This window comes from Pan paniscus, chromosome 6 (genome assembly GCF_029289425.2).
Source record: "Pan paniscus chromosome 6, NHGRI_mPanPan1-v2.0_pri, whole genome shotgun sequence".
Lineage (NCBI taxonomy): Eukaryota > Metazoa > Chordata > Mammalia > Primates > Hominidae > Pan > Pan paniscus.
This window is the reverse complement of record NC_073255.2, coordinates 58,331,896-58,403,984: the sequence shown is the minus strand read 5'-3', so window position 1 is coordinate 58,403,984 and position 72,089 is coordinate 58,331,896. Positions and strand designations below refer to the sequence as shown.

The 72,089-nt window shown below is 35.9% G+C and overlaps 1 long non-coding RNA gene across 1 annotated transcript; it reads right to left on the bottom strand.

Annotated features, from left to right (window-relative positions):
* Positions 1–37,494: 37,494 nt before the first annotated feature.
* Positions 37,495–48,241, bottom strand: LOC134730741 (uncharacterized). Its single transcript, XR_010112694.1, has 3 exons — positions 47,717–48,241; positions 41,473–41,568; positions 37,495–37,989 (listed from the first exon to the last, which is right to left on the bottom strand). It is a non-coding gene; the product is annotated as an uncharacterized LOC134730741 (long non-coding RNA).
* Between the last annotated feature and the right edge of the window lie 23,848 nt (positions 48,242–72,089).

Genomic DNA, 72,089 nt, shown 5'->3' with positions numbered 1-72,089 from the left:
TGCCAGGGACTGGGGCAAGTAGCGTAGGGAAGATTATTGTATGGTAGGTTAAAAGTTTCAGTATTTTAAAGTGAAAGGAATCCTGGAGATGCATGGAGGTGATGGCTGCCAACAGTGGGAATGTACTTAATACCATGGAACTGTGCACTTAAAAATGGCTAAAATGGTAAATTTTATGTTATGTGTATTTTTAAACAACCAAAAAGAAAAGCATGTAAGAGTGAAAAAGAGAGGAATAAAAATATTTAAATCTAAATCTAAATATATTATAGAGATATGGCTGAAAATATATAATATAAATATATTATATTATATATATATGGCTGAAAAAAGAGAAGAAAAAAGTAAAAAATTGCAGCAAATACACCACATTTATAAACATCAGAAAAACCAATCAATTTTTAATCACTTTATGTGTGAATGGCCCAAATAAACAAAATAAGACACAGACTGTCAGAGCTGACAAAAAATCACGACCTAACTCTATGTTGTCTACAAAAGACCCACTTTCAATATAAACACCCAGGTATATTAAAAGTAAAGGGATGGTGAAAGATATGCCTTGTTAATCTTAAAATAAAGCTGGAGTTACAGAAGTTATATAATTTGGGGGGGATTGAGTTGTTCATAATAGTCCTGTAGTATCCTCTTGATGACCCTAGTATCACTCATGATGACCCTGATGTATCATGAGTTAATTCTTTCTATTTCTGACTGGTGCTCTGTTTTATGGATGGATAGCAAATTCTGCAACAATGCAATAGATCTTTTCATATAGTTTACAATTACATTCAAAATTGTTCGATGAAATCCACATAGCTTATAAAATAAATGGTGCCAAATTCCCAAAACTCAAAAACGTCAATCTTAGACATATTAAAACAATGGTAATCTAATAAAAATTTTAATTTTTATGCATGTTAACTATAATTTTATACACGTTAAGAAGTACATAAATGCTACAACAACTATGCTCATTATTGTGATAAAAACCTGATATTCACTCATGGAAGTGATCATCAGAATGTTTGCAGCTTATGAGTTATTGTGAAGTGGTTGAACAAGGGTAATCTGAAGTCATATGGAGAATTGTAACACCAGACCAGGAAGGGTACAGCTCATAACATACGTGGTGAACTGAGGCAGCAGTTCTTATTTGTTATGCTGTTCTGAATTTTTCTTCATTTTTTCTATTTATTTTGGTTTTAATTTGTTCTTTTTCTAAATTAATTTCTTAAGGTAGAATCTGAGTTAGTTGCATTAATATATCTTCCTTTCTAATTACACAAGTAATGCTACAAAGTTCTCCAAACGCTGTTTTGGCCATATTCCACAGATTATGGTAATTTTTGTTTTCATTTTAGTTCAGTTAGAAATACTTTCTAATTACCTTTGATGTCTTCTTTTATGCAGAGTTATTTAAGAGTGTCCTATTTAGTTTCAAATATTTGGAGATTTGCCAAAATTTTTTAATTATAAATTTCTCGTGTAATTCAAGGGTGATCAAAGAATGTATTTCTATTACTTAAATGTATTTAAATTTAATGATATGTATTATTCATACATAATACTTGTACATAGTTATGGGATACGTGTGATATTTTGGTATGCATGCATACAATGTGTAATAATTAAATAAGGATATTTATCCACTATCTCAAACATTTATCATTTCTTTGTGTTGTGAACATTTCAAATCTTCTTTTCTAGCTATTTTGAAATATATAATAAATTATTGTTAACTATAGGTGCCCTACTGTGCTATTAAACACTAGAATTTTTTCCTGTTAGCTAACTGTATTTTTGTGCACATTAACCATTTGCTCTTCATTCCCTCCTCCCCACTAACCTTCCCAGCCTCTGGTAACCACCAATCTACTCTCTATCTCCATGAAATCCACCTTTTTTTAGCTCCCACATATCGGTGAGAACATGTGATACCTGTTTATCTGTGCCAGGTTTATTTCACTTAACATAAGTTCTAGTTCCATCCATGTTGCTGCAGATGACAGGATTTTATTTCATTTTATGTCAGATTAGTATTTTATTGTATATATACATAGATGATATTTATATTGTATATAAATATATAACTATATATTATAAATATTAAATATAATATAAATAAATATACTATTTTCTTTATCCATTCATCTGTTGATGGACACTAAGGTTGATTCTATATGTTGGCTATTATGAATAGTGCTGCAATAAACATGGGAGTGCAGATATCTCTTCAATATAGTGATTTATTTTCTCTTGGGTATATCCTCAACAGTGGATTTGCTGCACCATATGGTAGTTCTATTTTCCATTTTTTGAGGCACTTCCATACTGTCTTCAGTAGTAGCTGTACTAATTTACTGTCACACTGACAGTGCACAAGTGTCCTGCCTTTCCACATCCTCTCTGGCATTTTTTATTTCCTGTCTTTTTGCTAATAGCTATTTTAACTACGGTGGGTGAGATGATCATTGTGGTTTTGATTTGCATTTCCCTGATGATTAGTGATGTAGAGCATTTTTTGTATGCCTGTTGGACATTTTTACGCCTTCCTTTGATAAAGGTCTATTGAGATCATTTGCCCATTTTTAAAATCAGATATTTATTTTTGGAATTGAGTTGTTTGAGTTCCTTATATATTCTGATTATTAATCTTGTGTCAGATCAATAGATTTCAAATATTTTCTCCCATTTTGTAGGTTACCTCTTCACATCGTTGGTTGTTTCCTTTGCTTGCTAATGATATTTATTTTATGGCATAGAATTTGTTCTGTCTTTGTAAATATTTCGTATTCATAATATTTAAAAAGTATTTTGGGCTGATTTGAATCAAATGTTTTAGTTATGTCTATTGGACCAAAATAATTGTATTTTATTTCCATGTTCATTTTTAAAAATCTATTATACATGTCCCATTAACTACTGAGAGAGTGGTATTAAAATTGCCAGTTACAATTGTAGATTTCTCTAATTCTATTTTTAATTCTGTCAGTTTTTATCACATATATTTTGAAAATGTTATTAGGCACACAAACTATGGTTTCTTGATGAAAAGCCCCCTTGTCATAATGAAATGCCCTTTCTTATTCCTGATGGTTGCTGTTTTCCTAAATGTATTTTGGTTGATATTAATATAACAACTGCTGATTTCTTTTTTATTGTTGTGGTAAAATACTTATAACATAGAATTCACAATTTTAAGCATTTATAAATGTGCAATGCTGTGGCATGAATCACATTCACATTTTGTGACCATCACTTCCCTCCATTTCCAGAAACTTCCATTTCCCCCAGCTGAGATTCTTTACCCATTAAAAATAACTTTCCACTTCACTCTGACATCAGCACTGGGCAACCACCATAATTTCTGTCTTCATGAATTTGACTACTCTATTATTGTGTATTGCACTATTTGGTATCATATAAGTGAAATCATACAATATTTTTCCTTGTCTTACTGGTTTATTTCATTTAGCATATCTTCAGGGTTTATCCATGTTGCTACATATCTTACAATTTTCTTCATTTTCAAGGCTAATATTCCATGGTATGTATATAACAAATTTAGTTGATTTATCCATCAGTGGACATTGTGTTGCTTCTCCCTTTTGACTATTATAAATAATGGTGCTGAAGGTAGTCAAATATGCTATCCCCAAATCCCCTTTAGCATAAGGATTATTTTAAGCTGAAGGCAATTGAAGAAGCAGATACAAAATAAGCTCTCCAGCCTTTCTCCAATCTTTGCCTAAAAGCAAGAGGTAAATTTACAAGGCTGTCCCTCCTTCCCTCTTTACTGGGAAGGACAAACTTTCAGGGGAGATTATTATGCATTGATATCAGCCTGGAGGCAGCACCAGAGGAATCTATATAACAAACTTTACTATCTTTTAAGTACTATTAGATTCCCATATATTTACCTCCCCCCCCACAATTTGCACTTCTAGAGACTCAAAGTCTTTTTCCTCTGTCTTGTCTCTTATGGAAAATGTATTCTTCTTTGTTGAAAATGCCATATGCACTGGAGTTCTAAGCCACTTATTTGAGAATTACTCATTTCCTTGGTATCTCCTGTATCTCCTGTATATGAGAATCATATATTAATGAACTTGTTTGTTTTTCGCTTGTAAATCTGTCTTTGTTAGAGGAAGCCCAACTAAAAATTCAGAAGGTAGAGGAAAAATTATTCGTCCTCCCCTACACTATTACGAACATGGGTGTACGAACATCTGTTCAAGTCCCTGCTTATATTTATTTGGGTATATAGTCAGAAGTAAAATTGCTGGATCATGTAGTAATGCTTTGTTTAATTTTTTGGGGAATTGCCCTACTGTTTCTCACAGTGGCTCCATCATTTTACATTTTCACCAGCAATGCTTAAATATGTCAATATTTTTCTCTCCCCAAAAACACTTGCTATTTTTTTCTTTTTCTTTTTTGATGATAGCCATCCTAATAGATATGACCTGCTCTCTTTTTACGAGTGTTAACATGGTATAGATTATTATAACCTTTTATTTTAACCCATTTGTGTCTTTACGTTAAATGTAAAGACATTACGTCTCATAAGCATATGTCTCATAAGCAGGATAATTTGGGCTTCGCTTTTTATCCAATCTGACTATCTTGTAATTCTGGCAAGTCTGTGATTTATATTTTATGTCATTAATTGAATGATCAGGTTTATCTATTATCTTTTCATTAGCTTTATATTTTCTCTATGTGTTTTTCATCCAAAGTGTTCTCTTTTCTGTCTTGTTTTGGATTAATTTAAATTTTTTTATGATTTTAGTTTTCTATTTTGCTAATTATCTTTAGCTCTTTTAAGAATGTTTTCTAGTGTTCATCCAAGCAATATATCCATTTCATGCATAGTGTAAAAACTAAACAATACTGCACTTCCATTTATCATTCAAAGCTTCATGTTGTTATTTTTATATGATTTACTTATAAGTTACAAATGCCACAAAGTATATATATATATAATTTTAATCAGTCAATTATTTGTCAAAATACTTAAATTTTAGAAATAATCTTATTTATTTCCCAATTTGGATACTTTTAAAAATCTTTATTTCCTTGCATAGTTCTCTGCTTTCATCTGGCAGATGGAATCTTTTTTCTTTTCTCTTGCCTGAAGAGTTTCTTGTAGTGCTGTCGTACTGACCATAGATTCTTTTAAAATTTCATGCCTAGAAAAGTCTTTATTTTATCTTCATTTTGAAAGACACTGTCTTCATGTGTAGAGTTCTAGGCTCACAGCTGTTTTATTTAGGATGCTGACGACTTTTCTCACTGTGTTGTTTCCAATGAGAATTATTTTCTCTTGCATACCTCCGTTCCCCTGTATGTAATATGCTCCCCTCCCCCTCAAAGCCTGGCTACTTTTAAGATTTTTTTCTCATCACTTTTGTGCATTTTTATTATAATGCACTTTTGTATTTGTATTTCTTTGGCTTGGGTTTTGTGGAACTTTTTAAGTCTTGGTTTATGGTTTTAATAAAATTTGGAAAAATTTCCTTCATAATTTAAAAAAGTTTTTGCCTGCCCCCCAGCCCTAGAAATTCAAATCACCCCAATATTGGACCCTTTCAAGTTGTCTCACAGCTCACCAAAGAGCTTTTCATTTCGTTTATGGTCTGTTTCTTTGTTTTGATTGTTTGTTTGTTTGTTTGTTTGTTTTTGATAGTTTGTCCATATGCCTCAGGCTCACTTTTATTTCTGCTGCCCCTGCCACGTAAATCTGCCATTAATCTCACCCAGTATAATTTTTTACCTCAGATGGTGTAGTTTTCTTCTCAGGAAGTTTGATTGGCTCTTCTATCTTCCAAGTTTCTTTTTGGCTTTCTGAAATACATATTTATAATAACAGTTTGAACGTCCCTCTCTGCCCACTCTCACACTTGTGTCAGATTTGATTAACTTCTTTTTTATGTGTCATATGTTCCTACTCTTTTGAAAGCCTGGTAATGTGTGATTTGATGACCACATTGTACATTTCACCATTTTAGTGATGTACAATTTTGTTTCTTTATGAATGCTCTTAAGCTTTTGTCCTAGAACACCATTAAATTAGAAACAGTTCTATCCTTTTGGGTCTACTTTAAGATTTTCAGGTAGGCTCAGTCTGGCATTGAGTTCAGGGCTAATTTTTCCCCATTACAGAGACGAGAGCCTTCTGAATGCTCCACGCAGTGCACTGTGTTGGAATCCCAATGAGGTTTCCAGGTGACAATACTTTAATATAGCAAGAGAAGACTGTTCCGTGCTCATGCCACGGAGCTCTGTGTGCACTCCTGGGAAGATTAGGAGGCTGCTCCCAAGCGGCCTCACATAACAACATTCATTATGTTTTAAAAATTTTGAAATTCAGACTTCTAAGGACAAAGGTTTTATGTTGTCAGCAGTTTGAGTGTGGATCACGAAAGAATTGTGTGGGCTGCTATACTGATTTATTAATTTACAATGAAAAATTTACTGATAAAAGAGTCAGGATATTCACATTGTCAAGATCAGGCCATTCTCTCCCTGTAGCCAAGGTTTGGGGTAGGTTAAATGACAGTTTACTCATTTTCAATAAGAAATAGCTGTGAAGCTTTTATGACCAGTGAATTATCTCCTCCCGTGGGAAGGCGAGTGAGTTCTAGGTGAATATATATCCATATATATGTTTTGTAATCATCTCCTTATATAAAATTTGAATGTGTATAACATATAGTTCTAAGACCTCAGATAAATGGATTCCTTTTCCTTTCTTTTCATTCTATAGAGAGGTGAATACTTTTAAGTTTATAGCCAAAACTCACTTTTCCCTGGATATAGCCACTACCAAATTGTTTCTTCTAATCTTTGCCTTTTGCATTTTTCAAAATTCTAAAGATAACCAATCTCCTACCTTTCTGATGCATGTATCCTTGCCTTAGATAGGTTTATAGATTAATTCTTTATGTATTCAATTTGTAAATCATTTAACCCTTCAAAGATTTACTAATTTTTGTCTGCTAATCTACTTTGTCTAAAATTTGCAGTTTAACGCAGGAGGGCAATTATTTTTCTTCTCTTTAAAGTTCTTGAGAAACATACACATTCTATCTTGGAATTAGTGACAAGAAGGACCTATATTGTGTTATGCACTTCCTTCTTCATTGCCTAATTTAAGACTGATCACCATTCAAAATACCATTGAATAATTTTAAGTGATTGAATAACATGAACAAACCACACCTGTCATTTCAAAATATAGTTCCAGCAGCCTTGCGAAAGAGCAGCAGTGACATTCAAAATGCTCTTACTTGGAATTGCATGAACACACCTCTATCAGAACGGACATAAGCCCCATTAGCAGAAGCAAGTCCTTGCAGGATCCTGGCTGAAAAACATGGCATGTCAATTTTTGAGTTGCTGCATCTTTGGAAGACACAGAGTAGTCTTAGGGAAATAGCTGGGGAAGAGTTCATCAACCACTTATTCAGTAAGACATTATTTCAATGCTTTAACTGCTATGGCCTTTACAAGGGGTGTTTACTAGCTATCAGCCCAGTGGAGGGGGATCGGGGAGAGAGCAATGTCTAAGTGTGACTTAAGAAAAACAAAACAACAAAACGAGATGAAGAGTCTTGAGAAAATGTTTGTTTGATTCTACATTATCTTTGAAGTACATTTATACAACTTAATAAGATATTTTCCTGTCTCCCACTTCACATAAAACTAATGCCTTTCATGATATTATTGGATTATTTAAGCTACACTACATTCGTCATTATGCAGAGCTTAAAGTCTTACATCAAAATGTTCCAATTTGGTCACTTTGTTGAAAGTCTCAGTAGGGAAGATGAAAAACAAGAAAGCTGACCTTGTATAGTTTGTCTACTACATGAATGCAAAGAGCATTTCTTTCCTGGGTTTTAGGGAAAATGAGGGCCAGCACCTTGTACAGGTGATCATGTCAGTCACAACTCTGCCTAGTTTTAATTAAAATTTTGTTAAACGATAAAGGTTGTCTCATGCAGATTCATCATAATAAAAGGCTGTTTTAGGAGTTCATGACATTCAAAATCTATTAAAATTTCATCCAAAAACTGTCAAAGTCGTTTACATCATATTTGGTCATCTTGATGGCAAATTCCCAGTGTACTATAAGATTTGTTAATTGCCAGGATCTGTGGGGTTGAAATAAAAAAAAAAATTCTACTACTCTAAACAATTCTGTAGGGTATGCACCAAATAGTCCTGTGATGTATATAGGGCCAAGCTATGAAATCCCCTTGTCCGTCTCTGAAGATCTGCCCTTTAAGGTAAATGACAACCAAATAAACACAAGAAGCATCTCCCACAGAGCCATCTGAGGCCAGATCTTCACCGTGCTTCATCAGCCATCTCATCTCAAACCCAAAACATAAAAGAGGACAATTAATTCTAAGATCACCAAAGTTACTATAGTAGAGAAACCTCAGCTTTCTAAAAGCACCTGAAAAATCACTGTCCACATTTATAATATGTTGCTTATATAAACTACTATCTTTATAGATTGTATTATGGAGATGTTGTGCTAGGACACATTGTGCTTTTTCTTAATTTTCTTTTTGCTTTATCTGGGAGTGTGTGTTACATAAAAATAAAAGATTTACAAATGTTTGTGTATATCTGCTCAAAACTTCCTATTAAGTTCTTATAAATAACTTAAAAGTTATAAAATCAATCAGAATTTTGAGAATTTGGAGGTGACCATGATCTCCGTAGACCAGGGGTGTGTGGGAATGTGTAGAAAGTTAGGAAAAGAACCCCTGGACAGAGATACCCTTGAGCTGGTCCCTTAGCATTCAGCCTTTGCATTGATGGAGAGGAATGGTGGAGAGGCATTAAGGGTAGAGTTTTGATGTGGAAAAAAGAAAGGACATAGTGTGAATGTGTCAAGACTGAGAAGAAGCATTTAGCAGAGATTAAAATTGTTAAAAATTGGTTGCCACCAGTCTGTAGGAGGTTTTCACTGACAATGTAAAGAATTATGACTTTATGCTATGGGGTTTGCAGCACTCATGGCATTTTTGAGCAGGGAAGCGTCAAGCTGAAAATACGGTTTATTTATATTTTTAATGTACTAAAATACAAAAATCATAGTGCCATTTCCTCAAGTTACTGGTTTGTTAGTTCCACTGATTGCCCTTAAGGCCAAGATTTTGAGCATTATCTCTGCATGCAGCTTGAAACACACACACAAACACACACTCACATACACACACAGAAACCATCTTTATACCTATGACATCAAAATTTGTATCTTCCCACCCAATTTTTCTGTGCTACAAATATACATTTCTAATTGTTTATTCAACATTTTGACAAACATATTTCAAAAATTGTAAAAATTATATGTCTACAGAGAAAGCCATGATTTTCCACTCAAATCTGGCTCTCACTCAGTGATTCTTATCTCAGCAAATGTCCCATCATCCATCCATTGTGGAAAGCTCATCTGTGGGGCTCCACCTTGCTACTTGTCCTTTCCTTACCTGCCCTCATCATATTTAAACAAGTCCTTTAGATTTTATTTACCACGATTTCTTAATCCTGTTTACTTCCTTTCATTTCCTAGTCTAAATTGCCCCTGACTCTACCCCAGCTATTGCCATTCTCTCTCAACAGTTTTCTCCATGTCCATTTCTGGCCTTTCAATCTGCTCAAAGCAAAAGTGAATTTTAAGCAACATACCTGTGAGCATTCTCCTTAGAACTTTCTGGTGGTTTACCAGTTGGTTAAATGTAGAGGTCAAAATGATTCACAGCAGGCTTCAAGTTCTACAGTCTAGCTATAAATGTACGTGTAGCTTAACTCGACACATGCCTGTGTGTCTTTTTTGGTTATTGATGTGCTACCTTAATTATTTGTTTTTTGCACCTGTTGTGGACATTATGACCTCCTCCTTTTTTCTAATGCCACCATTATCATCTTTTAATAAATGTTTCATACCTTAGCTTATGCCATTTCCTTAATGAAGCCACCCTTAAAACATCCCTAAACCACTGAAAACTGATCAGAATTCCGTTTGTGCTCCCATAAATCTTATTTCAATGTATAGTTATCCATTTACTATGATAACCTCAGTATCTTGTGGATTTTTTTTCAATATGTTCCCCTTTTGTTTAAAGTTATTTTGTTTTCTTCACCAGATAGACCAGTGAGCACAGTAACACCCATATAGTAAATGCTCAGTAGCTATGGTTGGAAGAAAAAATAAATGGTGAGAACAGTGAAAAGTAGAAAGAAAGATGAAATATGTCTGATGAAATATTGGTTCTTTGGGGAACTAGGGAAGTCAAATTCATTTTGATTTCTGGCCTAACATATTCAAGAGTATAATTTACTGCACATAAGCCAAATTATAGTCATGCATGAAGGACTGCTCAGCCCTTATTAATAATGCTCAACGACATTACAACAGCTTGTGAAGTCTTACAAAATCCATGGAGTATTCAAACTCTGAATTTTATATGTTTACACTCCATAGAGACTTACATCAAGTGATTAAATATTTCCAAATATAAATCATATTTGGATCCAAAGAACTGTTAAGCTGTATTCAGGAGCCAGTACCAGTAGCACAAGTCCTAACCTAGGTAAGGAAATCCCTCAGTAGAGGAATAAGTACCACAGGCGTTCATTTTAAATACTCATAGAAAGTGATCACAGATGCGCTACTTAAGTAAATATGTAATGAATTTTCAGTGGAATCTTCAGTACTCGATTGCTGTTTAAAAAAATCTTGGTCTTATAACTTAAAATTAGATTAATCAGATATATGGTAAGCATTGTATATATCACTTTGAATTTGGGTTTCATATAAGTACCACAAAGGCAGAGATTATTGTAGGTTTTGTTCATTGCTGTTTCACCAGTACCTGGAAGGATGTCAGCTACATCCTGTTTAGGTCAATTCAATAAACAGGTCACTGTTTATTGAATTAAACTATTTAAATGAATGCTCTTGTATGTATGGACATTTATCCATATAGAATATATTTATTAAGTACCTGCCATGTGCAAAGAAGTATTTTCAGTGCTGATGATGAGACAGAGAACCCCACATTTTCTACCCTCAAGGACCCTGAGTTCGGTGGAGAGATTAATAACACATTAATATTGCAGAGGCAGATACATAGGATTGTGTGAGAGGAGTTGAGGAAAGGTCATTGGGTAAGAAAACAACTGAGTCGCATGTTGTGGAGAGAAACAAGTCAAGGAATGAGAAAATATACCCCAAGGAGAACAGTGCCAGATGAGAAAAGTTGACTCAAGCGAGTTGGTCATTAGAGGACATATGAGACATCTGTTCTGGAGATGCATATCTCAAGGACTTGAAGAGTTCTGGTCAGATTAGGGATTTTGAACACCACTCCCTGAGGTGGTTCAGAGAATGACCTTGTGGGGCAAGATGTGGAGGTAGTGATAGCAGTGAGAGTATGACCGAAATATGCCAGGTGAGAAAGAATGCAGTCATACTTGGGGCAAAAGTGAATGGACTCAATTTAAGCAAAGTCTGGGAGCATAATTGGTTCGGTTTGGTGACAGTTTGTATATAGGTATCAAGGAGAAGAAGTAGGGGAAGTTACAAAAGATTTATCTCATCAGCTGCATGGATAGTAGTGCTGATAACCAAAACTAAGAATATAAATAGGGACAGATTATAAGGGGGACAGGTGAGTGTCCTGTCCTAGAAATCTTATTTTGGAGGCTGAATATTGGGAGAGAAATCTAGGCTTCAGTATAGATTGCACAATCAGGATAGAGACTCATGACAGTAAACTCAGAGGCTGAACCTTGGGAATACAAAGATTTAGGCCACACATAAAACTTGTAAGATGGAAAGGCCAGCGTAAGATAAACATACTAAATTTGACATTACAGGAACCAAGAAGAATGTTAAGAAAGCAGAAATTTTCACATAAAGCTAAATTCAAGTAACTCATAGTAAAAATAAAATAGATATTATTTTTAATGTTTTCTAGATTAAGAAAATGAAAGTTCATAGAATGTACACGTTTGTATAAAGTTATACTAATATATAGGAAATGAGCTTTTAGAGTAACCTATTTTAAACTTTAATATGTTGGCATTATCTTAGATTAAGTTCTAATTTTCTGGAATGAGAATTCACCCAGATTTGATCTTACTAGAATACAAACTTTAATGACTGGACAACTAAACATGAAGTAGCCCTTGAGAAAACAGTGATTTTCATATAATTTTTTAAAATTTCAAAGACCTTTAATAGAGTGAAACTGACTCATACACAGCAAAATTGATTACTTTCCTGTGACTCTTTTTAAATTTTCATTTATTTTGAGGCTAGAGGGAGATCAATGTCAAATTATACAATTGTATGATGTAATAATGTCATCTCAGCACTCCTCAACTACTTGTCTGCCCAAAATTTTGTTAATTAATCATGCTGACTTTTAACTTAGTATTTAATAAATGAACTATAGTTTAGTAGCCTTAGGTTTGTCCAGCTTCATGCCGTCAGCCACTAAATATGTCTTAAACATCTGCTATTTGTGAGAAAGTACTAGGTGTCAAGGTACAAAAAAATAATACACAGTCTTGGAACATAAGGGGCTCATAGTGTAGTTTAAGACATAAATGGAAAAGTGAATTCAAAAGGAATAATAAGTAAAGTATATTTTCATAGGAGAAATGATAAAAGTAAAACAGCAAAGCCTAAGAGAAAATTATGAAGACTACCATTTTTAAAAGGAGAAGCCTTTATAGTGATGATAATTTTGGGGTTGTAGAGTTAACCTAAAATGTTAGCAGGTATCCACCCAGCACATGTGAGGGTGGTAGTGGAGGGTGTTGGCAGTCCAGCATTCCAGGCAAACAAGTAGAGTAAGTAACTCAAGGCAGAAACAGGAGCCGCCAACACTGTCCAGGTGGTCTGACCATCAATTATGGCATCCAAGAGAGTCACCAAAGAATTCAGAAGACAGGAAGAAGATTCACTTTCTTCATTTTCAGACATTTGCACTGTTGGTTTTGAACAAACTTTCCGTTTATTATTATGTCCTGTTATATTCTGAATGAATAAGACACAAACCTGCACTGCTTAGTACATCATGCTTGTCTTGAAAATAATATGAAAAATGCTGATTAAAGAACTTTTGCGAATATTAGAGAAAAGCATAGCAAAATTCATATGTGTATACTTCATTTCTTTAATCACGTCATGATTATTTCATCCTTACTAAAATCTTTCTTTCCCTGTTTAGAATACATGATAACTGATATATTAAGGACATCATTAAAATTTTATTTAGTTTGATACAAAGTAAGAAAACTTTTTGCGATATTATCTTTATTTACTCAGGTATTTGCTTTCTGAAGAAATTATTATTAGCCTAGTAATTATATTCACAAACAAGAATTTTTTGTAGTACTGACCTCATTGTACTATTAAATGGTAAATCTTTTTGGTTTTAATAAGTTGATTACAGTGCAAATATAAGGCTTCAGGAGTATAATCCCTAAAGAAAATATTATCCAAGAGCACCAGTGTTTTCGTGTTGAACTAGGAGTTTTCCTGGTTGCAATGGTAAGTGAATAGTAACGTTCTGATGCCTTGATCTGTAAGTCAGCAAATTTTCCAAATCTGATTTTGGCACATGCCATTACCAAATTTAACTAGACATTTATTAAACCATGCCTAACAAGGGTGCAGAAAAGAAAACTAGTTTGAACTTTGCTTCTGGTGCCAGTAGCATTATATAATGTGGTAAACACTGGTAATTGTGTTTAGTTCAATAACACTTTTAATTATGATTGAGCTCTCCTTCAGAGTCTATGGATTTTACTGATGCAAAATAAACAGCAGAAAGCCAAGTGAAGGCAGTCTCATGGATTTCCATGGCCTAATTAAAGTACAGATACGTTGCTTCCCCATGGTGGCCTTAAGCAAAATAAGCTACGTGCTTGTAATTTCATAGTCAGATCCCTTTTTGCTTTAAATATGAAATTAATACAATGATATCTTTAGTCTCTGTATATCCTGTGAACTTATCTTTGTGTCTGAAACATAATAGACACTTTAATTTTGTTGGCCAAATGAAGAAAAATATAGTAAAATAAACATATAATGCAGAGAAAATAGAATGTGTTGACTTGGGGTGATTTGACTGCTTATGAGGTATAGACAATGATGGTTAATTACTCAAATATTTAGAACTAATTTCCTCCATGTCTTTCCATCTTTAACTCATTAGATTTCCCCACACCCTCTCTCATGTTCATTCTAAAATGAAAAATGGAGAGCAGTATTAATAGCCCTGGGTCTGCGGATCTCCTGCCTTCTGACAACGTTTATTTCCTTTAGAACGTTTTGTCCATATTTGCTAAATACATAGTGACAAAGTAAATCAATGACACAATTAACTGGCATCAATCTTGAGCTTTTTTAGTTCATCCTCCAGGACTCCTTCTACTTCTTATGAAAAGGGCCATTTCAAAGGGAAAGACATCTGTCATGTGGGCTTATGTTCTCGCTTCAGTATTGCTGAATGAAACGTGACAAAAGAAATGATGTCAAATCAATTAAAAGATAATAGTTGCACTTTTGTGTCCTTATCATGCTTCAGGTTTGGGTTTAAGTATCTCTGGCCAAGAGATATAGGCTAATTTATAGAATGTTAGCTAATGGAGTCAGTTAATGGAATAAGGATCTGTATAAACTAGATGAAAAAGAATCAAGTGTCTGCACTTTCTGAAGAATTGAGAGATGCAGAGCATTTAATTTTGTGTTGCTGATGGGATCTTCTTTCTTGAGTTCCTCCCATTTTTACACAAATGAACATTAGGATTGTCAGGATATCCCCCCAGAACATAACATGCCCTGAATCTGCAACACTCTGTACTCAAGAGGAAATTACCAATAAACACCCACAGTAGCATGACAGAAAACACCCAGATAATGCTGGTGGAAATAACACTGGAATCAATAACTTTATTTTTTTGTGAACTCAGAAATTGCATAAACCCATCAGCTGCCGGATGTCTCCTTTCAGTGCAGCTGCTGAGAACTGTCTGCTCTCAGGTTCAGGGAGAAGCTCGTATTTGCTCTGTTCTTTGATATCTATTTTCTCAGAAATCAGCCTGGAGACTATGTGTACACTAGCAGATGTCATTCTTAAATGAATCAGAGCACATCCTATTTTGTATTTAAAACATTTAAACATCAAAATTCAGTTTTGTCTACATCAGAGGAGGGTTAGGCAAAATATTTACTATAGATTTATTGATGTAATTATATTATCCCGGTGGCTGTTTAAAGTTAAGAGGCTTTCTACTTGCATCACAGATTAACATTCTAAGGATTTGTAACTGAATAACAACAATAAAAATTGCAAATGAAAATATTGCTTTTTAATTCTAATTTGAGAAATTCAAGAAATGTATCGTTTCGATGGTGTTTGCTTTTGCATAAAATGAGCTTTATTTAAAAATAAATGTCATTTTTATTCTACTGTTTAGGTGAATTATATGTACTCTTCTTTTTCTTGCTAAAATCCAGCAAGATTTTACAGTGTTCCAATGTAATAAATATTGTACTCAACATGTGGCTCACAATACAATCTGTTAAGCAGTCTGTGAGATGGAAAAGCTGTGAAATGAGGATAATACACACCAGACATTTAAAAATTGGCTTAAATGAATCTTTTCTATCTCAATGCAGTGATAGCAGAGCACAGATGATTTTGCTTTGGGCGAAGTAAATCAGCAACAGAGAAAAAGTCGCTCATTTGACCTGAGTCCAATTTTGTCATGTGTTCATATATCACTACTGACTTCTACGTTTCCATATTAGCAGAATGGCAGTCAAGAATAAAAGGATGTGATGCTTGCCTTACGAGATTAGTCTGAAGGAAGAATTCGTATGTCAACTATATTTTAGAGTCAAAATTTAATGAATTCCTATAAGATTATGTTCAGGAATCAATGAAAGAAATTAAAATTGTATGAATCTAAAACTGCCTGTTACAGGTGATTTGCAGGGATTCCATGAAGGCGCATCTTACTCAACATTGCAGGTGATATCAAAAGTAAAATGTTTTCAGGTAGGAGCTGCACCAGGAGCAAGGAGGGGAGAGGAATTTTGTGCTAATTCCTGAAAAGCGAATTTACAGGTTTCAAGAGCAATCCTTGAATCTTGGCTCACTGTGGTCCAAAACTCAATGCTGTAAAACTTCAAGAATCCATAAAGAACCATGTGTTCATGCTGAATCAGAGTAGTATCTGGTAAATATATTCACTTTTCCTCTGGACAGTAAAAAGTGAAATGTGGAAAATGTTTAGCTAGAAAGGTTATAAGAAGATGTGTGTGTGTGTGTGCATATGCATGTGTGTATGTATGTGTTTGTGTGTGTGTGTGTGTGTGACAGAGAGAGAAAGAAGGGAAGGATGGCTCCAATAAGTAGCCAAAAGAGTAGAACTCAAAACTGAGTAAAACAGGAGGAAAAACCTTAAGAGATCTAAAATGTTGGTGCAAATGGAGTTGGAAGAACTAGAACCTACCATCATAGCTCACACAGGTTGAGGAGAAAAAGAGCAGGGGAATCACCAAGTAAAAATAAGTCTCTAAAAGAAAGAACAGAACACATGTCAGACATACACAAAGACAATAAGAATATTTTGTTCATTTTTGTCTGCAAAAAGAGAGAGGCTGAATGGTGCTCTGAATAGAAAACTGTTTTCCTCCAAGATGGTATTTAAACCCAGGATTGAAGAAACACTTGAGTCATCGTCAGTGTTTCTAAATATATATCATAACTAAGAAAGTCAGGTTCTCAGTTAAACTCAGACTGTTCATGATTTTGACACCTGGCTTTGATGCAGTATACACCTGAAGCCAGTGCAATTATGTAGGACGGAGAACAGTAAATTTCAATATATTTTCTTTTCCTTACTGAAACTTCAGTAAATAAAGGCAGATAGTAATTTTAAAATACGTGCTGGTATCCCCAAGAGAGAAATAATTTCAAGCCTTTTAATTTATCTTAAATGTTGCAGAGATTGTTTATGATTCTACCATATAACTATTTTTTAAGCATAATAATATATCATGCAGTGCATTGGGTACTCCAGGGAGGTGTGTCATGAATATGGTGTGGTTTGAAGGCACAGCTCAATACCCCACCTGCCTAGGGAAATTCTGATCCAATTGGAGAGAAAAGATGCTTGTCTGTAATTAATAAATAGTAGGTTACTACACTATCATTGAAGGGATATTGATCAGAAAGCAAGTGTCCTAATTTGACTCTTCCTAGCTATTTAGCTAATCTAACATGAATTAATCTTTCTAGGTTATGGTTACTTTGTTTTACCTATAATAAGATTTACCTATAGTACAATTTACTTGTTTAAGGCCTTCTGACATACAGAGCACACATTTTCTCTATTGTAGTGGCTACAGGTACAGCCGTGCACCAAAACACCTTCTGCCACTCTCTACTCAGAGACCTCAATCAGCAAGGCTTCCACAGAGCAAGCAAGTCTATCCTCCAGGCCAGTGGGACTTAAACCAGGTGTTCACCTTAACGATGTCTGTTTTATACCAGTTTTGCTGATGAGGTCACTAGACTGCAAGTAGCGGGACGTGCAATGAGATTTCACGCAAGCAGGGGGATTCCAGAGCTCTCAGTCGAAAACACTAGCTCTACTGAGATCTCCAAGGTGCTTGAAAAACAAAAAAACAAAAAAACAAAAAACAAAAAACAACCAAAAAAAAATCTATACAGTAAGCATCCATTCCCCCAGAAAGATCAGGTCCCTCAAAGTCCAAGGCTCTACTTTTAGCAGTGTGTGTGAGTGCTTGAAGTCATTTCAAAGTCCACAAGTGTGACTGACAGAAAGGACTCGTATGGCTCTGCCAAAAGCCTCATTGGCGTCGCTGAGCAAGAGCACGTGCACACTCCATATACCACCGACAGCCTGCTCCTCGTCCTCCTGCGAAGAGACTTCCTTTCACCTCCCATCCAAGTTGGTGTGCTCTCTAGACAGATTTCAAAATGTCTTGTATCATCAGTTAGGAGCTCACAAGAGTTAGAATTCAGGGTGAAATTCACAGATGCCTGGTTATGGAAAACAGTGTGGGTTGTGAAGGCAGAAAAAAGCTGAAAGTTTGGCTTTCTAACTGCAGATGAGTCTCGCAGGTGTTCTGTGACCTTAGCCTGGCGTGAGAGGGGAGCAATGAAGGGCAAGTTTTTTGTCCTTTGCCAGACATTGAGTATTGAAAATCAGGACAGATGGATTTTTTTCAAAATAAAGATTTTTAGAATTCTAGAGTTTTATTCCAGAGGTTTTGTAATTTGGGAAGGCAAGGTTGGAAAACATTAAAATACTTTTTTAAACACTAAGTTTTCTTTACACAAAGGATAACAGATCTGACATCAAATATTTTCATTACAGGCATTTTATTGTGCATCTGAGATACTGCATTTGTTTACAAATTGAAGGTTTGTGTCAACCTGTGTTGAGCAACTGTATTGGCACCATTTTCCCAACTACATGAGCTCACTTTATTTCTCTGTCACATTTTGGTAATTCTTTTACTTTTTCATTATTACTATATATATTATGGCATTCTGTGATCAGTATTCATTGATGTTAATTTTAATTGTTTAGGGGGGTCATGACCCACACCCACATAGTACAGTTAACTTAATACATTAATGTCATGTGTGTTCTGACTGCCTCACCAACCATCTGTTCTCCCATCTCTCCCTCTCCTTGGGCCTCCCTATTCCCTGAGACACAATAATATTGCAATTAGGCCAACTGATGACCTCTAAGTATTCAAGTGAAAGGAAGAGTCCAACATCTTTTACTTTAAATCAAAAGCTAGAAATGATTAAGCTTAATGAGAAGGCATGTTGAAAGCTCAGACTGGCCAAACACTTAGCATCGTGTATCAGATAGTTAGCTAAGTTGTGAAGGCAAAGGAAAAGTTCTTGAAGGAAATTAAAAGTGCTACACTAAAGAAGGCATGGATGATAAGAAAGCAAAACAGCTTTATTGCTGATAAGAAGAAAATTTTAGTGGTCTGGATGGAAAATGAAACCAGCCACAACATTCCCTTAAGCCAAAAACTAATCCAGAGCAAGGTCCCAACGCTCTTCAATTATGTGAAGGCTGAGAAGGGATAGAAAGCTGCAGAAGAAAAGTTCGAAGCTAGCAGAGGTTGGTTGATGAGGTTTTTAAGGAAAGAAGACATCTTTATAACATAAATGTGCAAAGTGAAGCAGCAAATGGTGATGTAGAAGCTGCAGCAAGTTAACTAGAAGCTCTAGCTAAGATCATGGATGATGGCGGCTACACTAGACAAGAGAATGTGAATGTAGATGTAATAGCCTATAATGGAAGACTTTGACATGTGGAGCTTTCACAGATAGACAGGAAAAGTCAATGCCTGACTTCAGAGCTTCAAAGGACAAACTTATAGCATGATGTGCTGATTATTTTAAGACAACTGCTGAGACTTACTGCTCAGAAAAAAATTTCTTCCAAAATGTTATTTCTTATTGACAATGCACCTGGTCCCCCAAGAGCTCTGATGGAGATGTATAAGAAGATTATTGTTATTTTCATGCCTGCCAACGAAATGTCCATTCTGCAGCCCATTGATTAAGGAGTCATTTTAACTTTCAAGTCTTATTAATTAAGACATACATTTATTATTTAAGACATACATTTCATGAGGCTATAGCTGTCATAGATAGTGATTTCTTTGATGGATCTGAAGAAAGTAAATTGAAAACCTTCTGGAAAGGATTCACCATTCTAGATACCATTAAGTACCCTTGTGATTCATGAGAGGAAGTCAGAATATCAACATTAACAGGAGACAGGATGATGTTGATTCTAACCTTCATAGATGACTTGATGGAGTTCAAGACTTCAGTGGTGGAAGTATCTACAGCAGCAGAAATAGAAGCGAATCCTGAAGATGTGACTGAATTGCTGCAATCTAATGATAGAACTCGAACGGATAAGGAGTTGCTTCTTATAGATGAACAAAGAAAACGAGTTATTTAGATGGAATCTACTCTGAGTGAAGAGACTATGATCACTGTTCAAATGATAACAAATGATTTAGACTATTTTATAAACTGAATTGATAAAGCAGCAGCAGGGATAAAAAAGTTCTGTGGGTCAAATGCTACCAAACAGTATCTCCTAACACATAGAAATACTCTGTGAAAGAAGCAGTCAATTGATGCAGCAAACTATACTGTTGTCTAATTTTTAAAAATTGCCGTGGACACTGTAATCTTCCACAACCATTATCCTAACCTATCAGCAGTCATAAACACCAAGGCAAGACCCTCCATCAGCAAAACATTACAACTTGATAGAGGTTCAGATGATCGTTAGTATTTTTTAACAATAAATTGTTTTTCAATTCAGGTGTGTACATTGGGGATTTTTTAGGCTTCATGGAATATAGTGTAAACATATCTTTTATACATTGGAAACCCAAAACATAGAGTGACTTGCTTTATTGTGGTATTTGTTTTATGGCTATTGTCTGAAACCAAGCCCATAGTATCTTTGAGTTGTGCCTGTGTATGATATTTATGATGCTAATGAGACTTATATTTTCATCATTATTCTTTTAAACATAATAATTGCAGGCTAAATATTATTTAATACTTTTTTAAATTAAATACCAGTTAATGAAATACTAATAAATAAATAAACATGCTTATGAAAAGACATGCAATTTCTGTAAACTAAAACTTTTAAATGTCTGCAGGGTTGTGTGGGGGAGAGTATAGTCATTTCAGCTTAAAACACTGAAAGTCTGTGGTTAATACTTTAATTTCTCAATTTTTTTTCTAGGGCATTTGAGCTGATTTTAGAGTGATCTATTATCAATTAAAAGTAATGGCAAAAACTGCAATTACTTTTGCACCAACCTAATAGTAAAGAAGTGAATAAATTACAAAAAAAAAAAAGCCCATTGGTTTTGGGGTTAGAAATTGTGTCTTTCACCCTGGCTCTAATTCACAATGTGGTCGGGGACAAGGCAATTATCCACCTTGTGCAGGGCTCCATCTCCACCTGAGAGCCTCTGATCTAGGCGAGCTTACTCAGGTTAAGTCCTGTGGCTGGTTCACAGCTCCTCCATCCGACCATGGTACAATAAGAAGCATTGCCTTCTTTGCCTTATTCCAATTCTCCTATTTCCTTTCCTTTACAGTTCACTGCTATAGCTGATATCTGTGAAATGAAACTGCCCAGATATTCAGTCCCCGTATCAGTTAACGCTGCAATTAGTTCTCTGACGACAATGCTATCAAAAGTCAACAAATACTGAGTATTGCATTTGGGTAACACAAAATGAGCTAGGACGTCCCCTCAGATTAAATGATGGTTTTAAACTCAAAGGATTTTATTTCTTCTTCTCCTAGTGCTTTTTCTGTACTTCCCTTCATTATGTTTCTTATTAAATATTAAGGGACATGCCAGCCTACTCTGATTTTTCTGCTCATTATGTTAATGCCACAGAGAATTTCAAAACTTTTGCCTGTATAGTTCAACGAATAAGCATTTAAACTAAACTACTTGATAACTAAAACATAATGGCCAGGCAAGACCAAACTGAAAGAGTGAGCAAAGAAATAATCACACTTGAACGGAAAGCAAAGATACTCGCTGGGAAGATAGTATTGGCAAGCACTATAAAAATCCTCTTAAGATATTCATTGTACTTATATCTCATTTATATAGATAACAACTCCAATAGACAAATGTGTAAATTATATGCATGAAATTAACTCAAGTGATTACTAAATACTTTTCATCAAAACATGTTCAAATATACTCTTGATTCTTAAACTGCATATGTAATTATTACGTGCTATTTTAATTCTTTAAAAATATTTTTGGAAAGGAGATCTTGCTTTGTTGCCCAGGCTGGAGTGCAGTTGTGTGATCATAACTCACTATAGTCTCTAACATCTGGACTCAAATGATCCTCCCACCTCACCCTCCTGAGTAGCTGGGACTATGGGCACATGTCCCTGCAGTTGGCTAATTATATTTTTGTTATTATTTCATATGGAGATGGGGTCTTGCCATGTTGCCCAGTCTGGTCTTGAACTCCTGGCTTCTAGTGACCCTCCCACCTTGGCCTCCCAAAGTGCTGGGATTATATGCATGAGCCACAGTGGCTGGCCCCATTTGCTATTTTCCTTTTGTAAGTATACAAAAAAATGATTTTGAGCTTATGCATTTCATCTGTACATTGACATTAAGTGGACTGCTGGGCTGGACTTCCAAGAGTCTGTTTAATGACGTGGTGATCAATCAGCTAGCTATTCCCTTGAGAAAACACTTCTACTCAGCAAACATATTTGTTTTCATCACAAAGGATCTGTGTAAGAAGCTCCCTCTCTGAGGTTTTCTTGGAGCATTGCAAGTGAATGAAGCCTTACTTTCAAAGAGACGATTGAAAGAGATATGATAATATGCAAAATGTATTTCACTAATTTTTAAGATATTGAAAGAACAAGGCTAAGTAATTTAAATAACAGTGATTAATGACAGGAAAGGGTGAAAGTTTGAGGGAGAAACTGTCAGTGTTTGATGGATCATGTGAAGTTTTCCTCTGGGCAGAAGCAGATATGTAAACAACAACATCACAGTGCAGGGGGTATTGGTGATATGTTGACTGTGCTGAGCTTTTTTCCAGCTTATGGCTATATTACAAACAGTGATGCTATTACAATATTTGTACAGGTTTTCTGGTGAAAACATACATGCATTTCTAGGGTGTGTGCTTAGGAGTAGGATTTCTGGGCAAGCGAGTATACGCACATACTCAGCTTCAGTAGACCCTGCAAAACAGTTTTTCAAAGTAGTTGTATGAATTCGAACTCTCACTAACATAAAACTCCTTCCTCCAGACCCTCACTAAGACTGGTGTTTACCTTTCTAGCCTTCTACATGGGTAGATAGCCGTATCAGCTGCTAATTTAAGTTTGGGTTTTCATGAGTAACCAGAGCTGTTAAGAACATCTGCTTTTATTTATCTGCCACTTGGATATCTTCTTTTTCTTCTCCTGTTGGATCCTTTGCCTTTCTCTTATTCATGTGAAAAGGGTAGCTATGCATTCTGAATTTGAGTCATTTGACAAATACCTGTATTGCAAATGTCTTCTTCAATCCTGTGTCTTGAAACTGTCAAGCTTAATCCTATGATCCATCTCAGGTGAATGTTATGTGTAGTGTGAGGTAGGGGTCAATACTCACTTTTCATTTTCCTCTGGATAGCTGACTGTTCCAGCACATCTTCTGAACATTTATTCTCACTGTAATGAAGTGAAACTCCCCCATGTTTTTTCTGTCGTTATTGTTTATTAAATTAGGTGAAATCATATGTGTAAGCTTATTTCTAAAATCTCTATTTAATTTTATTTTTTACCAATACTTCATTGTTTTAATTACATTCCATTTCAACAGCTATGATAAAAACTGTATAAGTCCTCTAAATTTCTTCCTGAAGATTTACTTAACCTTTTTTTAGCTATTTTTTATTTCCATAGCATTTCTAGTATTGGTTTTTCAATTTCTACAAAACTGGATATCTTGCCTTTAACTTTTGCTTATTGTTTGAAAAATAAAACTTTAATTTTATATTTGTTACAATCTACAGATCTTACTCTTAAAATGCCCTCTCTTTCATGACATTAGACAGGCTATATAAGTATTAGAGAAAATATTTAATAACATAGGGTTTCTTTATTTGCCTTATTTATAAATCAAACCTTGTACATTATCTCTAATTCATGTTGGCTTTCATGGATAATAGAGTAATTAATTTATGATTTTCTAAGTTTTTATTCCATTTTCCAAACAAATTATTAAATAAGTTTTTTACATTACCTATATTACATATTCTGTAATATTGTGAGGACAGGAATTTTTTGGAGAAAGAAATGAGAGATTTTTTTTTGTAAGGGATTATATAGTGGAACCAGCGAGATGACTGTGGTGGTCACTCCTAAATCTAATCTTCTATCACTATTAGTTTAATGTGTTACAAAATTAAGAAAGTAAGGAATATTTGGCTTATTCAAGGTCATAGAGATTGTAAATGCTGAAGAAAAAATGTCCTATGACTGTAATTCAGAAACTTTTTACATATATATATATGTGTGTGTGTCATTAAAATAAAGTTTCAGGTAAAATTGACTATCTCTTCATTGCAACTGATAACTTATTGTCCTAGAATGCTTTAAAAATAAGAAAAGTAGAATGATGTTAGTATTTGAACAATTTAAAATGAATAATTTCATGTAGCCCATTTAGATAAATGGAAACTTTAAAAAAAAGTCATGTGTCAGAGTTCTTGTGCCTGATTTTGAGTGATTTTTTTCTAATAACTGTTCACTGTACTAGTATGTAGTAAATAGTTACAACTGAAATTTCCTATTTTCGCATTCCATAACCCCTACTATCATGGAGAAGACCCAGAGAGGGCTGTTTGTTTTTTTAATAGCAAGATGATTATAATTCAGATTCAGAATTCCTTTTTCAGGAGACTTCCACTAGATAAAGAAATAAAATTAGAACCTTATGAGAATTTATTTTATCAACAAGTAAAGAGATGGAAAAAATAAGTTTTCAGAAATGAGAACAATACCTGTTTTGAGAGTGTTACATAAGGTTTGTCGGATCTACTTTTTTTGTATTTATTAAAGTTAAATTTGTTTCTTGCAAGAATGTAACAGACAAGTCTTTGAGACCTTTTGCTCTAAGGAATAACTTCTGGGCTGATCCTGGTCTTCTGCTGTCACACGAATGGCCTGCGACTCGCTCCCTGAGGAAAATGTTCACTTCAGAACAACCTTTGATTAACCCACTCAGCTCAGAAATATCAAAAAAATGAAGAGCAGCAGAGAAAATCAAATGTTTCTGTGGGACAAATGCAGGGGCAAAGATCAAATTGACAGGGCCTTAGATTCTCAGATTCATCAGGCTTAGGAAAGTTGAAAGTCATGAACCTCTCAGAATCGTGTTGCTGAAAGTGGAAGGCACATTCTCACAGGAATTGTTGAGACTTCAGGCACTGCAGTTTGCCACTCAGGTCCATGAGGAGCACGTGAGTTCTCCATAATCCATGACTGGGTGATATCATGCCTCTTTTCAATTTGTAAAGCACTGACATGTTTTATTAACACGTGTCTTACTCTTCACCCAAGATATTAATAACATGAGAAACTCAGACATGGTAGTGATCCCTGCTGCACCTGGCTTGATGAACTAATGCAATGTGGGCTATAAACAGTCTTTTAGATAATGTTTAAAGCTCTTCTTCTAAGGCTTATTTTTGGGACAACATGTGATTTTTTTTTAATCCGAAGACACCATCCCGAGTGCTACACTGAAATATATGTGCTTCTGTTCTCTTTATTTTCTAAATGTGCTCATTATATTGCTAAAACAAATGCGAGGAGATAAAAATAAAATAAAATAAATTAAAAAATAAATGTACTTATTATAATTAAGAAATGAAAAAAACTATAACACTAACTCATTGACTTGCCTTTGTTGGCATGCTATTCCATCTTATGGACACCCTCACTCAGCAAACAAGGGTAAAGTAAGTTTAATAAAAAGAGCAGGCTCACATTTTAGAAAAGTTGCACTAGAGGGTAAATTAAAAGCCATTGAAGAATATGCCCATTATTTACTCTCAACCCTAGTATAATCATATATCGTGGTAATATGAAATCATTTATAATTACTTTGATTGTTATCTGATGAATCATTATGTGACAAGTTAACTATTTAATGTAAAAGAGAAACATGTAGCTCAATAACAGTCATAATTACCCCCAGATAATCTTATATAAACTAGAAAACCCAGTGATATGAAAATCTCTTTGGATACACTAAGGTGTTGGTTCTTTCACTAGGTAGATTATAAAACACAATTAATTATTAAATTACAACTGCCTTCATCAGTGCATACTATGTAATTCAGCTTAACTTATTTATTGGGTATATTTTATGTCTCTTGATGGGAGAGTTACATAACACATTCCCTTTAAAGGTTATATGTGTTGTTTACACATATTATGACAAGAGCATCTAAGCTGATTTTTCAGTTTGGGGTTTGAACATGATAATGTATTGGCTTAGTTATCATTAGTCTTCTAGGAGTTAAAAAGCCGTAGTTTAATTTATCATAACCAAATCAAACTTATTAATAAATTTTGATGCTCTGTAGCTTACTTTTCATATATGGAGTTGAAATCCATGTTTCCAAAATCAGCAAACATTCTCTTCAGTGACTAATAACAGTAAAATCACATTGTTAACTCACATCTGTCATATCCATTCAACTATTTGCTTGTTGATTTTTCTTTCCTGACAGCCAAGGTCACTGTTGCACTTATTTATGCATGAAGCCCCCAAACTGCCTCTACATCATGCCCTGACTTTACTGGTAGATGGGTGGCTTCTCATTTGAGGAGCATATATTAAATGCCCAAGCTTCTCAAATTTTAGCCAGTTTTACCTTTAACCTGTGACCACATTGCTTAAAAGAAACTCTAATTGATTCTTTACTGTTTTCATCTAGGATGTTGAGAATCTTTAAAAGATACAAGTACTTACTACTCCATTTATTGACTTTGTTGTTACCTTGAAAGAACCAGTTTCTATTTTAAAATTTTAGGCTTGCGGCTGAACCATGTCTACCTAATGGTAAATATTTCTGAAACTACCTGCCTGATTATTTCTTTGTAATTTGTTTTTACCTGTTTTTTTCTTCCTCTTACAGTAGAGTGTGAAAATAGTAAAATAGTATAATGCCTGCCTTCTTCTAACATCTTCTTTAGCTTGAAGAAACACTGTAAAATAAGTCAACTCTAATTTTATATCTGTGTATTTGACTTGTTTATATAATCAGAACTTTCACAGCTACGGCTGTCAATTAAACACTGGCTATTTCAAAACACCAACTTGTGTGTCCTCACCAAGACACTTCCAGAAACTGATTTCAGAGATACATTAGCTGCTCTACCTACATGCTCCACCTACATGCAAACATACAAAAAAAGGAGGTTCTATTTGGTGCTACTTTTAAGCAGGCATCAAATAAATAACATTGCTGCAAAATAGAGCAGATTGTTAATAAAGTCCACATCTGAAATCTGAACAATTTTTCCATAGGCATTAAATGTATAGACTGAAATATCTAAAAACATCACTAGGTACAAACCTATCTTTTATAATTGATTGTGGCAATGCCATTAGCATTATTCTGGGCTGGTGTGTGACACCATATAGAAGAGAAGAGAAGAAAGTAAAACTATAATATATCTCCAGTTCAGTCAAACTCTGACACTAAGGCAGCGCACTGCTATTTTACACTTTGTGCTGTCAGTTTGGAAGATGCTTAGTCTGCACTGGGAATTTATATTGCAAATATCACTTGCTAGGGGGTTTTTGTATGGTTGCTAATGAAATCATTACAAAGTACCTGCACAAGGGGCTGACTTCATTAACTTTGTTTCCATGAAAACCTCACAACATTGCCATGCGAGAATAATAATAAATGATTTTTTTCCGGCCATAGAAAAAGGATAGTTGGCAAACAAAACCACTCAGTGAGGCTTGGAGAGACTCAGTCACTAAGACAAAACAAGTAGAAAAGTAAAGAAAAAAAAGTAGAGTGTCAAATGTGTTCACTTTTTGTTAGACCCTTTATTTTCCTCAAGGCCAGTCACAAAATGCAAAAGGAAATGTAGGTAATGCACACAAAACTGCCGGACCAGAGTAGCAGATCAAAAAAGGACAGATTCCTTTCTCCTCATAGCCACTGATTTTTGGATTTCCTGATCTTCTCCCAAACATCATACTGGTTGTATCAGTAATCAGAAGAGAACCCTTAAAAGAAACGTGAAAGCTACCTCTTAAATACAAAAATATTGCTGTAATTTTATCCAGTCCTCTTTGGTTTCCATTGAATCTTCTGATTTGCAGATAAAACACATGGCATTGGTTTAATGCATAATGCAGACCCTTGACATCTCTTTCAGCACTCAAAACAGTTTAGAACACTTATGTAGAGGATACCTTAGCCAACCACTGCTCCACCATCCTGTCTAATGTGTTCAGGCCTTCATAACAACATTATTAAATGGCCCAGTCTCTGGAAAAATGACTGCTTCCAGATTTAGAACATCCCATGTGTGCCAACCCTAAATATTTGTATTAATCTCAACACAAGCAGATGGGAGAAGAATACTTTGATTATGAAGACACTTCTAAGGTTTCATGCTCAGGGAAATATTTTGAAAATATAAGTTTGCTCTTCACCAGAAAAGCTTAGGCAAAATAAACTTCCCAATATAAATTGTAGAAGAGAAATACAACAATTAGTGATTTAAATAGAATTTTCCTTATTCTATACATTAATATTAATGGATGCTTAATTACAACTAAAGGAATAAAGAATAAAAGAAAAACTATGTTTTCATATATTCATAGATATGATCAGACCCAGAAAATAGTTATATATTTTAATAGATAATATCCCTTTAGAATTCATCTATGTGAATACATATTGTCCCCATGAATGTGTTTTAAGAGTCAGGTTGATCTCCAGTCATGTTTATTTTTCAACCATCTCATGAATAGTTACTATTATTTATGCCTTCTATTCTACGCCAATAGTGCAGTTAATGGGAATTACGTCATAAATATGGAAAAATGAGGGCCATCAAACTCATCTCACTGAGTTTTTGACAGGATTAAATGATGTAAAGAAGAGAACAAACACAATACATACAAACAGTCTCAGTTAATATTATTATTACATGCATGGTAAATTTAAAAGCTGATAGCAAGTAAACCACTAAAGGTTAACATTAGAAAACTGAAGAGTCAAGTATAAAATACAGAACTTTCTAATATCAGATTCTATGACTTCAGTGATTCGAGATAGCAAATTTTTTTTCTCCTACCTACACTATTTGAACTCATAGCCAGTGTGGGTTATAGGATATTGGGCCACCACTTACTGTGCAATGGGAGATAGAATTATGTGGCAGGAGAAAAAGGCAGCAGGTTTTTATATTTGAAGCTCCAAACTATGAGGTCATTAGTAAAGTGAAGCAATTTAAGAACTAGCAGTGATAGCAAATGAAAGAAGTTAATCATTATCTTTCAAATTATTTAAACTAAACGAAGACTGTGTCTACTAGGGAAGGAAGCAGGAGAACATGAGAAAAGAAGCTCAATGTACTAGCAGAATGAGATCCCTGGGCATTTGCTAGCTTTCGTGGTGATCCTGGTGCCAGGCACCCCAGAAATGGCTCTGATTTTCGGGATGTGTGAGAGGCCTTACTCGCTGGATTCCCCGAGATGAACAGGCAAGAGAGGACATTCCTTGTGCATATGGCCTTTCAGACAGAGTGTGAGGCCTGGAGGCAGCCAGCTCATTTAGTTGTGGCCAAGAGTTAGTGCAGTAAGGTATTGGAAGCTTCCTTCCTTTGGCTTCTAACTCCAAGATTGGCAAAGTCACAGGACACAGTTATGTACATGGTCTGTTGACATGGGCAAGGAAGGATATTATAGATTACCTCAGTTACTCAATTACCTCTCAAGAGATCCTGGCGATACACGTAAGGAACATATAGGACAAGTTCTACATGGAGTAATAAGGTAGCAGAGGATTAAGAGATCATACACGGGGAAGGATGAGATCAATCCTACAAATGAGGAGGTGGCATGGAGCCACCCACTTGGAGAGTGGGGAGGTGCAGGAAAATGTCCTCTGATGATCAAAATAGCAGAGGAATCCAAGTTTGAATCAATTTACTTAGAAAAGCCTAAGTACAATTTTAGGACTAATACAAAATGGAAGCTCATGACAATCATTCTGGTTATAGAGATAAATGTATCCTGCTGCATAATTGAGTTCTAACTATGAACCACATACCCACTTTTTCCACTTATTATTTCTTTTTCTTTTCCTCCTTTTTTTTCTTTTGTAACTGTGACAAAAGTTAACTCAATAGGATTTATCAATAATAATCAATAAAAATCACAATATTTGAGGCTTCACTTTAAAGTTTCTTCTCTATCCTCAGGCAGGAGAAAAATAATTCTACAATTTGTTTTTTGATATTTTTGATATGGTAATTCACAGCTGCCAGCTTGGAACATCTCACCTCTTCAAAGCTTTGAAGCATGGAGGATCTTTGAATATTTCAATATTTTGTCTCTTGCAATACAGAAGAGGAAAATCTGATTCCAGGAATCAAGAAAAAAAATTCCTTCAACTCTCAGCCAAAATTTAATGTCACAGAAACTAAAAGAAATATTTATAGCCCTTGGAAAAAGTATCATTAGGTTCATGAAACTCTACCTCATGATCAGTCAAATATAATGGCTTTTTGGCATATGTAGTTGGTAGAAGCCAACCTCTTTGTTGATGAAAATGCTGACACTAATTATAAACTCTTATATTAATTAAAATTTCAATTAATACTTTGGCCTTCTAATTTTTAAGGTCAAGTAATTGGGAAACTTTTCTTTTTCTATTTTCATGTTTATTTTTGCTTGTATTATGAGTTTTTGTATGAAATATCACACTGACATGAAGAAACATCTGTATTTTGAGATAGAAAAATAGGGGAGCGAGAAGGAAGTGAAACTCCGGGAAGCTGAAACCTAAAACTGATTTTCAGCTTACTATGGATTTTCCAGGACCCTGGTAGAGAATTTATTGATAATCAATACTCAATAAGTAGATTTCAAATAACTAACTAAAAAAAGGCTCCACATAGTTGTACTTTGAAAGGAAGCATTTTATGTTCACAACACTTTAAGAAAGGCTATCTTAAATAAAGTTAAGCAAAAGCTTTCATTGGAGGACTTCTAAATTACCCACCAGGTTATTAAATACCTGTCAGCATTAGAATTTCACATATTTTTTAACAATAAATCAATTTTTTTCGGTTTTTGAATAACAGTGTTTTTTGAAATATAATTTGGGGCAACACTTGCTTGGAGGAAATTGTAAAAATGTACTCTAAGAAAGTGGCTTTTCACAAATACTATTTCATTTTTCACAATTTTTCTCTAATGAGTGAAAAAAGAGTGAATGTTATTCTTGCAATATATATCATTGATAGTAAATAAAAGCTAAATGGAACAAAAGACAGCTGCAAAATAAAATTTCCATTCCCAGCTGGAGTTCTTAACAATCTACCTCTAGTCTCCTAGGATAATTCTTAACATTTACAAATGAGAAAACGCTTTACAGAAACGTATTAAAATATGGCATGTTTTTGAGACACACACTAACGATGCAACATTTTTAAATGAATCTGTAGTGGAAATAGCAAGGGACTAGCACACAATTTTCATAATCAGGAAGACATTTACGTTTTCATAGCATTGCTATGGTTGGATAGGTCAATATGCATATCTTAACCCAATGTAAATTCTTTTCAAACGAGTGAGGATAAACACGTTGTAAAGAGCAAATGAGCAATAAATGTGTTTACACTATCTGAGAAAGTTATAGTGATAACTGATATGATTTATAAATGTAAAACTTTATAAGAACACTTTCTAAGTACATGATTAAATGATTTTAACCCAGGGGTACAAATTTGGAATATCAAAATGAACTCAACTCAGAAGTTTCCTGTGAGTCAGGAAGAATGTTTATTTTTTTCAATTAAGGATTAAGAAGATATAGTAGATATCCAGTGTTTATTTTTGATTCAAAATAACTTTAATGATAAATTTAAAAATAGAGATGATTCAAACTAAATTTTCAGCCATAGGGCCAATAGTCTTATTGGTGAATAAAGACACTCTTACTGTAAAGAAGCACAGCACATGGAAAACAGTGGCATGTGTGTGAGACTGAAAGAACCAAGAAACCTAGGATACTGTTTATCTGTGAAACAAAACATGCAGTGTTTTCCATTGCAGAATTGTTTGTAATAGTTGATATTTTAAAACAACCCATGAAGCCATTCAATAAAGGACCATTGAATGAGGCAAGCGCATCTTTACCATGGAGTACTCTACAGTCTTCAAAAATATGAGGAAGACTTCCATGCAGGATATTTCATTAAGTGAATTAGACAAAGTGTAGAATAGGATGAGGGTAAAGAGTAAATAGTAATTTACCTTTTCTGGGGGCATTGGGGGGAGACAGAGTCTCGCTTTGTAGCCCAGGCTGGAGTGCAGTGGTGGATCACTACAACTTCTGCCTCTTGGGTTCAAGCAATTATTGCGCCTCAGCCTCCAGAGTAGCTGGGATTACAGGCGTCCACCACATCTGGCTAATTGTTGTATTGACAGGGTTTCACCATGTTGACCAGGCTGGTCTTGAACTCCTGACCTCAAGTAATCCACCCATGTCAGCCTCCCAAAGTGTTGGGATTACAGGCCTGAGCCACCATGTCTGGTCAATACTAATTTACCTTTATATAAGAAACAGAAATAAAAATGTTCTTGTATACATTTGCTTATTTTTACTTAAAGTAATGAAAGTTTTGTAAAAACTAAAGGCTATGATTACACACTTGGGGGAGGAGGAGATGAATTAGAGGTGACAGACCTAGAAGCTATATTTCTCTGAGTATTCCAATTACTAGGATTTTGCCTTTCGAACTTTGTGATTTTATGACACATTCAAATCATCAAACAGCAAATCCTGAAATAAACAGAAACACATGAGCCTAATGTTTTATCAAATCAGCAGTATATTTACCCATGAAAGAAATTATTTCAAATAAACGAAACAATATAATGTTTATTCTTAGCAGGTACATTTCAAGCATAAAAAGAACTTCAAATGAATTTTCAGCTACATTCAGAAAGTGGGTATTGATAAGAGTTATATTAGTATTGTGAAATATGCATATTGAAGGATAAAGTCAATGTATTATTGTTGTTAGAAACCAAGATCTCATCATAAGAAAAAAAGCTGAAAAATATAAAATCAAAAGGTTAGCCAAAACACATAGTAGTAAATTTAAACTACACATATAAATATGAACTCATGATTTTTAGTATGTATTTTCTTGCACTGCTCACTAAAAGGAACTCAAAGATGAGACATCATAGTACCTTTGAACATGCCTAAAGCCTCTATTTCTTATCTTAATTTCTAAATATCACACTCCACTGAAAGAAGCAGGCCTCCTTGGTAAATAGGCTGGTGCTTCTTTATTCATTGCCACCTGAACTCAAATTATACAATAGTAGAAGGAAACTTAAACTTAGCATTGCAAGTTAACTAAGTCATTTTCAGATGTTTCTAGTTTCATAAGACTTCCCTTTTTTTCCTTTTTCTATTAAGATAAAATGTAACTATATAAAATGTTACATGAAAAATGAGTAACGAAGATGTTTCAACAAAAAGTGTGACAGTCTACCCTTTAAAGATACTCTACAATACTTAAAAATAAATATCAAGTATACGAAATATAAAAGAATAAAAAACCTATAAAAGTATTAGTTGAAAATATGAACATTTTAAAATAAATCTATGGATGCATAGAGCTTTCTGAAGCCAGGGACAAAGCTGAGGAGAAACAGCAGAATTATTGATGAATTTAAATTATGTTAGAAGAACTTGTTAACAAATTTACAATATTAGGAGAAAACATATGCAGTAGGAGGAAACATGGAAATAATCAATATACAAACTATTCAAGAAAGCCTTAGATATTAGTAAAAAAAAAAATTAACCAAGGAAACAGTGGGCAAGGGACCCAGCCATGCAATTCACAGAAAGAAAATATAAACGATAACAGAGGATGGATACCGCTCCACTGATCAAGGCAACGCGTGTTAAAATGATGAGAAATTGGGGTGTTTTTACTTAATCAGTGACATGGTTTGTCTATGTGTCCCCACCTAAATCTCATCTCGAATTGTAATCCCCACATGTGGAGGGGGGACCTGGTGGGATGTGATTGGACTATGGGGGTGGATTTCCCCCTTACTTTTCTGCTGATAGTGAGTGAGTTCTCACAAGATCTGGTTGTTTGATAGTGTCTGGTGATTTTCCTGCTCTCTCTCTCCTGCTGCCATGTAAGAGATGCCTTGCTTCCCCTTTGATTTCCATCAGGACTGCAAGTTTCCTGAGGCCTCCCCAGCCATGTGGAACTGTGAAACAATTAAACCTCTTTGCTTTATAAATTACCCAGTCTTTGCTATTTCTTTATAGCAATGTGAAATATGACTAACATAGTCAGTTTTTAAAAAAGATTAATTACAAATAGCATTGAAGAGGATGTGGAGAATCAGTGATTCATAAATTATTGATAAAAATTTGTATTGGAAATGTAGTTTATCAGGATGTTTTGACAACATTTAACAAAGGTAGAAATGGATATATATTTTGAACCAGTAAAAACCCCTACTAGGAATTTATTATGCTCATCCATGTGGACAATGAAGATAATAAACATTAGTATGCAATAAGTTTGAAACAAATAACTTGGCACAATCTTGTAAATTTTAAATTATATATACCCTAGGAAGCATCAGGGACAATTACAAGTGAATATCCTAAAGCAGTGGTTCTCAAAGTCTGGCCTTTGCACCTCTGAGAATCCTCAAGACTTTTAATGAGGTCCATTAATTCAAAGCTATTTTCACATCTGCACTATGATGTTTTACTTTAGTTCTTTCACTGTGTTGACATTTGCACTGATGTTGCAAATGCTATGTGATTCACACTGCTGGAGTTCTGTTAAAAATGTCTTCATGAAGACACATGAGGACACACGGCATCATCAAACTGTACTAGCACTTTTTATTATTCACTACCTATGTAAGTTGCAAGCTGAACTAGCCACTTTTTAATGAAATATTACTTTTACTTGTAAGACTGGCAGGAAAACTAATGCTTTAGCAGATATTTTCATAAAAATTAACAGGGAGCCAGTAATTCCAAGGAAAGCATTTGATGGCCTTTGTTGCCTGGGATAAAATGTGAGCATTCAAGTGATAATTAAAATTTAAAAAAACGTGTCCATCTATCATCATGAGCTTGATAGTTTCCCTATCTTAAAGACTTTTCCTATGAGAGGAGCAGTGACACTTCTCTCATACTATGTGAGATCAAATTTGATTTTTGTGAAAATGTAAACTCCAATTTGATTTTTTAAAATTTTTCATTGAAGGTATTACCACTTGGAAGAGACACGTAACTTGGTGAACCAATATTTTCCAAATGACCAGTGTCTGAAGTTACAAGGTCATGGATGAATAAAAGGTCCATTCAAAGTTCAAGATAGAGCAGCAGATTTTAATGTTACAGAGATTAAAATAGTCACTAATCCCACATTGCAAGTAAATTTTTAAAAATTACCATTTGCTAAGTTTAATGTGTTATCAAATAAGAATATCCATAATAATCTAAAAAGGATTTTAAAATTGTCTTCCACTTTTCAGCTAGATATCTGTGTGTGTCCCAACAAATTTAATGAATAAGTAGCTATCAGATTTCAGTTGCCTTCAATTAAGTCAATCATTAAAAAATTTATAAAAAATGTAAGCCAATTTTAATTTACTCAGTAATTTCGCTGTTTTTTTGGGGAATATACTCATAGTTTTCATTAAAAGTGATATTAAGTAATTGGTTGATTTAAGCCAACTTGTTTTATTTGGCAAAGTAAAATAATACATAAATAGTATCTAGCAAAAAACATAATATGTTGATATTAATAATTTCAGATTTCTCTTTGGCCCATTATATGGTTTTATATTTATAAAATAACATTGATTGTGATATATACCAATAATGTTTTTAAATGGATAAATAATAATTCTATATATTTATTGTGTACATGTTTTGAAATACATATACATTGTGGAATAGCTACATATAGCTAATTAACATACTCTATAATGCACATACTTTTTTTATAGTGAGAACACTTAAGCCCTACTTTCTTATCAATTTCTGGAATACAATATAGTCACCATATTATATAATACACCTCTCTCGCTTATTCCTCTTTTCTAACTGAAATTTAGTATCCTTAGACCAACATCTCTCCCCATTTTCTAGTCCCTGGCAACCACATTTTACTCTACTTTTGTGTGCTCAACTTTTTAAGATTCCATATACAAGTGTGATCTTGTGGTATTTCTCTATAGGAAATACCACATGGCTAATTTCACTGTCAACACAATTTCCTCCAGGTTCTTCCACATTGTTGCAAATGACAGTATTTTCTTCTCTTTTAAGCTGAATAGCACTCCATTTTGTATATCTACCACATTTTCTTTCTCCATTCATACAATTGATTAGTGCTGAAGTTGACTACATATCTTGCCTATTGTGAATAATACAACAATGAATGTGGAGTGAACATATCTCTTAAAAAATTTTATATCAACATAAGTAGATTTATTATTTTAAATGTACTAACAATTTTAATGATAATTTTTAATTTCTAATATGCAAAAATTGGTTAGATAGAATTTAAACAGATGCTCTTTGAGGTCTTCAATAATTTTTAAATTACAAAAAAGTTTGAGACCAAAATGTATAAGAACCACCATCTTAGAAAAGCTCATGCAGCCTGTAATCCCAGCACTTTGGGAGGCCGAGGCAGGTGGATCATGAGGTCAGGAGATCGAGACCATCCTGGCTAATACGGTGAAACCCCGGCTCTACTAAAAATACAAAAAATTAGCCAGGCATGGTGGCGGGAGCCTGTAGTCCCAGCTTCTCGGGAGGCTGAGGCAAGAGAATGGCGTGAACCCAGGAGGTGGAGCTTGCAGTGAGCCGAGATCGCGCCACTGCACTCCAGCCTGGGAGACAGAGGGAGACTCCGTCTCAAAAAACAGAAAAACGCATGCAGTTGTGCAACAGGATAGATATTAATAGCAATAGTGAACATAAATGTTAATAATAATATTCTTTGTAATCAATGAAAATTACCTAAAATTTAATATTCATTAACAATTGGATAGAATAAATTGTAGTTTATTCATAAAATAGTATACTACAAAATGATGACAAAAATGCCAGAGTTTGGGTGAAAAAAGCAAAAGTCAAATAAATTAACCATAATCTATGGATGGTGAAATTATAAAGAGGAGAAAGAATGTGATCATGAAAAAGGTAGACGGAATGACCATTACTTTGGGGTGAGGGAAGCATTTGGGATTGAGGTGGGACTTATGAAAATATTCTGTACTATTAAAATTCTGCTCCTGACCTCTGTGATTACATGAGTAAACACTTTATAATTATTAACAAACTCTCTATGCTCTTTATTGTTATAAAACATTATTTGTTTAGCTACTATTGGAGAAATATTTTCTCATGGGTTAGTTGGTTTCATTCCTGAATATAATTAAATCATTGCATAATGAAAAGAAGGTGGATTTAGAAGTGAACCAGAACTAGATATGCAGTCTAGCATCACAATTTACTGGGAGAGAAAAGTTACCCAATTTATTTCACTTCTCACAGTTTCATTATTCATTCTCCCTAGGGATGACAAAATTGGTTTCATAGGGTTGCTTTGAGCTTTAGTGAGATCTATAATGCAGCAATTGGTTGGCAATGCAATAGAATGCACTTCTTCCATTTCTGTATCTGTTATTTCTAAGAAGACATCTCTGAAATCATTGTATTTTCTGGAAGCCAGAAGTACTTTGTTCAGGAGGTATAAGGTGAAGGCTTATGTGAGCTTATTGCTTTCCTCATGACAACAGCTGCTCTCTGCTGTTTGGACTGAGTGAAGTGGATAGACAGTTGTTACCAACATGCAGAGAGTTTCTTAAGAGGAATTACCAGATAACTATAAATTGAAGTATTGAGTCAGGAAGCCAACAAGAAATTTGTGTATAAGAAATAGCAGTGAGGGGACAGTCTCTGGTAAGCAGTTTTTGAAGTTCCAGGTGAGCAAAAAAGTCTCATTTATCTGCCTGCAAAGCAGTAAATACTTGGAATTAGCTTTTTGGGATTAGCAGCTGCCAGGATTGTCAATGTCTGCAAATTAACATACTTATTTTAGAAATAGGAAAATGGCCTACACACTGAAAATCAATAATGAAAATCTTAATCCACATATAGATGCCTAATGTTAGTTCTTCCTGGACATTTTGATGTGAGGAATCCTTTGCTATCTTAAAATTCACAGATACATGTATCAATGTTAACCATATTAGAAATTAAACTGAGAAATTTAAAATGTATGCATTAAATGATTTATTTTAAAATAAACTCATTAAAGGTTAGTATAAATATTTTATGATAAATAACTATATTTTTAAGTAAAAATATATATATTGAGAAGAGTTGCATTGCTTTACACTTGGCAAATATGGCTTTAATGCAAGATAACTTTATTGCCAAATGAGTTTCTGCAGTCAATCTGTTGTAATACTATGTGTAGTCTCTGGTAAACTACTACTCTCCACTTATGAGAGAATGAAACTGTCCACTTATGAGAGAATGAAAAAGACAAAGAAATAAAATAGTATTTTGAAAATAGTTCTGCATAGCAGACTTCCTGAAACATCTTGAAGATCCAGGTACACTTTGAAAACTGTCAGCCCAGAATATTGATGAAGCTCAGCAAGTAGGGGTGTGAGCAGGCCCACAGGTTGGCTCTGCTTGGAACATCAGCCTGCTGCAAGTACTGCCAGACTGTGAACTCCTTAAAGGTAGAAGCCATGGTGGATAGGGAAAGAAGTAAGGAGAAGAAGAATCAAAGTACATTACAGGTTGAAATGGGATTCTAGGCTGCTCAGGTTACTTTATAGTGTGACATGCCGTGAGGCCACCACACAGGATTTCCTGCATCTTTCCAATATTTGGAATGTGCTAGAATATCAGCAATACACAGACTAGAGCAGTAATCAAAATAAAGCATTTGCAACTCACTTCTTTGTCAAGATGTCATAACCAGAACTAAATATCATAAGGGACACAAGAATACCTCTTCCCTCGCACCCATTTGTCACGGCGTTAGACATAGATTTAAAGATGTCATAGAAATAAACTACATATTGTTAGTCTTTGACTCTAGGAGTAATACATGGGTTTTATGTTCTATTTGGGGACGTAGCAGGAAAGAGCAGGATCATTACTGGCAGAAAAGCAATTGCTGCTGGTGTTATCTTCAGGGAGGGGCAATAGGAAAGAAGATAGTGTGCTAGTTCATGTTACCTGAGGAGGCAACAAAAATCACTACCCATGTTACTCTCTCTCAAAATTATTTTTCTTTTGATTTTTTTCTGTTTCAATATAAAAAGAGACGAAAATCTGCACGTGGACCTGCCAATTTTAGTTTATGTCTTCTCTAGATGTTTTCATACGAGGAAAAGTAGGTAATTTTTTTTCATACCTGGAAAAATAAGTAGCTTAAAATGTTCTCCAAGAATGTTACTTTATTCTTACTAATCTTACACTGATTTCATGAAAAATAAGAGGAGCGTAGAGTATACTGATAGCTTCTATTCTCCCACGTTGAGCTTCAGAGACCAGATAAACCTTGGTAGTGCCGATTTCTAAATAAAACAGTCCCCTAAAGTATAGTATCATTTACATAACAACTAAAGAGGAAATTAATTCTTCAGTTTTGAAATTAAGTTAATGACTAGAGTTGTTGGGTCTGAAGCTGGACCTCTGTAGCCTAAATTCATTTTTTTTTCAAAATGAAATTGTAATAGTAATAATAGTATCTATCACATTCTGTTGCTAAAATAGTTAAATGCTAAGCACCTGGCATGTAGTAAGTGCTTTTTTTTCCCCCGAGACAGACTCTCTCTCTGTCGCCGAGGCTGGAGTGCAATGGCACGATCTCAGCTCACTGCAACCTCTGCCTCCTGGATTCAAGTGGTTCTCCCACCTCAGCCTTCCGAGTAGTTGGGATTACAGGCACACACCATCATGCTCGGCTAACTTTTGTATTTTTGTAGAGACAGGGTTTCACCATGTTGGCCAGGCTGGTCTTGAACTCCTGACCTCAGGTGATCTGCCTGCCTCAGCCTCCCAAAGTGCTGGGATTACAGGCGTGAGCCATGGCACCCGGCCATGTTCTTTAAATATAAGTTGTACGAATAGTATTAGCTCTGCAGTGATCCCAAGTAGCATCAGTTATAGTTACAATAACAAGAGCAGCAAGCTCTTTGGGGAATCACAGCACTTCAACAGATATTAATTGGCCTACATGGGCAATGCTGCCTCATGACAAAGGGACACTACAGATGTTTCACTCTCACTTCCAGGCTCAGCAAGCAATATGCTGGAACACAGACCCCAGATTTCAGAATAAGATATCTGCGCTAAGTGCTAATATAATGCCTATTATCTAATTCCCTAATTCTTCAAAAATAAATAATCTAAAAGTGTTTACTTAAATCTAAATCCCAGTGTTGCCTCACAGAGATTAGTTGAGCTATGACATTTCACATTTAACTTCTGTTCTAATGCTAGCCATTGAAGAGTTTAACTATTAAAGTGCTAGACATATTCTCTATGAACAGGAACAATCCACCCGCCTGACTCAGATGGGTTTTTCCAAACCAGGGGCTCTTGACAAGCAGCACCTGCATCCCCCTGGTGGTGATAAGAAATGCACATTTTCAGTCCCACCCAGCATGTAGAGAATTGGAAAATCTAGGCTTGGGGCACAGGAATCCGTGTTTTATCAAGGCCTCTATTTGATTTTGATTGACTCTAAAGTGTGAGAACCACCAGTCTACACATCAGCCCCCTCCACAGGGAAATGTGGCAAAACATGGCCAGTGTGTGGTCGTGCAGCGAGTTTGGGAGATAGTTGAGGCTGCCCCACTTTGTCTCGAAGGCTCTGCACACAAGACATACAGCGATGTGGGTCCTTTGCAAAGCCCAGCCACACAGGCCATCAGAATTGGTGACATGTTTAAAAGATCAGACCTTTGGTGGGAGAATTGAGGCATGCAGACACAATTGTGCAGGCAGTGTGAATTTGGCTGAAGAAAAGTTATACATGAAGGAAGCTAGGTTGGTCAAAGGACAAGCTGGGCATGAAAAGAAGTCTTATAATTGAGATAACTCTAAACTCAATCCCATTAAAATAATAATTATGATAAAAACAATTTAAAAAAAAACAGTAATTGGACATAGCTAGAAATATCACAAATCCAGGCTGTACTGACTCAGGAAGAAGACGTAGGCAATAGTTCTCAAATAGGACAATTTTGTCACTCCACCCCAGGGCATGTTTGGAGACACTTCGGATGTCACAACTGAGGGAAGAAGATGCTACTAGAATTTAGTGGGGTGCTGCTAAACATCCATAGTTCATCAGACTGTGCAACAGAGTACAGGACTGTACAGCAGAGAATTATCTGGCAAAAAAATATCCACAGTACTGAGCTTGAGAAGCCCTAATCTAGATGCACGTAGTAATAGATACATACATTTAAAGTTGCCCCATGTCCATCCAGTCCATTTACATTATTCCAAGAGTTTTCCATTTTAATTCACAACCTATTGTGAATTTGATAGATGAATTTCTATAAAGTTAATCAATATAATTAATCAGTAGAGGCAATTTTAATCATTAATACAGTAAAAAGAAACACTTTTTTTGGCTGTGCAAATCGACCTGAACTCAGGGGCTTTTCTATCTTTTCTTTCATTTATACTGAGGAGTAAAGATATAGCCTCAGCAACACTCCTCATGGTCCAATTTATTAGTTTCAGAAAAAGAATAGAATGACATGGAGAATATAGTCTGCACGTATTTGACTTTTATCTCTTGCTCATTTAGCTTCAGCAACGATAGAAAAAAAGCAAAAAAGCATTCACTAAAAGCTGTTTGGGACTGCCTAGCTTCCTCTTTATCACACAAATTGACTTTTAGCCAATGTTTTACTCCTGTTGGCTTCAATTACATAAGAATTAATTTTGCCTGGCACAATTAGTCAGTGCATACTTAAGGTATAATATTCTAAGATTTTGGTAGTAATTCATTTATACTGTGTCTATTAAATAGACTTAAAGCTATCTTGAATTTAATTGGTAGGCCAATTTTTTATACTACTGGCCAGTGAATCACCATATCCTTTTTTAAATAAGTTGACACCTGTCATATCTATGTTACAACCACAGATGAGGTTCTGCAGGTGCACTATAAATGAGAAAGAACTTTTACAAAAGGCCTTAAAAGAGGACTTTCCTCAAATACCAAACCAAAGGTAACAAAGTCTTTTTAGGTGAGACTTTCTTTACAATCATAATATAAATGTGAGACATCGGTGAGGTATTTGTTGCATAAACCATATGTTTTCCAGCTATAAAATGTCTCACTTAAACTACATGTCTGATGTCACTCCTCCTTTGGAAGTGAAATTTGATAACCCTTTGATTCTATGAATCTTGCATATATGTATAAGAGTCAAGTATGGGTAGTATTTGAATATTATTCTATGATATTATGTTTTTAGGTAATATACATGTTATTTATCCCATAAAAAATTGAATAATGTTATCTCGATTTAAGTAAAAAAATAGACTGACAATTTTCTATAGTACTTCTAAAGTTTTCATTTGCACATATCTTCAAGGTCCATTGCGTACATACAAATATAACCTTGGGTTCACGTATTTATTGATGTCCCAGCTAAATTCTACAATTTTGTGGTTGGTAAAAGAAACATCTATGTGTTATCCATGCAATCCCTCAATACACACAGAAAGTATATATTTATGTGCTGTATAGAAGAATATTATTTCCCTGACATGTTTTGGCTAGTACAAACTAAAATATTCTACACAACAAGGGGCAGACATTTAAAGAAAAAATCATGGGTAGCAAGCTTTTTTTTCCTTTTTTTAAACATTATTACAAGTTTCAATAGAGCCTTCCCCTTGACTACATAAAAAGTAATCATTTGCCCATGTGGTTTGATGAAAAGATTCCTCAGCTGCAGCAGTCTTCCTTATCCTCAAGCTTGAGCAGAGCAAGTATGTAGCGTGCTGGAACTTTATACTAGGTGTGAAGCTGAGCAAATAGCACTGAAAAATTATACCAGAAGTTATTTGCAAATATGAATGTGTCGAATAATATTGAAATATGTCAGGATTTTCTATTCACCTTTGCTATTAAATTATATCTTAATCTCTCTATGGTTAAATAAAATACTGAGAAGCCATGCAATTCTTTGAAGTTTATTGATATTTGCTTTACACGGCCCATATTTGGTTAAAATTAATAATGTACCTTGTGCACCCAAAAGAATATGTGTTCTGCCATTGCGCAGGAAAATGTCATGGTTAGTTATATAGGTGTAGATAGATAGATGGTAAACAGTTCATAGATAGATTGGATTTTATACTATCTTCATAAATAACACACATGTGCATATTAATATGCCACTCATTCTTTGACCTCTATTTTCATGCTAACACTTTTCTCTCTCTTTAAAAACTAGCTGTTACTTCCAGATTATTGTTTTAGTAATCTAATAAATTACAGTTTTGTAAATAAAACATTAATCAGGTTAATAAATTTACAAACTAAATAAATAATCCATATAGTCTGTATTAGTCAGGGTTCTCTAAAGAGACAGAACTAATAGGACAGATATATAAGTAAACAGGAGTTTATTAAGGAGTATTAACTCACATGATCACAAGGTCTCACAATAGGCCATCTGCAAGCTGAGGAGCAAGGAACCCAGTCAAAATCCCAAAGCTGAAGAACTTGGAGTCCAATGTTTGAGAGCAGGAAGCATCCAGCACGAGAGAAAGATGTAGCCTGTGAGGCTAGGCCAATCTAGTCTCTTCATGTTTTTCTGCCTGCTTTATATTCTGGCCATGCTGGCAGCTGATTAGATTGTGCCCACCCAGATTAAGGGTCTGCCTTTCCCAGCCCACTGACTCAAATGTTAATCTCCTTTGGCAACACCCTCAAAGATACACCCAGGATCAATACTTTGCATCCTTCAATCCAATCAAATTGACATTCAGTATTAACCATCACACAATCTGATAATCCATGAATAATTTCACTGTGAAATCCTTCCTGAGTTCTCTTGTAAGTGGAAAGGTTTGGATCTGTGTCCCCGCACAAATCTCATGTTGAATTGTAATCCCCAATGTTGGAGGTGGGCCCTGGCAGGAGGTGATTTGATCTTGCGGGTGGTTTCTGGTAGTTTGGTGCTATCCCCTTTCTGCTGCTCTTGTGATAAGATTTTCATGACATCTGGTTATTTAAAAGTGTGTGGTACTTCCCATCTCTCTCTTGGTCCTGCCTCTTCCATGTGAGACACCTGCGCTCCCTTTGCCTTCTGCCATGAGTAGAAGCTCCCTGAGGCCTCCCCAGAAGCAGATGCTGCCATGCTTCTTGTACAGCCTGCAGAACTGTGAGCCAATTAATCACCTTTCTTATAAATTCTTGTATTTCTTTATAGCAATGCAAGAGTGGACCAAAACAGTAAGTATTCACATATAAATATATAAATATATATATATATATTCAGTAAAATGAAATCATGATAGGCATCTCTTTTGAAACATTCTTACCACAGATGTAATTCTATGAATATATTTCCATGACAACCTAGACTCATGTGGTCATTTGTAATGGATGCATGATATTATATTAAATGAATTTAACACCCTTTTCCCTTCCTCAAATGTGGATGAAGCCAAAGATGGTACTATTTTTTTTTCTCTGTGTGCCTGTGTGTGTTTCTTGAGTGTTGGTTGCATCGAAAGCTACTCTAAAATCTATCTTTCCAAATTATATTAGCTTATATGTCAGTTTCCTGATTAACCTTAAGAAAATGTTACATTTTTAAAAAAATTCATGTTTACGTGAAATGCTCTTTCCCTATTCATATGCACATTATACTTCCACGTCTAAATAAGAACATATCTTCTTCTGACACTTTCCTTAAAATCATGCAGCTCCCTTTTCCTTCTCCTGGGTCTGAGGTGAGCCCAGCTCATTTCAGAGTTAATACCACAGGGAAGACAGCTGAGGAGGAGCAGCGGTAAGAAAAGCAGTAATGGAGGATTTCTTCATTTTTGATACTCTCTAGCTGAACAGTAATTCTGCCCTGCCTTGCCTCACAACTCTCCTGGCCTGGGAGAAGAGACATGTGTCCCTAGAAGAAATTGAATATGACTGACTGATGGGAACACAGGTGACTCCTTCTTATAAACCATGAAACAAATTTGCGCTTTTTATTTTCTTATAGTTAAGAGAGAACCTTATATAAATTGGCATGTGAATTACAAGAACATGGCAGGGCATGAAATTTCTTGAAGAAAAATTCTTTCTTTTGTCTTGTAACACATTATGAATTTTTTTTAAAGAAAGTAAAGGTGGGTATATTTTAAACTCTGATTATTATATATTCGGTATTGCTATTTCCTGAGACACTAATATTTATTTTGTCTATTTGTTGAAATTTGGGTATTCTATTGGCAGTGGAAAAACATGCACCAAGAACTTATAAACTAAAAATTCTAAATTGCCAATTATTAAAGAAGAACTCTCTGTTGGAGGGATAGGAGCAATCTAGGAAAAGTGTGTGCTTAATATGCATACATGTTCACGTATATATACACACCTATACGTGTATGTATACATATATGTGTGTAGATAGATCTATCTTACATAGCTAGTATTAGGACTAGAAAAAGGTTGATAAAATTTTCAGTCATTAAAGATTTCATAAAGCCCCAACCCCAAGTAGAACATATTGTGTCCTAATTGAAGTTATTCTTAAAAACTATGACTGCTCATTTACATATGAAATTAAGGATTTTACATATCAGTTGAACTACTTTTGTGAGAACTTTAATGAGGAGCAAAAATGATATTTATTCTCTAGGAAATCTTGATTGGCATTTTAGGTTATAGAGTATCAAACACATATTTCAATGTATTTGAGAATTTATGGCCTATCTCAAGTCCATATAGAGACTGATGAATAGTATGGTAATTATTTAACTGAGAAGGCATTTGTTTTATTTTTTATATTAGAATATCTTAAAAGTGTCTTAAATTGTTCCATCCTAGTGAGTGTGGATGTGGATTTAAATATGAGCTAAAAGCCGAAGTCTTTAAATTCCCAATAGAAAATTTAAATCTTAGATTCCTAAGTCCAAACACAATAAATAAAAGTTACCAGGCACAAGAGTTTTATGCCAGTCAAACTTAAAAATAATATTCATATAAAGCAATCCAGAGTGTGGAGGCTCTGGATTGGTTTTCAAATAAGGAGGAATCATACAAAGTTGCAGCTTGAGGTACAAGTAGATTTTGTACAAACTCAATTTTTTCCCTGCACTATTTGGCACACACTGTAGTTTGCTCTTTTAAGTCAACTTTTTCTCAATTCTGATAATGACAAAGTATCATCTTTTTATAATGTATTTTCTGCTGAGTACAGTTTTTAATATTTCAGAGAAAAAGATATTACTGATGCAGAATGTTCATTTGCATTGGGAAAATGGACAAGGACTTTATGAAAAGTTGATTCAAATCTAGGGCTTGCACAGTGCCCAAGCTTTTTGAATATTTATATTTTTGGCTATGCCAATGGCAAGACAAACATTATAAAATGAAAGATTTTACAAGGAAAAGAAGAAAACTTGTGTGCATGCGATGAGAACTTAGAATGGAATAGGAAAACCTAGATTGTAGTGTGTGCAAGAAAGAGTAAACTGGGCAGGTCTAGATGCTCAAACCCTAAACACTTTTAAGAAAGCCCTGTTTTCTGAACTGGATTTTGGTTGGCTCCAAGGGACCAAGCTGTTGGAAAATCCTGTCTGATAAGAGTGTTTTGGCATGCCTGAAACCTTGAGCCACACTCTTCCCATTTGTCCAGATAAATTATGGTAAAACTGTGATTTAGGATGAACATCTGCTTTTTCTATGGGGGTTTGAAGATCGAGTAACCTAAGTCAATCACACAGGAACTATATCCCTGTAAAGCTAACTCTCAATGAAAACCCTAAACACTAAGGCTCACCTGAGCCTCCCTGGTGGGCAGAATTTTGCATGTGTTGTCTCACATCATTGTTGGAAGACTTAAGCACATCCCATGCTTCTCTCCTTGGAAGGAGCACCTGAAAGCTTAGACCTGATTTCCTCCAGACTCCACCCCATGCCCACCATATGCCTTTTCCCTTTGCTAATTTTGCCCTCCATCATTTTCCTGTCATAAACTACAACCATGAATATAACAATTTCAAAGTCTTATTAGTCCGTCTGATGAATCCCTGATCCTCAGGGTACTGGGGACACCACATGAAGGGTGTATAGAGTTTCTCTGCTCAGTTCTCTTGGGCCCCTCTCCATGAATCTTACAATTGTTTCTCCCATTAAAAGTGTTTTTTAAAATCTTGGAGGAGTGAAAATTGTGGATAAGAGGCAGGGTTAAGTTGCAGCTCCCACTGGGACAGACAGAGCAGCGTGTGGAGACACACATCATGAATGTTTGCTCCAAGAACTACTGCAGAAACATACCAGGAAAGCTGAGAGAATCCACAGACCCTCTGAAAGAAGTGGATTGCTCCTGCAGGACCCAGAAAGCAGCTCAAATACTGTGAGTGCCCAAACTGTGAAAATGGGAAATGGAGATCATCCACACTCTCACTGGGGAACCTGAAGGTCTGGATCACATGAGAAGATTCTGACCTTACCTGGAACTGGGTCTTTTAGAAAGCTGAGTGAAATACAGGGGTAGAAGAAGCAGCAGGAAAAGCCCTGTCAGCTCTTTGGGCCCCAGGGAAGCCATTCCTGATTTGTCTCACAGGGGTCCTTGGGGAGGGCTGCCAGAAGAACTGGAAAAAGACCACAGTGAGAAGGAAACATCCAGCTAAACTTTGTAACAATTCCAACCAAATGTGACGTCTCCTAGTCAGAACTCTGGGGAGGGCACGAATCCAGTGTGCAGACTCAACAGGCATGAAGGTGCAAAAGCCTTGCTTGCTTTCTCAGCTGGGACTCTGGTGGCCTGGGGCAAGTTCTTAGCCTCACTAACCCACCGTCTGGAAGCAAATTCCTTGCTATTAGGTGGGGTGCGGGGGGGCATGGTGGGAGTGAGACCAGCCTTTGGGTTGCATAGGAGCTGGTTGAGGCCTGTAGCTGCCGGCTTTCTCCGACTTCCCTGACAAGCTGCAAGACACAGCAGAGGCAGCCATAATTCTCCTGGGAACATAACTCCATTGACTTTGGAACCACAACTGCATCCCCCACAGCAGCTGTAGCAAACCCTGCCCAATGAGAGTCTGAGCTCAGACACGCCTAACCCTGCCTCCACCTGATGGTTCTTCCTTACCCACCCTGGGAGCTAAAGACAAAGGTCATATTCTCTTGGGCATTCTAGGGCCCTGCCCACCCTCTGATTCTCCCTATACTACCACAGCTGATGCCCTCTTGAAAGCACCACCTTCTGACAGGAGGTCAACCACCACAAAACTAGCGCATCAAACATCTACAGGACCCTCACAGAGTCTATTTCACTCCCCTGCCACCTCCACTGGAGCAGGGGCTGGTATACATGGCTGAGAGATCTGAAGATGCTTCACATCACAGGATTCTGTGCAGGCACCAGTACCATCCCTGAGCCTGGTAGCTCTGATGGGTGGCTAGATCCAGAAGAGAAATAACAATCACTGCAACTTGGCTCTCAGGAAACCACATCCCTAGGAAAAGGAAGAGAGTACTACATCAAGGGAACACCCCATGGGACAAAAAATCTGAACAGAAGCCTTGAGCCCCAGATCTTCCCTCTGACATAGCCTACCCAATGAGATCTTCCCTCTAACATAGCCTACCCAAATGAGAAGGAACCAGAAACACAATTCTGGTAAAATAATGAAACAAGGTTTTTTAACAACCCCCCAAAAAATCACACTAGCTCACCAGGAATGGATCCAAACCAAGAAGAAATTCCTGAATTGTCTGAAAAAGAATTCAGAAGATTGAGTGTTAAGCTAATCAAGGAGGCACCAGAGAAAGGTGAAGTCCATCTTAAGATAATCTAAAAACAAAGATACAACATATGAAAGGAGAAATCTTCAGTGAAATAGATAGCATAAACAAAAAACCATCACAACTTCAAGAAATAAAGGACACAGAGAAATGCAAAATGTACTGGAAAGTCTCAGCAATAAAATCAAACAAGCAGAAGAAAGAACTTTAGAGCTCAAAGACAAGGATTTCTAATTAACACAATCCAACAAAGACAAAGAAAAAGGAATTTAAAAAAATGAACAAAGTCTCCAAGAAGATTGGGAGTATGTTAAATGACCAAACCTAAGAATAATCGGTATTCCTGAGGAAGAAGGTCATTCTAAAAGTTTGGAAAACATATTCACGGGAATAATCAAAGAAAACTTCTCTGGCCTTGCTAGAGACCTAGACATTCAAATACAAAAAGCTCAAAGAATACCTGGGAAATTCATCGCAAAAAGATCATTGCCTAGGTATGTTGTCATCAGGTTATCTAAAGTCAAGATGAAGGAAATAATCTTCAAAGTTGTGAGGCAAAAGCACCAGGTAACCTATTAAGGAAAATCTATCAGATTAACAGCGGATTTCTCAGTAGAAACCCTACAAGCAAGAAGGGATTGGGGCCCTATCTTCAGCCTCCTTAAACAAAACAATTATCAGCCAAGAATTTTGTATCCAGTGAAACTAAGCTTTATAAATGAAGAAAAGATACACTCTTTTTCAGACAAACAAGTGCTGAGAGAATTCACCACTACCAAGCCAACACTACAAGAACTGCTAAAAAGATCTCTAAATCTTGAAACAAACCCTGGAAACACATCAAACAGAACCTCTTTAAAGCATAAATCTCACAGGACCTATAAAAGAAAAATACAATAAATAAGTAACCAAGGTATACAGGCAACAAATAACATGAAGAATGGAATAGTTCCTCACATGTCAATACTAACGTTGAATGTAAATGGTCTAAGTGCTCCACTTAAAAGATACAGAATTTCAGAATGCATAAGAATTCACCAAGCAAGTATCTGTTGCCTTCAAAAAACTCACCTAACACAGAAGGACTCACACAAACTTAAGGTAAAAGTATGGAAAAAGATATTTCATTTATCTTTTGTAATTTTTTTTCTGTTTCAAATTCATTTAGTTCTGATTTGTTCTTGGTTATTTATTTTCTTCTGCTGGGTTTGGGTTTGGTTTGTTCTTGTTTCTCTGGTTCCTTGAGGTGTGACCTTAGATTGTCTATTTGTGCTTTTTTAAACTTTTTGATGTAGGTATTTAAGGCTATGAACTTCCCTCTTAGCACCACCTTTGCCGTATCCCACAGGTTTTGATAGATTGTGTCATTAATGTCGTTAAGCTCAAATAACTTTTAAATTTCCATCTTGATTTCATTGCTGACCCAATGATCATTCAGGAGCAGGAGAACTGGAACAAGACAAGGATGCCCACTCTCACCACTTCTATTCAACATAGTACTCAAAGTCCTAGCCAGACCAATCAGACAATAGAAAGAAAGAAAGGGCATCCAAATCTGTAAAGAGGAAGTCAAACGGTTGCTGTTTGCTGTGATATGATTTTATACCTAGAAAACCCTAAAAACTCCTCCAAAAAGCTCCCAAAACTGATAAATAAATTCAGCAAAGTCTCAGGATACAAAATTAATGTACACAAATCAGTAGCTCTGCTATACACCACCAACGACCAAACTGAGAATCAAATTAAGCACTTAACACCTTTTACAATTGCTGCAAAGAAAGTAAAATACCTAGGAATATACCTAAACATGGAGGTGAAAGACCTCTATAAAGGAAACTACAAAACACTGCTGAAAGAAATCATAGATGACACAAACAAATGGAAACACGTCCCAAGCTCATGGACGAGTATAATCAATATTGCGAAAATTACCATGCTGCCAAAAACAATCTACAAATTCAGTGGAATTACCATCAAATTACCACCATCATTCTTCACAGAACTAGAAAAAATAATCCTAAAATTAATATGGAACCATAAAAGAACCAAAGGAAGACTAACCAAAAGTCCTTTTGCATAACCTATCCTTTGGCATAGCCAAAGGAAGACTAACCAAAAAAGTAAATCTGGAGGCATCACATTACCTGATTTCAAATTACACTGTAAGGCCATAGTCATCAAACAGCATGGTACTGGAGTAAAAATAAGTACATAGACTAGTGGAACAGAATAGAGCACCCAGAAATAAACCCAAATACTTAGAGCCAACTGATCTTCAACAAAACAAACAAAAGCATAAAGTGGGGAAAGGACACCTTATTCAACAAATGGTGCTGGGCTAATTGGTAACCCACATGTAGGAGAAAGAAACTGGATCCTCATCTCTCACCTTATACAGAAATCAACTCAAGATAAATCAAAGACTCAAATCTAAGACCTGAAACTATAAAAATTCTAGAATGTAACATAGGAAGAACCCTTCTAGACACTGACGTAGGCAAAGCCTTCATGACCACAAACCCAAAAGCAAATGCAACACAAACAAAGGTGAATAGGTGGGTTTTAATTGAACCAAAGAGCTTCTGCACCGCAAAAGGAATAGTCAGGAGAATAAATAGCTCAGAGAGTGGGAGAAAATCTTCACAATCTATACACCTGACAAAGGACTAATATCCAGAATCTACAAGGAACTCAAACAAATTAGCAAGAAAAGAACAATCCCATCAAAAACTGGGCTAAGGACATGAGAAGACAACTCTCAAAAAAATATATACAAATGGCCAACAAACATATGAAAAAAATGCTCACCATCACTAATGATCAAGGAAATGCAAATCAAAACCGCAATGCCACCTCACTCCTGCAAGAATGGCCATAATAAAAAAGTCAAAAGATAATAGATATTGGTGTGGATGCAGTGAAAAGGGAACACTTCTACACTGCTGGTGGGAATATAACTGGTAAAACCACTATGGAAAACAGTGTGGAGATTCCTTAAAGAACTAAAAGTAGAACTACCATTTATTCCAGCATTCCCACTACTGGGTATCTACCTAGAGGAAAGAAGTCATTATAAGAAAAAGATACTTGCACACGCATGTTTATAGCACCACAATTCACAATTGCAAAAGCATGCAACAAACCCAAGTGCCCATCAATCAATGAGTGGATAAAGAAACTGTTATACATATACACACACACACACATATACACACACACACATATACACACACACACACACATATACACACACACACACAAAAGGAATACTACTCAGCCATAAAAAGGAATAAATTAATGGCATTCCTAGCAACCTGGATGGAATTGGAGACTACTATTCGAAATGAAGCAACTCAGGAATGGAAAACCAAACATCACATGTTCTCACTCATAAGTGGGAGCTAAACTATGATGATGCAAATGCATAAGAATGATACAATTGACTTTGGGGACTTGGGGTAAGACTGGGTTGCAGGTGAGAGATAAAAGACTACAACTTAGTTTCAGTGTATACTGCTCGGGTGATGGGTGCACCAAAATCTCACAAATCACCACTAAAGAACTTACTCATGTAACCAAATACCACCTGTTCCCCCAAAACCTATGGAAATAAAAAAATCAAAGAATAAACAAATAACAAAATAAAATGCCACAAAGCTACAAAGGAGAAAAAAGTCTTTTTTAAAACCTTGAGCTTTTTCCTTTTTTTGCATAGGTTCTTATGACTACTACAGGATCATAAGAATCAAAAGGAAATACCCAGAGCTGGCTAAAAGGCGCTGAAAATAGTGCTACCATACTCTTTGCATGGAACTCTAAACTGTTAATTTTTTTTAAGAAATTGGTTTAAAAAATTATAGTTTCAACAAGAATTAATAATAGTGAAAGCTACCTACAACTTGCTCTTTATTGCATATTATTTTTAAATTAAGGACAAACAACACAAAACTTTATGTGGTAACTGAAATGTTATATCTCTTTGCTAATGACGTGTCTCATTCAGTTTAGGGGGAAATTGAACACCGTTTTATATTTTTAAAACATTTAATTTTTTTTTCTGTCAATTGCCTATTCACATTTTATGCCCTATCTGTTCATTGCTATTCTACTTATTAATATTAGAAAAAATTCTTTATATATAAAGAAATTTTATAATTTTCCACAAATGTCAAAAATTATTTTCCTAAATGTCATTTGCATTTGAATTTAATTTTTTTAAAAATACAATACAGAAATGTTTTACTTTCATTTCTATAATATGATTTTATTTATCTATGGTTTATGTGGTTTATATGTCTTAACACCTTTATAATAAAGTCTTCCATATATACAATATCTCAATTATTCTAAAAGTTTCACTTATAGTTTGGATATGGCACTTCTGAAATATAATTAGGTATAAAAAAGGAATAAGATATTCTGATTATTTTCTTTATTTTTATAATTTTATATTAAATGGACAAATTCTTTGAAAGGCACAAACTACCAGTGTACAGTCATGAAACAAAAAACCTGAATAGTTTCTCTATATATTAAGTAAGTTGAATTTGTGATTGAACACTTTCCAGCAAAGAAAATTTCAGGTAGCTTTATTGGCAAAGTTAACAAAATTTTAAAGGAATAAATGATATCAATTATGCACAGTCCTCCAAAATATTAAAGATGAGGGTTTGTTTCCTAATTTATTCACTGGAGGCAACATTGCTGATGAAATCAACCAACACACACACACACACAAAGATATTGCCAGATAGTAAATGTAGTCAAAAATATTCCTTATAAAAAAACAACAATGAAATATTAACAGATCACTTCTAGCAATATATAAAGAGAATAATATACTGTATTCAACTGGAGTTTATCCCAGAAATACAAAGTGGGTTAAACATTCAAAATAGCTAGAGGAGAAGAACTGTAATGCTCCCAACACAAAGAAAAGGTAAATGTTTGAGGTGATGTATATCCCAATTACTCTGACTTGATCATTATATATTGCATATAAGTATCAATATATCACATGTACCCCAATATATGTATAACTATGATATATTAATAAAAATACACAAAAATAAAAATAAAATCAAAAAATTCATACACAAAAAGTGCAAACCATGCATTATTTTAATAAAAATTTGTTAAATAAATAAAACCATAAAAGGAACTGTGAATTAATTTCATTATATCAAAACTTTTACAATCTGTACAAAAGAGAGTAGCATGAGGACAAAAGCAAGTCGCAAGCTGGAAGAAGTGTTTTCAGCATATATTAATAACAAGAAACTATTATACAGAGTGTATAACAAACCCCTACAAATATAAAATAAATAAACAGAATAATGGGCAAAGGATATAACATAGCAACTCTTAGAAGAGAAAATGCAAGTAAGTAATTATTAAAGATTAAAATCAACACAACCTCACTAGTTATCTGGAAATATAATTAAAACAAGGAGCTATTATTTCATGCCATCCAGTCAGGGAAAACCAAAGGGTCTTGAAATGTCAAGTCTTGGAGAGGAAGTAGGGAAACAGAAACTCACAGAAGTTGCTGCTTGATGCATAGAAATTCAAGAAGAATTTGGCAATATCTAGTATATTGGACAAAACCTACAGACCACACCAATCTCTTCCTTAGTATCTTTAGGTGCAAATGTGAGAAAATGCATGACTAGGTGCACAAGGGTACATGCTTAAAGGTAATCAAAGTGTCCCTATAACAGTTCAAATTTGAAACAACTAATATATGCATAGTCATACAAGTAAATAAATGAATTCTGGTTTATTTTGAAAAAGAAAATAAATGTCAATTGACGCAATTGCCCATATATACAGACTAAAGAAGGAATCCACAGGACCATCCTAATGGACAGAGATAAAACATTCTTAAAAATTCACCATCTAGTCAGAACAAAAATGTCAGGAAACTGTAGATAAAGAGAATGTCATCAAACTGAAAAAGGGCGCCTACCAAAAAACAACTCACATCATATACTGTGGTCAAAGTCTGAGTTATTTTCCCCTCAGAATGTAAACCATCAAGGATGTACACCATTGCCATTCCAACTAAATTCAAGGTCCTAGCTTGTATAGGAAGGCAAAAAAGAGAAATAGGAAGTATATAGGTAAGAAAGGAAGAAATACAACTGTCTCTGCTCACAGATGACACAATTATTTACATAGCTAATTAAAAAAATGTCAGACTCATACTACAGAGTTCAGCTTATGAGATATTCTGGAGAAATTAAAACTACTTAGATGAAACACAGATTAGTTGTGCCTAGGAGTTGGGAGTGAGAAGAAGGTTTGACAACCAAGTTGCATGAGCAAAGATATTAAGGTGGTGAGTCTTGTCTCTCTGGCAACTACACAACAATATATATTTGTTAAAACTCATAGAGCTGGGCACCAAAGAGGAGATTTTACTGTATGAAAATTATATCTGAATTTTAAAAACATTTTAGTTTACCTAATAGCACATTTCTCTCTGATTATATTTCTCATAGTAGACGGAATTATTGTGTTATTTGTATCTGTTCTATTCCTATGATCAGTTTCTCAAATAACATGCTAATCATAAGATATTTTTCTTACAGCAATTTTTAATGCATGTTAACAAATGGTGATAGTACTCTGTCATTGCTTAACTTTTTTTCAGAATGTTTTTGGATATTGTCAAACACAAATCTCTATATGATCTTTTAAAAATTAACAATATAAAGAATATCTGCTGTCACTTATTAAAAATAATTAAATTTTTAGATTGTTATATCTATAGAGAAATATGACAGCTCTACCATGTTGTCTTTGTATCCATAAAAAATCTGCATTTATAATGATGTCTATGCATCCAAAAAATATATCTGTATATATGATTATTTTAAATACACACTTTGCTCAAATACATACTTTACAAATACATACTTTGCTCAAGAGAATGAAGTTTTCTTCATTAAATTCACCGAATTTAGATCATTTGAGTAGATACAAATTTAGGTATTATGTTATAAATTTTCCTTTTGTTCCATATTTTATAAAACTTTAACCTATGAATGCCATGCTGAAACCAGAATTCAAAATGATGGTAACGGAGTGGTGCTAAGGCCCTAAGCTTTGCTCACACTCTCATATAAGTGACAACTTGACCGAAAGAGGGGAATTGTTAAACAAAATTATGGGAGGCCATTGTTTTAGATTAAGCTCATGCACTAGTTCCCAACAGACAAGACCAAACCAAAATGGAGTCACATGTAAATGTGACATACTCAACTAAAACATTAAGGAAATGGATAGATTTCAAAACAGATAAGGTTTTTTTCTCTTCTCAAAATAGGAGAATCCAGAACAAGGAAATACCGTCTACTATAACCCCTTAAAAAAATAACCTAAAGATCTTGTTTCCACCTCCTCAAACCCACTTTTTTGCTATTTCCCAGTAAGATTTGAGACTGAATAACTACATTACGATGATGACAGAGAGATATATGTTCCTCACATTTTGGTCTCTCAAATTGGAGAAGATAACCAAAAAGATGAAATTGTTCAATTAAGTTTAGCCCAGAGCTATCCCTTATATATTTTAAGTTCGACCTGAAGGTTTCTTTGTACATAATCAACCATAACCTAACTGAAGTTGTAAACAGACTGTAGTCTACTCTTGTGCCAATCACTGAGTTTCAGCCAATCAAGACTGGCCAACTTTTCAAACCTTATTCAAATAAGGCAAACACCAAGCTGTAACCAATCAGCAGTTTCTGTACCTCAGCTTCATTTTCTGTTCAACACGTTCCTTTGTCTGTCCTTAAATCTTCTTCCATCATGAAGCTGCACTGGTGTCTCTCTAGATCTACTTTGGCTTGGGAGGCTGCCTGATTCACCTCTGCCCTCTGAGCTCTCACTGTCCCTGCAGGCTGCACAAGTGTAGGCTAAGGGAGAGGCTGTCAGTTGGGCCTTCAAATCCCAGCAGAAATCTGTGTGCTGCAAGAGAAGATTGATACCCTAGCCACCATTCTGGGCCACATTTTACCAATTTTGTAGCTATTCTTTATAGCCTGGGACCTATGGTTTTGGCCCCTGAAGATGGACTTTCATTCTTTGCTCAGTTAAACTACGTTAAATTTAATTTGTGTAAGGTTGTTCTTTTAACACTCTCAAACTCTTCCACACTGATCCTCCAGCCGTTTGTCAAAAACAATTGAGTTTTTCTTCCACAATACCGGTACCCATGGAGGTTTCTTTCTGTGGGTTCAGCTGCTCTGGGAAGTTGTTATTCTATGTTTCTACCTGTCTGTTTCTGCAATGTGGGGGGCAGTGATGTGCCCTGCTATCTCCATTCTCTCATGGATGTAAGAAGGGTTGTTGATTTTCAGTTTGTTCAAGTTTTCTCTTGTTATATAGACAAGAGTAATGATTTCCAAGCTTGTTACATGATGGACTGGGAACTAAAAGTCTAACTTGTTTTATTAAGACAACTTTATTAATACATATTTATGTACAATAAGCTGTACATATTTGTGTGTAAATGAATACAAAAAAACTTTATCCATTCCATTACTATTTCCTGAAAGTATTGTCTTGCTTTATAAATTTCTAATTTTAGTCTTTTCTCTTTCAGGTATATCCTATCAAGGCTACTTATTTTATGGGATTCCTATATTCTTAACTATTGGATTTGGTAAACATTGCTACATTATAATTTAAAATGGAATATTACTCCATGGAAATTTGAGAAAATCCTGTTTTTCCCTCTCAAAGTTACTTTTTAAATGGATCTCTAATTTCTTTTTCTGTCTTATTTTATTATCATTATTTTTAAAATCTTACACTAATCGCCAGGATATATCTTATGCTTGATACTTCAGGAATGAGAATATACACTGATTACAGATTATCTTTTTAGGAAACCATGATTGGTTTCACCTTCAATTTTGTGTTTGTCTCTTGGTTGCCCTGTCCGTAGGAAAGCAAATGCCAAGGTGTCCACCTTTCGTCTCTCTCATGTTTATTCTACTCCTTGACCATTTGCTTCTCTTTTCTACCCCTTACGCCTGAGTCTAACAAGGTCATCTTTCATGTTCCTGACTTTATTTGCATCAACATCTATTTTCCATTTCACTTTGTCCAATGTCCCTTTCATTTCTGTACTGGAGTTATTTTTCTCTTCTGCTTTGTTTCTCTGCTCTGCTGGGCCCATTTTCCTCTCCTCCTGCCTGAGTTTGTAAAATTTCTGTTTCTCTGAGCCTTTGATTCTGAGATGCATCATTTCTCACCCTGGGAATGGAATTGCCCAGCACCTTTTCTTTCCTGAGTTTTCCTTCTGTGTTATTTGTTTTTTTAAAAAATGATATTTGTTACCTGCCCTTTTCTTATCATATCCACTCATAGGCCTGAAGTCAGGATTTTAAGTCCTCTCTATCTGAGCCAAAAAATTACTTAGCAAAAAGATGTGAGGATGAGTGGAGAAGGGGATTGGGCAGAGAAGCCACGTGACGACAGTGGGCAGTGAGTGTGGAGTTAGATGTCAGAGCAAAGCTTCACTCTCCCCTGATGAGTGTGGCCCCAATGGAGGCTCAGGTACTTAACAGTGACAATTTCATTAGTGTGTTTTCCTTCAGATGACTCTAGTTGTCAGCTGAAAAGATGATTGTCTGCAATATTTCTATGACCCTCCAAAACAGGCATCTGCTTCTGCCCTCTGAGCTCTCACTGTCCCTGCAGGCTGCACAAGCGTAGGCTAAGGGAGAGGCTGTCAGTTGGGCCTTCAAATCCCAGCAGAAATCTGTGTGCTGCAAGAGAAGATTGATACCCTAGCCACCATTCTGGGCCACATTTTACCAATTTTGTAGCTATTCTTTATAGCCTGGGACCTATGGTTTTGACCCCTGAAGATGAACTTTCATCTCTAAGTTATGTCTTTTATTGTTCTCAAGGGAATATTAGAAAAGAAAAAGGCTTTCTTTTTTCCTCCTTTAACTGGAAAACTGTAGTATTTTATAATCAATAAAAATAGGACATATGTGCAATAGAAATTCTTGAAAACATTAATCATAGATCAGAAATTGTTGTTACATTTTTGGACTGTTAGAGAAACGCATTCTATGGGCTGGCAAGTAGACATTATAGGAAGGACAGACTTTTATTGTTCTTTTGAAGTTCAGTGAATGTTGTAGTTAATCTGACTCCCTTCTCCATTAGCCTTATATTTAGTTGTCATTCTAAGAAGATTATATGTATATGTTTATAGGTATGTCCACTTTAATTTACATATTCCTAGATTTTATAGACATTATGCTAATTGCTTTATAAACATTACCTTCCCTCTCCATAGCTAGGTATTTTTACCTCCAAACTCCCATTCACTGATAAAAGAAAAGCTAAGTAATTGCTCATGCAGCAAAATACAGGCAAACTGGGTTTAACTTCCATTTTCTCTATTGTATAATTTTATCTTCTTTTGCATTTATATGTTCTATACTGAAAAGTTGATGAGGCTGTATTGGGGCTGTTGATCAGATGGCACCATAATCCAAAAGTTAGTTTTTATTTTATATTAAGAAATTTAATTTTATTATTTCTAGAAATATACAGGGAAGATGGCAACACAGTTACCTTATATAGAGAAAACTAAAAAAGAAAGATTAAAGAGACAGAGAAAGTGAGAGAGAGAGGAGGCTAAGAACAACATAAGAGTAAAAGGTTTACAGTTTTGGCAACCTTAATTAATATTAGGAACACAGTGTGTCTATTCCCTCCAATTCGCTTTCACTAAACATCATTTGAGATGTTTAACCCCAGAGGTAATTATCTAACTTAACTGCTCCTGACAGGAGGAACTCTAGGCAAATGAGTTCAGACCATATTCCTCTAAGCCAGTTACATCTAAATTCCGCTCAGAGCAGCTCTACCTCCTCCCTATCTTTCCAAATATCTACATAAGTTCCAGGACTCTGCTCTTCTTTAGCAACCAGGAGACAAGAGTTGCTCCTGCTAACAGATTGTGAGAATAACAAAGAGCAAATTGTGACAACATTAGCATATGGTGAAACCTGATGTTATATGAAGTCTCCAAAAAATAAAAATAAATAAAAATGAAAACCTCTTTTTCAAACACACACCTTGACAGATAAAATAAAACTTGAAAAAGTAACAGAATTCATAACAGTGAGCACTTATACAGTATTTATTCAGTTCTTTAAATGATTTTACTTGGAGTTACTCATTCTGTTCTCCCCATAACCCCATGAGATAGGTCTTGTGAATATCCCTAATTGTACAAAGAAGGAAACGGAGATCTATCAGTGCACAGCTGAGATTAGAGCTCAGGGCTCTGACTACAGATGCCACAATGTTCCATTTTCCCTACCTAACTAGGCAGAGGTGCACAATAAACATAACATTTAAATATAAAAGCAAGAATACTTTGGGAAGAACTTTGAAAAACCACATTCTTAATTCATTCAAAAAATATGTTTTGAGCACGCACTAGGTGTTGTAAACTATTTGAAGTATGGACGACTGCAGTTAAACACATACAAAAAAATCTGCTTTCACCAAGTTGACATTATAGTATAGAATCAGGTGGCGAGCTGAAGAAGTAAGTTAGGGGTGCTCAAAGGTGATCCCTTTAATGAGGAAAGATGAAGTCGACATATCAGGAAACATTGCAATAAAGGTTGTTGGAAACATTAATTTAAGAAGGTAACATTTCAGCAAAAATTTGTGTCTCATGGACTTCAGAGGAAGACTGTTCCTGAACGAGGAACCGGCAAGTGCAGAAGTCCAAAGATGGGTTCAGGGCTGGCATGTTTGCAGAAGAGCCCAGAGCCTGATGTCCTGGAGATGAGCTGGGGAGGCAGAGAATAGCAGAGATGGAATCAGAGGAATATTGGGCGCCTGCCTGTCAAAGGCCTTGCAGTCTCTTCTAGATGAGTTGCCCTTTCCACTGAGTGATGCAGCAAGCCATGAGATGATTCTCAGCAAAGGTTTGCATGCATTTTGGAAGGCTCACTGGGCTGCTGTGCTAAGCATAAACAGTGAAAAGGAATGGGTAGAACGTAGGGCCCTAATAAGAGACAACTGCAGTAATCAGTCAATCAGAGTCAGGGCTTGAGTGAGGTTAATGGCAGTGGAAGTCATGCAGAGTGATCACCCTCAGGTTGGATTTTGAGGGTGGAACACAAATGATGAGATAGCTGTGTGTATGAGAAAAACAAATACACACAAGGAGGCAGAAGTCTCTTTCGTCAATTGGAGGTATTTAGTATAAATAAACTGAAAGGAAGACTGTAAGTGCAGCAGACATTGATGCTGTTTAGGTTTGTGTTTACATTGTGGTGTCTGACATGCAGTGGCAATGCAGGGAAGGCACGTGGTTCTGTGGATCTGTTCTACAGTGGAGTGGTCGAGTCTGTAAATGAACTTTCCAGAGTAGAGTAGATATTTCAAGCAGCTCACCAAAAGTGTGTCTGAGAAGAGAGCTCTCAGAACTGAGATCTGGGACAGTTCGGATTGCGGCATAAGGAACAAGAGAAAGAGACCAAAACCAACAGGCCAGGAGAATGTGGTATTCTGGAACTCTGTGAATGATGGGTTTCTAGAAGAAAAAAAAAACAAAAAAACAAAAAAACAAAAAAAAACCACTATCAACTACTACCCCAGCCATTGTTACTTGACCACGTCACAAAAGATTGAGAATTACCGAGCGCTGGCATTAGTCAAGCAGAGGCAGTGTCTGTGAATGGTGCTTTTAAGCCACTGATTGTAGTAGAGTTGAGAGGAAATTGAATGAGTGGGTTTTAAACAAAAGTCACCGAAACAGGGTGCATGGATACTGGAAGTGGAGTCAAGTGAGATTTTCTTTCATTATAGGAGTAGTAGCACAATATTTGTATATTGATGAGAATTAAAAGTATAGAGGTGAAAAACTCACGTTTCACCAGTTTTCGCCAGAAAGAGGGATTGGGAATTGCTGAAGCAACACCTGTTGGTAGGGAGGGAGGTTTGGACCCTAGTGCATGATTGAGGGTCTGTTCTAGGCTTAGGGAAGAGCTAAGTGCGGATGGCTGGGGTACCTGCAGGTAGAGGAGGCAGTGGTGAAAATTTGCTGGAAGTTCTGTTGTGAATGAGTGGTTCTGTTATGAATGAGTGGCTAAGGAGGGTGAAGGAGGCCTTGGAGCTGCAAGATAGAGGAGAGAGCATGAAATTTGAATAGACTGGGAACATAAATGGATTAGGAGAAACAAAATCAAATACTGCATATTCCCACTTATAAGTGCGGGCTAAGCAACCGGTACACATGGCCATACAGAGGAAAATAGATACTGGGGACTTGAAATAGGGGGAGGATGAGAAGGGGGTGAGGATTGAAAACTTACCCGTTGGGTACAATGTTCATTATTTGGGTGATGGGTATAATAGAAGCCCAAACCTCACCATTTCACAATATATCCACATAACAAGCCTGCACATGCACCCCCAAATCTAAAATAAACAAACAACTAAATAACTACCTGGATTAGGAAAACAATAATGAAAATTGTGTAACTTTAATGTCAATGTTGCCTTTTACCTTACTATATTATCTAGAGGCATTTTATATGAAATATTTTAAATCTTCTGTTAGAAGTTATCAGATTTGCTTTATTATATTAACTTTTCTCTATAACAAGAATTTTAGGATTTCTGTGATTTCAGGCTATCATTAAAATAATAATTTAGCTCCTCACATCAACCTTTATATTCCATTAATATTCCATAAAAAGTGTTAATAATAATTTTTTAAAGTAATTCAGATATTCAGCCATCAAAGCAAAATAAAATCCTAGTCAATACTCTCCTGTCTACTTTGCCTTTTTATGATTTTTTTCCTGAGAGGAACTGTTCGTGGTAATCTTTATGCCAGGCGTCTCATTCTGAATCTCCCGTGAGCACATTAGGTATAATAAAATGAGAGGAAAGGACTATTTCATCTCTTGGGGGGAATTTTTAAATTAATAATAATTGTTCATGCCTCCAACACAGATTATTGGCAGCACACTGAACATTGGTTTTGAGAAAGAGAGATTTCCAAAGATGATGTTATTTAAACAACACTCGATAATCAGCCATGTCTTCCTTGGTGGGAGCTTGCTGGCAGGGAAGCATATGTCTCATATCTGTCTGTAAAGCATGAAATGAAATAACTATGGCGGGCCACAGAAGTTCTGTAAGATGTTCTTAGGGTAATTTGGAATCTGTTGGAAGGCGTAGCAGTTGGAAATCTCATCAAGATTCTTTGCAGTGGTGAAAGCACGGTGAGGAAATCCTTTTAACTCTTACTGTAACTATTTTCCATAACATAATTTTATGCTAAAATGATGCAAAAGATGAGCAAATATTGTCAAATAAAATTTCTGTGTAATATGCTCTTTGACTTAAATAAATACCTATCAACATAAAGAGGTGCATAATATTTTCTACCTGGTAATATGTGGAAAATCCGATAAAATTTTGAATTGTTGGTTATAAAACAACTAGATGAAGTCAGTATTAACAGCTACACAAGAATTTTACATAATTGAAATTACATTGTATATACGGCTTTGAAAATGGGTCTTCTCACTTGACAATATATGGAATATACGGGGCATGAGGATTGTGCAATCTATTCTCTCACCACCTGTGCTCTTAAAGCCTCATGGTAGAGGTAATCCTTCCAGAAGGATGTAGCACGTGTTATTTAATCAATTTCTGTGTTCTTGAATTTTAGAATACTCCTAATTTTTATAATATCAAATGCTACATTATTGAACACTCATATAGGAAACTTTTTCATACATTCAAAAAAGTGAAGTAGGTGGTTCAAATATTTATAAAAGAAAAAAATAATTTCATAGCCATTGACAATTTTTTTTTTTTTTGAGACAGGGTATTGCCCTGTTGCCCAGGCTGGAGTGCAGTGGCACAATCTCTGCTCACTGCAACCTCCGCCTCCCAGGTTCCAGCGATTCTCCTGCCTCCGCCACCTGAGTAGCTGGGGTTACAGGCACCCACCACCATGCCCGGCTGATTTTTTGAATTTTTACTAGAAACAGGGTTTCACCATGTTGGCCAGGCTAGTCTTGAACTCCTTACCTCAAGTGATCCTCCCACCTCAGCCTCCCAAAGTGCTGGGATTACAGGCGTGAGCCACCGCGCCCGGCCCAGCCATTGACAATTTTTATTTTAAATCTGCCAATTTAAATTCCTACTGAAATGGGAAAAGTTCCCTCACCCCCTTCACTGGGCATGTGATGGGGTTGTGGCTTGCTTCTTCAGTGCCCCGTTGCTCATACCCCTAGGGGGAGGATGCAGACGTGCAGGTCTTGGGACTCCAGCATCACGGCAGCCTCCAGGGTTGAGTGTTTACAGCTCCTGAAGCCCCAGCGGGTGCATGTCACAGTGTGCCCTTTCCGTCTAGCCACCTGCAGGTGGATTGTGTTAAACAGCTCAATTAGACCCTCTGCCTTATTGCAAGGACAGAGAGCTTTCTGTATTTCAGGTTCTTGCCTTAGTGTACCAGAAAAATCGGATCACACATGAGCTTGGAGGATGGGTGCAAGGTTTTTTATTGAGTGGTGGATGGGGAGGCCTAATGGGGAATGAAGTGGGAAGGTGGTTTTCCCATGGAGTGGGGCCACCCAGCAGCCGGTCTCTCCTCCAACCAAATTCCCCTCAGTGTCTGCGTTGTTCCACCGTGGATGGCCTTCTTGCGTCTGCCAGTGTGTTCTTCTGCCAGTGTGCTCCTCTTGACATCCAGCCACTTGTGTCTGTGCCCACTACGGTCTCAGGGTTTTTATAGGCACAGGATGGGGGCATGGAGGGCCAGGGTCATTCTTGGAAAAGGCAAAATTTGGGTGCAAAAACAGGAGTGCCTGTCCTCATCTAGGCCCGTGGACATAGGCCTGAGTGTGAAGCCATAGCCTGGGACACACCCTTTTCTACCCAGCACTTCCCTGCCTCGGTCCCATATCACTACTATCAGCATAGAGAGTATGAGAAGGATTATTTCGCTAGAAAATTAAGATTTTTGCTAATTAGGACAGAAAATAAACATCGTCTTTTCCATGTAAATACCTTTGCTAGTGTTTGAGAATGATGTCATCTGGCTTATATGTGTTACAATTTAAAATTATCAGGCCTTTGACTTTTTTGTTAGGGAAAAGGAAATAATGGAGAAATCTAATATTTCCACACCCTAGTCCCCAAATCACTGAGAAACTATTTTTCTATCAGGGTTGCTCTATATTTCTTAGTGATGTTTGCAGATTTATATTATATATAGAATTGCCATATCATTCTTACCATGTCGATAGAGTTAATTTCTCCCTGAATTCTATCAAGATTACAAAGACGTTTTCTATAATGTAATTCTTTTTCCTGAAGCAAACCTGTGCAGGGAAAGCTTTTCTTTATCTTTATCTTTTTATTATTTCAAATTCATTATATTTTGTTGGCTTCATGTCATTTTTCCCTGTTTGCTCACCTTAATAGAGTTTTAGCTAGTGCTGGAATTTACCATTAAATACCATTAAATGAACTGATTCTAAAATTTCCCTTGGTTGTTGAGAGAATTCAATCTTCTTGGTTTTTAATTTGAGATTATGTTTGATGGGCACAGCTTGCAGCCAAGATTTTGTGGGCTTTGTACCTTTTACCGAGTTGATACATTTTTGCATAGTGGGCTGTCTGCTCTCCATCCTGATAAAGTACTCCCTCCCCAATGCTCCAGCTGCTTCTGAGGATCCTTATCATATGCCCCTGTGCAGCTCTGCAGACCATTTCTTTGCAATCCCCCCTCTCCATCTAAGTAACTGCTCTTCTGGAACCATCACCAGTTCCCTAAAAGTGCCAGGAGATCTCTCATCTCCAAAGATTTGCACGCAAATTTGTACCTGACTGAAGAGCTCTTCCTACAGCTTCTCCTGATTAAAGCATAAATTCACTCAAGTCGCTGTCAATTCTCCAATGCCATGTTGCTTTGTTTTGTTTTCTTATTCCAAAGTTCCAACACAAGACTTGATTTTCTGACCCTCCTGTATGTTCTCATACCACCATGTTTATTTAATACTTTTTCCTACTTATATTTGAATTCACTGTCCTGCAAATGAGTCTTTTCTTTTATGTATTTCCCACTAGTTTGGATTCTTTAAAATATTAATTGTGTTATTCTTCTTTCTCTCTTGTACTGATATATTAATGTGCCTGACATGTAGTAGTGTTCAATAAGTTCTTTGGGAATTACTTAATGGACATATGCCTTATTTTGAGAGAAGGAATTTGTTTTTGAACAGTCCAGCTAACACATTGTGTTGCAAACAACAATATTTACTCTAACAAATTAAAGCAGAAAGTATGCACAGTAGGGCTGCTCATGGAAACCCTGGTTTGTTCAGGGATCAGGTTTAGAAGCTCTGCAGGCACATACAACATAATAAGTACTAGGCGGTGGAGAACTTCACTGCTTCAGCCTTGGGCACTGGTGCCTTGGCTTACAGAGACAAACTGTGTGCTTGGTGAATGTGCAATGCAACCTCAAAGACATTCTCTGCTACTGTCTCAAAATCCTTGATATATTCCCATCACTCTTACTAGAATGAAATTTGCTGGTACCTTCTTCTCCATTTCTATTCTGAATAGAATTACTGACCAGGTACATTAAATTGGACAAAATTGCACCCAATCTCCACAGATATCTTCTCTCTTTTTTTCTGAGAGATGATCTGTGGCATGGTTTGGATTTATGTCCCTGACCAAATCTCATGTCTGAATTAGAGGAGGGGCCTGGTGGGAGGTAATTGGATCATGGGGGAAGATTTCCCCCTTGCTGTTCTTGTGATAGTGAGTTCTCAGGAGATCTGATGTTTGAAAAGTTTGTGGCACTTCCCCCTTAGCTCGCTGTCTCTCTCCTGCTCTGCCATGATAAGATATGCATGCTTCCTGTATTAGGGTTCTCTAGAGGGACAGAACTAATAGGATAGATGCATATGTAGAAGGGAGTTTATTAAGAAGTATTGACTCACACGATCACAAGGTGAGGTCCCACAACAGGCCAGACTGAGGAGCATGGAAGCCAGTCTGAGTCCCAAAGCTGAAGAACATGGAGTCTGTTGTTTGATGGCAGGAAGCATCCAGCACCGGAGAAAGATGTAGCCTGGGAGGCTAGGCCAGTCTATTCTCTTCATGTTTTTCTGTCTGCTTTATATTCTGGCTGTGCTGGCGGCTGATTAGATTATTCCCACCCACAAAAAGGGTGAGTCTGCCTTTCCCGGCCCACTGACTCAGATGTTAATCTTCTTTGGCAATACCCTCACAGACACACCCAGGAACAATACTTTGCATCCTTCAACCCAATCAAGTTGATACTCAATATTAACTGTCACATTTACCTTTCACCTTCTGCCATGATTGTAAGTTTCCTGAGGCCTCCCAGCCATGCTTCCTGTACAGCCTGGAGAACCGAGTCAATTAAACGTCTTTTCTTCATAAATTACGCAGTCTCAAATAGTTCTTCATAGCACTGTGAGAATGGACTACTACAATCTGCTTCCAACAGCACACAGGCCATTCCTCACTTTCTGGAGCAGCCACATCTCCTTTTGCATAGATGATCTTTTTCCAACCAATGGTTATCTTGGAGAGGTTATACTTTGAGGGATGAAAGTGAGTGGCTGGTTTGGCTAAAGGGAAAGCATATTTTTGTGGTATCACTGGGTTCAAAACCCTTTAGTAAGCAAAATCCTAATGTCTGTGAGTTGGGCTTCTAGTTAACTGTAGTCTGTGCAACAAGTTTCTTAGTTTCTGCTTTTATCACTTACTATGTGATCCTGGTGAGTTCTCTAACTTCCTATTACTCATTGGTAAATTGAGTACAATAACAGTTCCTACCTCTGCGTTGAAAGAGGATTGAATAAGATAATGCATTTAACATAATGCCTGACATATAGTAAGAATTCCATAACTCTGAGCTAATTATAGTTTTACTACAAGAAGCATCTGGATATAAATTTTCTACCATTTCTCATTATGTGCCCCCATTATATTTCCTTAGGACTGCATATAAGCCTTTATTCATGAATACATTTCAATAATTTGATGAATCACTTAACATTACTAGATGCTGTGGTCTCTAAATCCTTGTATATTGTCATGAATATTTCAGTGGGAATATAAGAAAATAAAAAATAATAAATTTTCACCTGTGATCTGATTTAACTCTTTTTACAGCTCAATAACTACCCATTGATCATATTAAATCTACTCATGCCCTGAAATACTGATTTAATGTATGTATTTGTGGGGGTTATTGCTCTGAGGCAATTGGTGTTTCAATAAGAGTAATTCCTCATCTATTGAGTATATGACCATTTTGGTCAATGTTTACTGATGCTTTGGCTGGAACTCGACTATGCATGGATTCATTCCATTGTTGGCACAGTTGAAAAGACTGGATTGACTTTTATTCATTCCAATAAGATTTTGCAGATGCCACTCAGGAATACACTCATTGGACAATTAGAATGAAAATCTTATCATTACTAACAATTTCTTAACCACTAGTTATGCATTCACTATTGTCACAAAATATCATTGCGACTCATAACACTGTATGGAGCATTGAGCAGACAGTAACACATCTTTACTGTACTATGGATTATTAATCAAGGAGCAATTGGAGAGTTTACTTTCATGCTCGCCTGTCTGTGCTTTTCCTTCCTCTTGCCTTTCTCCAGACCCCCCTGTGCCCCAAGAATACCTTTGAGAGTATTTACAAAGCAAGGTCAGATGGCACCCTATGATCAGGGACAGGCCTGCCTCATCACATCGTCGTACCAGACAGCAGGCCCCTGTGCTGAGCAGCAGAGGCCCAGCCCCATGTTTCTCATTCAGACTCTAAAGGTTTACCCATTAAACATGTACTCAGCAAACTCTTGCTTGGAAACCCTGCTTCTGAGTTATCTACTCTTTTAGAGCCACGAGTCTTCGTCACAATTCAACATTCAGTGCTCCAATTTGAACAGTTTCCTCACCACAGCATGTGTCTATACTGTCTCCTGATATCCTGCACTAACACCTCTATATACTTAACAGATGATCTGCACAAGAAAATATCACTTGTTATATCCTGTACCTGGCATATAATTAATGAAAATTATTTCAAAATAGACATAAAAATAATCCTTCCCTCTAATGATCAATAAAAATAATAAGTCACTGGATTATTTTTACGTTTCATTTTCTCTATATTACGGTGTTTTGACATGTTACATACTTTCCTGTTAGGGAAGCAACTGCCCTTCCTGGGGTTAGCTAATTCTTCTATATAAAGGGCCCAGACAGGAGTGCCTGTCTGGTATGCAAACTAACAGATTCAGAGCCCTACCTCTTCTATCTCCCCTGGCACCCCAGGAGGCAATATTGCTCTGTTTAATCATGTCAGGGCCAGGTACCAGGTAACTGGAGATCATTCTTTCAGCTTAGAGCCCACTGAAATTATGCAAACCTGCCAGTCCTAAACTGCTCCCCTGCTCTGCCTTGACTTCCCTGCAGAAATTCCAATAATGGCCTGGCCTAGGCTCTCCCTGTGTTCCTGCCCCTCGGCCTCCTGACCAAAGTTTGTGCTTCCCTGTGTGACCCTGTGAAACATGGCTGCCTGCAGTATTGCTGTAACTAGGATGGGGGAGCATAACAAACATAGTTTTCCTGAGCTTCTGCTATGTCTTCTCCTCTGACTGTACCTGGCTGACCTTCATATAAAAGAACATAGAGCAGTCACCAAATTCAATCTGGGCATATCATAGACAATTTCCCTTCTACATGTCTAAGATTTATTTCCTTCTCTCTATATCCAGTCATTTCTCCTAGAATTATCTCCTCTTCAATTTTGGCTCAGAGCAGTCCACCCAGAGCTCTCTCCTTTCAAGGGCATGTTTAATGCTGGGATGAGTCATGGAGAGGAAGTGGAAGCTCAGCCTCTGTGGGCAGGACTTGGCCTTGCAGCCTCTGCAGCCACCCTATTTGTGTCAATTCACATAAGAATGATCTCAGGTTAGGGCTGAGGGACTTCCTCTTCAATAGGCCCTCCCTGCAGCTTAGCTTTCAGGGAAAATTATAACCTGTTGGGAAAACATGAATTATTAGAGAAAAAATGAATTTCACAGGTTGTTTTGGGACTGTAAAACCTCAAGTGGGGTAAAAATAAGAATTTGACCTCCTGCTTAACTCTAGTTTTTATAAGAAAATATAGGCATAGCATTAATTATTTACTATAGCATCATATAACTTTTTCCCCTAGTCTCATCTTTGCACTTGATTGGTCCATATAAATGTGAATGGAGATGGTACCTCCTGGAAAATTACTCTTCTTTTTCCCAAAGTGTTTTTAGCCTGAAGAAAATTCACACATAAAACAGTCAAGCCGAGAGAGTGTTTTACTTTAGGTGCAAAACTGTTAGTGAGTTCTGCTGAGGATCTTAAAATCACAGAAAACATTCCTTTTTTCATCAAAGAGACATTCCTAAAAATATAATGCCTTAAAAATTTTGTTTGCCTGCAAAAATAATGTTGAGAGAAAACTATATTTGATCTCAAATAAACATAGTTTACTCAGAAATCATGTTTATTATTTTATACTTTTTATGGTATTTATTTGCTGCAATCCATATATTGTTATAATTCATTAATACTAAGGTGTAAATGAAACATATGCTTCGTATTTTATTACATAAATATCTATAATTAGTAATTCCTCAGGTTTCATTTTATTGCACCATCATTGTGAGTTATCTACTCTTACAAACAAAAGGATGAAAGCTATGCCTACTTAACCCTAGTTGTTCCAATCTTTTATCTCTAAGTAGAAATTAGAAAATACAAGTATTTGTATATATTTTTCACTTTGTCTTGCTCATGCCAATTGAGGATTACATTTTCCTTCCTTTTCCCAATTCTGCTTGGTCTGAAGCCTTTCTTTAAAATCTTACCTTTTTTCTGACACTCCAAACAAAAAATCAGAACAGGTAATACCTAGGTAAGACTTGGCTTTGGAAATCAACAGGAATAGTGTGAGATTTTCTGCCATTTCACTGCCATGAGAGCAATTCAAGTTTGAGCTACCCTAGGGATGACCAAATTTGGCAGTTCAAAGGAAGGATAGGAGCATCGTCATGTCTGTAGTTCCCAGAACACGATTCATTAGCAGCCTAAACATATTCACACCTGAGATGGATGAGCCACATGCTACCTTCAGAGTGGCACTTGAGTAGAATTGGAGCTGATGAAGAAAGCTTTGGGCAGATTCAGAGAGTTGGCACCAAAAAGGTTTCCATGGACTGCTATGCAGACTTGTTGTTTATTGTGCTAAGAACTCAACATGAGATCTACTCTCTTAACACATCTTGAAGTGCACACTACAGTAGTGTTAACTGTAGGTGCAATGTTGTACAGCAGATCTCTAGAAGTGATTCATCCTTCATAAAGGAAACTTTACAACCATTGTACCGCAACTCACCATTGTCCCCTCCTCTCATTCCTTGGCAGCCACCGTTCCACTCTCTGCTTCTCTGAGTCTATTTTAGATTCTTCATATAAGTAAGATCATGAAGTGTTTGTCTTTCAGTGTCTGGTTTATTTCAGTTAGCATAACATCTTCCAGGTTCATCCGTGTTGTTGCAAATGGCAGGATCTCTTTCTTTTTAGAAACGAAATAGTATACACAGTTCTTTTAATATATCCTTTGAAGTATGTATACAAATGAATAGTTTATATTGTCAGTACAGATCAAAATTAGAACACATGACATACATGTTTCAGCAACATCCTGTTTCTCCACACACTGAAACATTAGATGAACCTATGAGGATATTCTAAAGTTATTTCCCACAGAGGCATCTGTCATTGCTCAGAGGTTTATGTTTCATGCAACAAATCAACAAACTAATGAGGGAATTATGATTTTACTGCATAGTTTACCACACTTGTTTTTAAACTGCTATTTTTGAGACATGTGAAAGAGTTCATTGGCATACACAGTTTCCTGGTTATGTACAGGACTTACAATCCCAATTC